This window comes from Coffea arabica, chromosome 11e (genome assembly GCF_036785885.1).
Source record: "Coffea arabica cultivar ET-39 chromosome 11e, Coffea Arabica ET-39 HiFi, whole genome shotgun sequence".
Classification (NCBI taxonomy): Eukaryota; Viridiplantae; Streptophyta; class Magnoliopsida; order Gentianales; family Rubiaceae; genus Coffea; species Coffea arabica.
Genome location: NC_092331.1, coordinates 52,932,457 through 52,992,866, shown reverse-complemented (window position 1 = coordinate 52,992,866; position 60,410 = coordinate 52,932,457). Strand labels below are relative to the sequence as shown.

The window sequence follows — 60,410 nt, the reverse complement described above, 5'->3', positions numbered from 1 at the left end:
TATATAATTGAATATTGGCATAAACCACATGTATCATAAATTTCTTTATCTTAAGAATATATGAAATATCATTATGTAATATCGTTTCTTAGATAACTTACTTAATAGTTGTCCCTTTGGGGACGTCCAATAAATTTGAACTTACTTAATAGCTGCCACGTAATTGCTCAATTAGTTAAAATATAACATTGTGGCTAATTGATTCAACCACTCACCGAGGATTGAACTAATGATCCATTGAGCTCTCTCTTCCAACAAGACAAAACAAAATCATGGTAATTTATGAGAAACCACTTGCTGGCATTGCCTTTCATCTCTTACTTGTGACTACAGATTGTAATTTTCTTTTGTTAAAAAAAGGTTTTGGCTGTTTCAGTTTCAATCACCACCACAGAACAAAACATGTTTTTGAAATTATAAGTCGCTTATAGGATTATTTACAAATTACCTACTAATACAATTTTCATATCAGTAATGGGATTCAAGTACATACTTTTTTTTTTATAAATAAATGATTCATTTTTACCAATGGAGCCAATCCACATTGTATGCGATTGCGCGGGATTTACTAAATGTGATTTTCAAGTTTTTCACAGTCCCACGTACATGGTTTCTTTTGGATTGTTGAATTATTCTAAATACTATTTCGTTTGCATCATAAATATATTTTCTAATCTATTTTTTTATAATTTTAATTACTTTTTTATTTCACGCATATCGCATCACAAAAAGTACTATGGTAATTATTCTAAATGATATTTCAAATAATACCCAATCCAAACACTAATGAAAGTTATGTTAGCTTTCTTGGAATTCTCCAAATTCCAAATCACACGGTTTTGTTGGGAGGATATTTATGTAACTTCATGCAAGTTACACACCTTTTTTTGCGTATTCTCTCTCTCTCTCTCTCTCTCTCATGTCCTCCCAAATCAGCCATTGTTATACTTTACTCCTCTAAATCTTAAGCATAGCCATCCGTATTTACGACACTTAATATACTAACAGGAAATTGAGGGAGCAATTTTACTTTGCAACCCCTAATTCGTATTTGATTTTCTTTCTATAACCTAAATTTCAATTTTGAATATTTTGTAACCTAAACTTTGAAATCCATTTTATTTAAGTCCAACTTTTAGTACCATAAGAAAAACTAACAAAAAAGGAACACGCACATAACGCGTGCGGGTGTAGCAATTTCATATTCGTGCCAGAAATTACTCATTTTGCATCCCTAACTCGTATCCAACTTTCAGTTTGTACCCTAACCTTCATTTTTGGATATATTATGCGCTAATTCTCAAATTGTTTCTATTTGAGCCCAATAGTAAATACCATAAGCAAAATCAACAGAAGTATGGAGCCTACAGGCTATGTGCAAGTGTAGCAACAATTTGGTCTTATGTCATGTGTTTTAGCATTATTAGAAAAAAAAAAAAAAAAAAAAACTCTAGTTACCCAATAAAGAAAAATAGAGCCGACCAAAAAAAAAGGAAAAGCTATGGTTTCAATTGAAATCTTTTGAGCATGAACATATCCAAACTTAACCTTAGAAGAAAATTCTTGAGATATGCCAAACACTAGGTTAGTGAGGTGTCTTAGTCATTTGTATTTGGAAGATAAATGCCACTAATTCCTCTTATACTAATGCTCATCATTGCAACACAATTTTACATATGGTTCCAACATTTGCTGGTGGATTCACCCCGAGCCATGCCCTCAATATATGGAATTTGTGCACAAATTTATGGGTAAGAAGGATGATTAAATAGCTAAAAGACAGTTAAAGAATTACAATATGCTGTTGTTATTTATAATCCACTATGTATTTGTTTTTTATTCGATTTTGTTTGACAAAGACAAGGAACGGCAATACATAGATCTCTAAGAATAGCTTATAGAGATGTCTTTGCTTTTGCTAGTTTTGCAAACGATGTTAGTAATTGGACTCTAGTGAGAATGATTCGAGAGTTTAGCTTACAATATGTCCTAAATTGAAGTTCACAAAGCAAAGGATGAATCATATATAAGTTAGGGGTCCCAAGTGTAATAAGTCATTTTCACAAATGTGCAATTGCTAGACACATGCGTGCTAATTACTTCTATTAGTTTTGTTTACGGTGTTAATATTAGACTTTGAATGGGATTGATTGGAGAATTTAGGAAACAACATGTTAAAAAAAAATTATGGTATAAAGTAAGAATTGGGTATAAGTGAAGGGATGAAAAGTGAAATTAGTCCTAAAATGAGTGTTACAATTAAATTTGTAACTTTAAAATAAAAATTTTCCTATGGTGCTACTACTATTCTTCTTTTGTTAATCATCGAAAAAAACTAACCTTTAATTAACGCGTGATGTAAGCAAAGACTAACCTTTAATTAATTGTTCATTTTTTTTTTCTTTTAAGTAGTATTATTTCACGCGCAATACACGCGAAAACGAGTCTCGAAATGTTAATGCAAGGAAACTACATTTTGGTTCCTAATAGACAAAAAAACCAGTATAGAATAACGACTTTGGCCAGGAACTCTGAGTCAACTCCTGGTGGACTTAGCATCCATCCATTGCCTCCAAGGATTTAAGCCCGACTGGGCTCCTGCTTAACCTCCAGAACAACTTGTAACTTCATCAAATCTTGGTAGATCAGAGAGAAAAAAAAGAAGGCAAAAAGAGAGGACCTATAGGGCCAGCCGGGGAGAAAGACCATGTCAGAAGCAGCTGTGAGTTTTGTCCTAGAAAACCTGAAGCAAATACTGGTTTATAACTCCCATTTAATAGCTGATGTGAGGGAGAATGTTGAGAAATTGTGCGATCAGCTCAAGATTCTGAATGGCTTTGTCAAAGACTACACAGAAATGAACAGCAACACCGAGGCCCTGAAGGCGCTGAGGAGGGAGCTCAAAAGCGTGGTCAGCGAAGCCGAGGATGTCGTCGACAAGTACATCGTTCATGCCTCGATGCAGAAGGCCAGAGGAAAAGTTGAAAAGGTGCTCAAGATTGTTGATTATGGGAGCAAGCTTCGAGACCTGGGGAAGGAAATAGAGCAAGTCAGTGGAAGAGTGAAGGTTATTCTTGAGAGCCAGATAGTGCCTCGTTTGGAGGCTGCGCAAATCCAGGACATAGCCAATGAACGTGCAAAGAAAAAACAGGTAAAAAGAAAAAAAAAACTATGGCCTTTTGATTTTCTCAGTTATTTATTGCTATTTACTGCATTTTTAGATATTTTCTTAGTTAATAAAAAGTTATATATATATTTTAAAAAAGATACTTGTCAGTCGCGGATTTACACTGGGGGCACAGTGTCAGTGGCGGATTTACACTGGGGGCACGGGCCCCCACTGCCCCCTTAAATTTCTGATATCTACAAAAATTTGATGTAATTTTAACTGTGCCTCTGGAGTTTTATGTATCTATTGGTTGGTAGGCCCCTACTGCCCCCTTAAATTTCTATAATACCTATAAAAATTTGATGTAATTTCAAGTGTATCCCCTGGAGTTTTGTGTATATATTGATTTATATGCTTTTAAAGTTGTCTTTGATTTTACCTATTGTTACAGCTACCATAGAAAGGGTTTTTTCAATGATGAATATAGTGAAGAATCGGTTACAAAATAGAATGGAAAAAACTTGGATGAATAATTATTTAGTTACTTATATTGAGAAAAATATACTTCGTGAAGTTCAAAATGAAAAGGTTGTAAACTGTTATCAAAATATGAAAACTCGTCATGAGCAATTGTAAATGGTTTAGTTTGCTTTTGAAATAAAATTATTATTACATTAATAATTTTGAATTTGTTTTTTGATGTTTTTCATGAAATATATGCATCATTTGTACTTGTTAGTGAATATTTTTTTCCTTAAAAAACTAAAAAAAGAGTAGGTAAAAAATTTTAGAGTTGCTTTTGCCCCCACTGAAAATTTTTTCTGGCTCCGCCGGTGATACTTGTATAACTAGGTTATTGATTCTTTATCTATATGGAATTTTGACATGTCACAGCCAATTTTAATTTGTTAACTGCCCTTAAAATGTGAGATTCTAAGGATGTGATCATGTCTAATTAGTTGAAAATAATTGATAGAATCATCACTAGGATCGACCACTTTATAATTTGTTGAATATACTGATTTTTTACAAAAACAATGAAGTACTCTAGTAAAGTTTTGTTACTGTATAAATTTTAAGCCGTATAGAAAAATCATACATTAATATCCCCAGGACTTCATAAGTTGAAAATTTTTTTTTAAAAAAAATACATGAATGTCAAATTTACTATGTTGTCTTTGTGTTTTTCTTTTAAATCCTATATAAAGCTAGATTTATCTATTTAATTTTGATACTTCTTCAGCAAACAACTTGTCAATCTACTTTTTTTTCGTCTTTTTTGTTAATCCGTATTTACTTAGCAACCATTTTTCTAAATATATTCCCAAACATTACAGACTGTAAAGACACTAAGGGCAACATGCTTCCACTTGACATAGGGGAGGCCACTCATTCTGCTAAAATCTGAAGTTAAAATGATAAAAATAACAGTTTTGCTTTAGTAACAATTGACCTAAAATAGGTGATTTCATTTGGACAATCATGATTGCTACAATCAAGAAGTTATAAAGTAATAAGAAACATGTTCAAAGTTATGAAATAACAAGAAGTTTACATACTTCCCCATCATAGAAGCATAATTTTGTTTTTAAAAAACTTTGAACATGCTCCCCAATCATCTTTTTATCTTATACACTCTTTCCAATAAATAGATATAATAAAATTTCTTTTAAAAGTACTCAAAAAATAAAATATTTTCTGGATGGATCGAACTATTGACAGCAAATGAATAAAAGCTGAGAACTTTCACATAATTTGAAGTCTGTTACAGCATCTTGGCAGGAAAAAAAAATGAAACTGTGATATCTTTCCCGTCATTGTTCTGCCAATTGGCTTGATCATTCCTCATCGTGCTATGTAGTTTTGACATGCTTAACATCTAATAGGCCCCAATAGTTGAGGAAGACAATGTGATTGGATTTGATGATGCAACAAAAGCAGTGATGGAACTTCTCAAAGCAGGATCAGAGGACCTCGAGGTAATATCAATAGTGGGTATGCATGGGCTGGGGAAGACGACACTAGCCAAAAAGGTCTTACATGACCCAAAAATTGAGTATGATTTCTTCGCCCGGGCATTTATCTACGTTTCTCAGCAATTTGAGAGAACTGAGGTGTTCCTCAATATTCTGGGGTCTATTGGCCAACTCACTGAGGAAGCGAAAAATATGCCAGAAGAAAAATTAGCAGAACACGTTCGCGAACAATTGAAGACCAGAATGTACTTGATAGTTATGGATGATGTGTGGAAGATAGAGGACTGGGATAAACTCAAAGTAGCTTTTCCGAACAATAAGAAGCGCAGCAGAGTCTTGATTACTACTAGAAACACCTCCGTGGCTATTTATGCAAATCCAGCAGTTGAGCCATATCATTTGGACTTTCTAACTTTTGATGCCAGTCGAGAGTTGCTACGGAGGAAGGTTTTTGGTGAGAACAAGTGCCCCGAAGAAGTGGAACAATATGAACTGCATATAGTAAAGAAATGTGATGGACTGCCCCTGTCAATAGTGGTGATTGCAGGTATTCTCATTAAACACCGGCAGATTGTTCGTTGGTGGAGTCGAGTTGCTGACAGTGTCAATGACTACATTTCCAGGGATGAAAAGCATATTAAGGATGTTATAATACTGAGCTACAACCATTTGCCTTACCATTTGAAACCTTGTTTTCTCTATCTTGGTGTCTTCAGGGAGGATTTTGAGATCCCTGTGTGGAAGTTGTTGCGATTGTGGATCGCTGAAGGGTTTGTGCCTCAGCAAAGAGATTTAAACTTGGAGGATATTGCAGAGGAATACTTGGAGGAACTTGTTGACAGGAATCTAGTTATGGTGGGACAGAGGAGGTCAAATGGCCAAATCAAAACTTGTCATGTCCACGACACTTTGCGTGACTTTTGCAAGGAGGAAGGTAAGGAGGAAAACATTTTCCAAGAAATTAAGCAGGATAACCTGGAAATCTTTTTTTCCAAGAACCCAACCTTGGATGATTATCGTCGTTTGTGCATTAATGCTAATGTCATGGCTTATATTTCTAAAAAACCTTCTGGTGCTCGTGTTCGCTCTTTCTTGACTTCTGCCAAGGAAGAAACTACCTTGGATGCTAAACATGTCCCCCTTATCCCAAGAGCATTCAAATTGCTTAGAGTGTTGGACGCAAAATCACTAAGATTTACTCTGTTTCCCCCTGATCTGTGCCAACTAGTTCTCTTGAAGTACATTTCCATATCTTGCAAACTTGACATCCTTCCTCCTGCAATGTCTACACTGTGGAGCTTGCAAACTCTTATAGTAGACACAACTGCTCGTACCCTTCAAATCAAATCAGACATATGGAAGATGCCACAATTGAGGCATTTGCATACTAATGCATCCACTTCTTTGCCATGTCCCACAACAACTAAAGGTAAGGAAGAAGCCTCGGTAAATGCAAATTTACAAACCTTGTCTTCCATCTCACCAAAAAGTTGTACAAAGGAATTGTTTGAAAGGGCTCCCAAACTCAAGAAATTGGCTATTTGTGGGAGATTGGCCATACTTATTGAGGCCAATGGTCAATCCAGATTATTTGAAAGTCTCTGCACATTGCAGTTCCTTGAAAACTTGAAGTTGTTGAATGAAGATGTATCCTCCCCATTGAATAGACTTCCTCAAGAAAACAATTTTCCCAGGAAGTTGACAAAGTTGACTTTGTCAAAGACTTTCTTGCCTTGGAATCAGATGTCTGTACTAGGAAAGCTTGAGAATCTTGAGGTTCTGAAGTTAAAAGACAATGCATTCAAGGGAAACAGGTGGAGGACAGAAAGCGGGGGATTTCAAAGTCTCCAATTTCTGCACATTGGAAGCACAGATTTGGTGATCTGGGATGCTGCAGCAAATCACTTGCCCAAACTTAAGTGTCTTGTTCTTAAGCACTGCACTGAGCTTCAAGGAGTTCCACATAGCTTTGCAGATATTTCCACCCTCCAGATAATTGACCTTCATTGCACCAATCATTCGGTGGCCTCCTCAGCCATGAAGATCTATGTGTTGAAACTGGAGCAAGCACAACAAAAAGCCACTAAGAGCAACAGGTTTAAGCTCTTTGTATATCCCCCAGTTTAGTTGATGATTACCACATAAACCAAATTTGCCCTTGCTTCTTTGACTGGTTAGTAAAGTTCTTTCCATTCCTTTTCATCACCTTTCTTGTTTGCTTGATCATCTTTAAGTGTTACTACGTTTTCTTATCTTTCAGAAAGTTTATCGTGAAGAGATAAGACAATTCACTTTTTGGCTGAAGGAGGAAAACTGAGGAGCAAGAAGAAGAGGTCTTTTCTCAACGTTTTTCTGCTTTGATAACTTCCAGCTGCAGCTTGAGATTTTTAACTTTGGTTTGTGATTTCCTTGTAATGGGGGGTTAGGCTTTATTAGTCTTCCTCTGAATTTGTACTAGTATGGATCAAGTTTTACTTGCATCTTTCTTCTTCTGCTATCTTTTGTGGTGAATAAACTTTTGTACTTTTATTCTATTCCCACCAAAAGTGTAAAAAATATCTGTTGTGTTTGAATAGCTATCTTGAATAGCTAGGTTGCATGTACTGTGCTAGCTATCTTGCTAGGATTATTAGGCAAAAACAAGGAGAAATGGTAAACGAGCTGTTTGTTGTCATAGGATGAAATTCTAGTTGGCAGCCCTAATTGATGATGTATTTTTCTATGTTCCAACTGCTTGTAGTAGTTTGCAATTTCAAATGATTTCCTTTTTTAAATTAGTTCTGTAAAATATTCATTCCTTAATTTTGTGGTATAGACACAATTAATCTTCCACAGGAATTGTTTGATATAATTCTATAGGCACTTCAAAGTTGGAAACAGTGCCAAACCATGGATTAAAAAAAATAAAGTAAATGTCAACATTGAAATTGTACTCAAGCGACCAAATGAATCCATATAACAAAGCTTAAGTGCTCAAAATGTTTAAGGAGGGCTCACAGAGTCATTTTATATAGAACACATTATGAGAATCAAAAGCAGACTGACTGTTATTTTAGGGACAGTTAACCAGTCATTGACTCCTTAACACATTTAATTACTGCAAAGTCAGGAGAAGACCACATCTCTGATTACTTAAACTTTTATAATCAATTTTTTATTTGTTCAACTACTTGATGCAGTAGGGTTGTGCCGTGTTGTTATCACAAGAAAACTTCAATTATTGGGTCTCCCAAATTAACAAACCTGAATAGCTGAACTTCACCATTGCTTTGCCATTACCTTGAGCTTGCTGTATTAGCTGAACTTTTGCACAGAAATTATTACAACTAATTAGAGTGGCATAGATGTCTATGACTACCAGTTGCTTTGCCATTACCTTGAGCTTTCTGAAGCAGCTTGAAACAGATTGGGATTTGGAAGTTAGACAGAAGGCTCAAATCCAAACTCTCAGACTGAAAGCAGGTTTTCTCAAAGCCCTTTTCAGCTGCACTGGAAAATGGCAGATTGATGATATTAATTTGAAAGTCCTCCTTGCGCATATACAGACTGTTATCCTGAAGGTAGATAAAGATCTTCAGGTTCTTTGGTCAGAATTGAATCAGATACCATCAAAAGAATGTCAGAGAATTCCAGCTGATTTGTATGTTTTGGTCTCAAGCTCACTACTAAAACTTGAGATGATTAATCCGGACATACAAGATGTCTATGGTGCACTTTCCAACTCGACAAGATTGACTTGTTCAACAATGGATGCTGTAATAGAATCTTTTGATGTTCTTCTAGAGTATCTGAAGGATCTAATGAGATGCAAGTCTCATTCTGTTGTTCCAGTGAAGAAGGAAATTGAAGCCCTTGAAGATAAGCTAAGGCATCGGAGAAATTTCCTTGGGATTACGAAGAGGTGGTGCGATGACCATGAGGAATTGAAGGATTTCTTGACTCAGACTGAAGCTGTGGCTGACAACATGGCGTGTCTCTTGTACTTGTGTTCCGAAGATTGCAAGATGGAAGAAAATATTGTGAATGAGATGAATATTGAACTTTCTTATCAACTACAGAAGCTAAATCCTTTTCATCTTGATGTTAGAGAGAAACATATCAAAGCCCTAAAAGCTTTGAAATCAGCAGGACAAAGTGTTTTCTTGGTGGATGAGCATGTTCTTGGATTTCTTGACTCTCTCCTTGCCAACACGGTGGAGCTATCAGACTTTAAGGCAAGTTCCCTACTTGCAATTGATCAATTAGAATATCTGCACGAGGAGCTGAAAATCCTGAGATATTTTCTCATGGATCCATCAGCTGAGAAGTACATTGAGAATCATCCGAAAGTGAGTAGCATATTTTTGCAAATGAAACGTGTTGTGTGTGAGGCAGCATGTGTTATCTACTCCTCTTATGATCATAATATTACTGAAGACATTACCAGGAAACAGAATCTTGCAATTACTGATTTGCTTCAACAGTTCAAGTTAATCAAGCTAGAGGCCAGAGATACCTATGATGAATTAATTCCAAAATCCTTGAGATCCAACTTCCCCAAAACTAATGAGCTGGGCTTCATTGATTTTGTCAGCCAGAAACTGAAGGAGCTTCTAAGTTCTAAGGATGATTCAATTGATCAATTACGGCATCATATAGAGACAGTTTACCAAAACATTTTGTCCTTTAGAGGAGACATCACTGAAGCTAAAGAACAGTTTATAGAACAAGAATTGGAAGATCCTTGGAAACGCTTCAAAGATATTAGTGTACCACACTGATTATGTCATCGACTCATTCATCCTCAGAGATGAGCCTCTATGGTATCACAAGTTGGGGTTATTCGATATCATTGAAGAGATTAGCATTATCAAAGTAGAGGTCAATTGGATCAAAGAAAATACTATGGCTAACCTGGCAGCCCCCAAGTTTTCCCTGAATGTAGGCGGTGCATCATCTTCAGAAGCTAATTCTGAAAATTTTGAGGCACTGACAGCTCGCAACTATGAGGCTGCAGGTGAAGTTATGAACCCCATTGACTATGTGGAGCTGTTTGAGGATGAAGCTAAACAGATAACAGAGGAACTAACAAATGGTTTGACACAGTTGAGCATGCTCTCTATTGTTGGAATGCCAGGAATTGGTAAGACAACATTAGCCAATTCCATATACCAGAGTCCTTTAGTTCCTCTGCACTTCCATGTTCATGCAAGGTGTTGTGTCACTCAGTTGTATCAAAAAAGAAGATTGTTGCTGGAAATTCTGCAACAAGTTAATGCAAGAACCGAGCCAAGACATGGATTGACTGATGATGAATTAGCAGAAGAGTTGTATAGAAGTCTGAAGGGGAAAAAGTATGTCATCTTCTTTGATGATTTGTGGGATACCAGGCTGTGGAATGATATGAGTACCTCTTTCCCAGATGATAATATGGGAAGCAGAATTATGTTCACAAGCCGATTTCATAACATTGTGTCACAAATTGAACGTAAGAGTATTACTTATCCTCTCAATCCCTTATCAGAGGTTACTTCTTGGAAATTGCTGGAAGTGAAGCTTTTTCAAAAAGAATGCTGCCCTCAAGAACTTTTGGGAGTTGGAATGCAAATGGCTATCAATTGCAAAGGCCTACCACTTGCTGTGGATTTGGTAGTTTGTCTGCTCAGAAACAAGGAGAGAAGACAAGATTGTTGGGAACAAATTGCAAATAGTTTAAATACACACCTTCTTGCAGATCAACAGGGTCGATGCTGGGGTATACTAGAACTCAGTTACAACCATTTGCCAAATCATTTGAAGCCATGCTTTCTCTATTTCAGAGCATTTTCTGAGGATGAAGAAGTTCCAGTATCTGAGTTGATGTGGTTATGGATTGCAGAAGGATTTGTTCAACCACAAAATGACGAGAAAGGAAGCTTAGAGGATGTAGCTAAGAAGTATTTGAGCGATCTAATTGCTAGAAGCCTCATAATGAAAACCAAAAGAGGATCTCTTGGTGGAGTCAAAGCAAGCCGCATTCATGATCTACTGCGTGATTTTGTCTTGGCAAAAGCTAAAGAAGAGTGCTTCATGGAGGAAATAAATGGTTATGAGCATTTGATTTCACCTTCTTGTGTCCACACAATGTCCAAGCCATACCGTTTGTTTGTCCATTCCAGGTGGATGGATGGTGCTGCAATAACAAAGCCTTCTGCTGTTCGCGTCCGCTCTCTGGTAGTCTCTCGATTTGCAGCTTCATGTCTAAAATCCAATTCATTTGCTTTGCAAAATTTCAAACTTCTGAGGGTGTTACAACTTTCAGACATCAAAACTGACTGCTGGACTAGCATATTCTGCCTGTTTCATCTGAGGTTCTTATCACTCGAAACTTACTCTTATATGATCCCACCAGAAATAAGCAATCTCCAGAGCCTGGAAACTTTTCTTTTGAGGCTGAAAAGATACGGAGAAATCGAATTACCAGAGACTATTTGGGACTTGGTGAAACTGAGACATTTCAAGATATGGGGGTCATCCACTTTGCCAAAATACAATCTGGAGAAATTCTTCAAGTTTGATAATTTGCAAACACTTGCGACTCCAGCCTTTTGTTGTGGAGAAGATACTGAGAAGATCTTGAGAGGCCTACCCAGTCTTCGAAAGTTAAGTTGCATACTTCTGGATTCATGGGATAATTCTTTGAAATGCAACCGCTTTCCAAATTTGGACTTCCTCACGCGACTTGAATCACTCAAGCTGGAATACAGTGGTGAGGTGCAACAACGTTGTGAGTTCAACTTCCCCTCGAATCTCAAAAAGTTGACTCTGTCAAGGTTCTTCTTACCGTGGAGTGAAATTTCGACCATTGGAAGGCTACCTAATCTTGAGGTTCTCAAATTACTATGCGGTGCATTTGAAGGGAAATTATGGGACATGACAGAAGGTGAGTTTCTTGAACTCAAGTTCTTGATGTTGCAGAATTTGAACATTGCTCAATGGAATGCCTCAGAAGGAGATCACCTTCCTTGCCTTGAAACACTAGTATTGGCTAATTGCAATCAACTTGAGGAGATCCCTTCTTGTTTAGGTGATGTGCTAACGCTAGAGAAGATTGAGTTGCAACATTGCAGACGCTCTGTTGAGATATCCGCCAGGACAATTAAGGAAAAACAAGAGGAAATGGGAAATGAGCAGTTTGTTATCACCCTTAAATGATTTAAGTACTTGTGTATGTTTCATATTGCTTGTGTTGTGAATTCTATCTTCTTTTCCTGTCAACACAGCAACTTGTTTCCATATAAGCTCTCATTCTATAGTTTTGCTTCTTTCCTTCGTGGTTTATTTTCTTCTTCACTCACTCATTATACTAACCAGTATTCACTTGATTAAACTTAATCAAACTGTTCAGGGAGCAATTTGTATGAATATTCATCAACTCAAATAGTAAAACTGGTACGTTTCATCAGCCAGGCTGCTTGATAACATTATTGAAAAATGATCTACCACTGAATGAGTCAAGAAGTACCAAGATTACATTGAAATCTTTCAGAAAAATAAAAACATATCACTCGGCCTTTTGCTTATGCTGAAGCATCATTTGTTGATAAAAGTTCAACGCGAAACGACATTTTCTCTGACAATTCTTCATGGTTAGATGACACTTTTTAGATTTCCCTTTCATACAATCTCTATGTTTTCAACTTGTAAAACTAACATTTACAAGACAAGATTCAGACTCGTATATTGCAACTTCAATCGAACCTAAATTACGTGTAGCCTATAATGATACTACTATATAGTACTTCAGACTCGCATATTGCAACTTCCTAAATTACATGCCACGCTAGAAGGTCTAAATTGTCAGGAGATGAATGTCGAAAGTAGTTATTGATAGATGACCAGCTAACCATTATTCCAAACAATTAAGAGTAATTAGAGGTCAATCTGAATCTCAAAAAATGCTCACCGGCAACTAGAAGGGAACCCTTTACACTAAACAACACAATCACCTAAAGTTCCCTCGTTAACACATGAAACTGAAGCAAGCTCAGAAGAAGACTTTGAAAGCAGTAGTATGAGCCTACAAAATAATGAAGTTGTTCCGCGGCCAACATATTAAAAACTCTTAACAACAGACACAGGCACAATATTTTCGAGATGTGGTAATAAACAAACACATTTATTTCAAAGACAAAAACTGGTGACTACATATAGTAGATCATAAAGAGCATATCTACAATATCAGTTGGCATCAAAACAAATAGGCAATACGAAGAATCACCATTGCATACAATCGGCTCCCTCATCTATCCAGAGAGAGAGAGAGTACCATGACGCTAACAGCCTAGCAGAAAACCAGAAAGAAAACATCTTCTTGAAGTTAAATAGCATGGTTTGTTCCTGAGTTAATGATCAGAGTCCTGTCTGCTGGCTAAGCATAGCTCGTGTAATTCATTAAGAATCCATTCTTCACCAGTGTGCCCGCCAAGGACCAAGACTCTGGTTCCACCAACCACACATGTACTATGGCCCCAAGCAAATTTTGGTGGCTCTCCAGGAACACTGAGAATTCTCCAGGATGGCTTTTCTTCTGCAGGATCTAACAAGAACAGCTGTGAAGGAGAATGCAACCCAGCAATTGAACCACCAAAGATGATAATCCTACCACAAGGCATGCTTACTGCCACATGATCAAGTCTAGGAGGAGGAATTACAGCATTCTGGCTTCCTAGGCCAGTGAATGCACCGCATTCAAGTTGCCTCCACTGTGGCTTCTCATCATCCAAGTCAATAGTATAAGCCTCACCTGACCTTAAGCGCAAGTGCCCACTCTTGGCAAGCCCCCCAAACATAAGAATTTTCGTTTTTCCATATACTGAGAGTGAGTGCCCCAGTCTGGATGGAGGTGCCCATGAAGTTGGGATCTCTCTCCACTTGGGGTTTTCTGTAGTAAGATCCAACAAATATGTGTCACTGAGCAGTACCCCTGCATCAGTGCATCCACCTGAGACGACTAACTTTGACCCTTCTAACGTGCAAGAGCTATGCCAAGATCTAGGAAGTGGAGGAGTTCCACCAAAGACTTCTTTCCACGTGGGGTGTTTGGCATCCAAGTCGAGAACAAACACATCATTCAGCAACCCTTGCCGCCCACAGCCTCCAAATACCACCAACCAGGAACCGTTCAGGCATGAAAGTGTATGGCCCCAACGTCCTGGTGGGGAAGATTTTACACTCACTCGATGCCATTCTGGATTTGCAGCATCAAGATTTAGGACAAAGGTGTCATCCATTGGCTGCATGTTGACTCCTTCTCCACCAAACAGGACTAGACGATTGCCAGCAGCACAAGCACTGAAATTGCAACGTGAAGGCTCAACTGCACCTCCAACTGTCACCTTTCTCCAGCAAACGGCTTCAAGAGTTGTCAATTCCCTAGCAAGACGCCCCCAACCTAATTTTTTTGTCATCAGTTCCAATGCACCAGTGACATCCCTTCCCCAAGCATTTTGACAAACCATTTTTCTTACATGCTCATTTTGTGTTAATAGGCGAATCCTTCTACAAACAGAGCCAATAGATGCTACATCCCTTGGTGTCAACCGTGATAATATGTTCTGAGCCAGTACTTCATCAGTGAGCTGAAGAATCCTACATATTTCCAGATGCTGAGTGTACTGAAACTGCTCACTCATTGGAGCAGTGTCTCCTGACTCATCAAATTCATGCTGGCAAGTTTTCTTGAAAACAGGATATGATACAGTATTTAGATCTATTTTTGCTTCAGAAAACATTTGAATCCCAATTACATGCGTAACTATGCCATCATCGCTGTGTATTGGTGCGAGTCTTAACATATTCACCAGAGGAGTTCCATCCTTCCTGAAGTTGAGAAGCTCACCTTGGAACTCAATGCCTTCCTGGAGACATCTTCTGATCTCAGAAACTACAACAGGATCAACAGAAGGATGCCTTCTTTGAGCACGAGGGTCTCTGAATTGCAAGAACCGACTAAAGCAAAGGATAAAGAGGTACGTGTCAAATGAGCTACATCATAGTCTTAGATATTCTAAGGTAATTGATGAAATAGAGGGACAAAATTGATGACTTCAAAAGTCAATAACCAGAATCAGCTGCAGAGAAGCACTGGTAAGTCAGAGTTTAGTTATTGTCTGTAACTTATTGCTTAGTTGCAATAATGCACTCAAGTTAACCTATGGTATCTACAAAATAGTATGGAAGGAAACAGCACTATTCAGATAAGCCACGAATTTCCATCACAGCACTTTGCATACACAAGTGGAGTTACATGTACAAATAGAAGATTCACTATTAGTGAACAGTATTTGCTTTGGACAAAAATATCACGAAATCTTTGAAACTTGTTTATTTCAAGTTGCATCTCCATCCTCCTCTAGCCATCCAACAAATTCCATTAGACGTCAAAAATGACAAGACAATTGAATAGCATATGGTTTGGGTGGTATAAGAAGAATATTTTATCATCTGGCACAAGAATCCACCATTACAACATTAAGCTTGCTGATTAATTTATATATTACTTTTTACAGCAGTTGAAGTTTTCAGGACTAAAGTTGAAGTTCGTAACAAACCACAAGCCACTATTTATTGAATTTACGAGTTATAATATATAGTCCTAAAAAGCAGCCAAATAAGAATGTCTGAACAGAAAATTTTGTGTGAGTGAGACAAAAATGCCATCACTGCATCTGTTAACAACGTGATAACTTGAAGATTCATCTATATGAATTCATTGCATTTACTGCTCCACATTGTACATGGAAAATGTCAAAAGATGAAAAAAAAAGGGAAAAAAAAAAGGACATCTGAATTTGTTAAGGGAAAAGGGACAAAAGTCGATCTTTTGATTTTTTCAGCACAAGTGAAATGGAAAAATAGAGGAAGACCTTTTTACCAGAAGCTCCTACACCTTTTTCACAAAGGTGAGTGCAGAAGAGGGATAAAAAGAAACAAAAATCTCATTTTTGGGATATTCCAAGACTTTTTCCAGTACAATTCTCACTGCCACAGCACACTGTGTAAAACAAAGGAAGAAGACGAAATTCTTCACTTCAGCCACCTTTTAATTCCTCATTTTCAAATAATGATGAAGTAAATTTTGATTTTTAAATAATCAATCAAGCAAATATTAGCCCGATTCAAGTACAAAGTCTTATAAACAAGTCAAATTCAAGTATAAAGTCTTATAAACAAGTCAAATTTCATATTTCCCAAACTACTAGCTCAGACCGAACGTAAAATCAGAATGAGCACTATCTCAATGATCTTTTGCAAACTTAAACAACTAATCCAAACGACAAAACTTCAAGTTAATACATCTTCATCAACTAAGACTTTAAGAGCCATTCAATCACTAATCACATTGAATGTGCAAGGCAATACCTACTCTGCTCCATTCCTGATTTCTGTGACACACTAACACATTTCTTTCCCAGTATTCTAAAGTTCTTAACAGATTCAACAATACAATTCAGTGCGTAGCCACCTGGATTATGAGATGACAGCAAGCAATCAGTTCCTCCGTGAAGTCGGCTTAGCTCATGATGCTTTCCTATTTCAGTTCAAACTTAAAACACGATATGCAATAATTGCAACTCTGCTAGCATAAAACTACTTTACTTTCAAGCCCCCCCTTCCTTCCCAAAAAAAAAATCTAATTTTGCACTTGCAAATGCAATCTCTTTCATTTTGTCACGTTTGGCAGAAGCAAATTTCTCTCCCAAGAATTTCTCAACTGAACAATTTCCACTTTTTCATACTCACGTATTAGAAAATATAATAAGTACAACATCCCTCCAATTTTTCATTATGTTACCAAACATTTCGATAAAATCCCAAAAAGAAAAGGAAAATATAAGTCCTAAAAATCAATCAAATTTACAACAAGTCCTTCTTCCAACACCCCAAATTCTACTTTTTCTCATACATTTTCCCTTCCACAAAAAACACCAAATCCCCAACTAAATTTTCAAAAAAAAAAAATCCCATTTTACTCATGCACAACCCATTTCCTTCAACCAGAAACACCATAATCTCAACTAAACTTTCCCAAAAAAGGAAAAACATATTCACACATAAAAGCATGCAAAAGAAAACAGAAAGGAAAAACAATCAATTCTTTTTGTCAATCCTTACCAATTGCGACCGAGGACTTCATCAGCACGAAACCCAGTGGAGAGTTCAAAGACTGTATTCACATAAATGATGGGGAAATCGGGTTCCAACGCATCAGAAACAACGATCGCAGACGGCGTCGTAATGGGATAGAAGAACTTTTCACCTGCAGGGACATAAATCTCACCATCTTCACTACCACTTTCCTCTTCTTCCTCTTCCTCTTCATCTTGGAATTCTTCTCGTTGATATCCTCTTGTCTTTGGGTCACCCGCAGTGCATTTCAGCCTTTTCGCACCTCCCCTTCTCCTGAACTCCTCTTCCTCTTCTTCACCTTTCTCCATTCCCATCTCTCTGATTCGATGAATTTCTCTCTCTTTTTTTTTTTTCCCTGACTGAAGATTTTGTATATGGTACTATGTAGTATGTACTCTGTGTGTGTGTGTGTGTGTGTGTGATTTTTTTTTTTTTTTTTCTGAGTGGAGATTTTGTAAGTGGTACCCTGTACTGCATGTCCGGTGTGGAACTTGATATCTTGGAGAGTAGGGAATGAGAATGGACAAATTAGAGCAACGAATTACAATAAAACCTGTGCCACTTGGGCATAGTATTTATCAAATTGAGATTCTTCAAAATTCACTTGATGGAAATAATTGCACTCTTTTGACAAAAAAATAATAATAATTTCACTCAAATTTGATTTATTTCTTAAATTTTTTTAGTGAGTAAAATTGAATTGAGCTCGAGTAAATTTCAAATTTATACCTACAAAGTCAAGTTATCGGGTAAAATTCAATCAAGTTCGAGTAAATTTCAAAAATTATACATATGGAACTGAGTTTAATCTGAGGCTAAAAAGTTAATGAATTTCAAATTTTATTTTGTTTGAATTCATTAATTGGTAAATCAAACTCAAACTAATTCTTATCAAGTTGATTAGGATAACCCTATTTTATTTCCCATTATAAAATCACCTTCTTCCAAGATAAATCTATTTTGTTTCGCATTATAAATAGATCTTCTTCCGTTTGCCTGCTTTCATTTCACAATTCACAACACCTCTATTCTCAATGATGGTCTACGCATTCGTATTGCAAATTTTGATTTTTATTTATTAATTTTGAGGTTAGTAGCTTGACACCATATGGCACGGTAAGTTCAACTAACCTATGGCTGCTTAATATTCAGATAATATAATTTACGATCATCTATGACAAATACAATAAGCTCAATTCACCTATAGTTATTTCGTATTCACACAATAGAGTTTCTGCGATCATCTATACCAATGAGTTTTGAATGGCCTCCTCTCACAGTTGAAAAGTGATTTAATTATCTCGAATAAATTTATACGTCAAGCTGCAAAATGTGTCTCAATTGTAGCCAATTCTTTTGTTTCTTTTCTTATTGAAAACCAATTCTATCAAAATTGTTCAAGAAAAGTTAAGCAAGTGACACATTGAGTCGAGAGAGAGGTGGGTTGAGTGGTTCAGGGGAAAGGAATGTAATTGCAAGGTCCCGAATTCATATCCTCCCACTTATACTAAAAAAAACTTTAAAAAAAAATATGACACATTGGGCTATAGGTCATGACAAAGGTATCCCTTAATGAATTAGTAACAAAAGATCCAACAATTTAGTTTAGCACACACCTTTTTTCTTTTTTGGAGAGATGCCATGTAAAGCTAGTGGATTAAATAGAGCTAAAAAAGAGCTCAAGCAAATTATTGCAAATAGGCAACCAACTCGTTGTAGCTAAGTTGACCATCAGATGAAATATAAGGTGCAAATCTGACTATATGTCAAGAATTCAACCTCTGCACTTGCACTATAATTTAAAGAGTGTACAGTAGTACACCCTTTTAATTTGGAGGTGAGAACTACTCTCTCTAGCTCTCCTTAGTCCGGTTGAATCCTCTCTTAAATAGGTTAGAGCAGGAGTAGGAGCAAAAGTAGAAGTAAGAGTAGTGTAAGAGTTGATGATTGACAGAAAAAAAATTTATTGCAAATACATTTGATTGGTTATAAAACAGATAAAAGTGTAGCATATGAACTCCAAAAGCTATTAGTATAAAAGTTGTGGCCGGTAGGCTCGAATTTTATTTATTTGTCCCATCATTTTATAAATTTATTAAGTAGGGTACTTACTTTGGTTTGGTGGGGGGATTAGAGTGCGTCATCTTCAAAGGTCAGAAGTACAGTAGTAGTATTTATTTAGAAGCATAATGATCATTCGCCGCCCAAGGATAAAAGTATGTTTAGACAAAGCATTGAAGTAATGGTATAATAGCGATTGCTCTGCTTGTCATGCGGGGTTTGTCAACCGTACTATAAACCTTGGAAGTGATTTGTGGGGTTTGTGCATTAGACAATATGAAAATGACTTGGATAAGAAATTTTCTTATGGTCTACAGTAGAGGCGGTTAAGCTGATTATTTATTTGATACTAATATATCAGACTTTCATTCTTGGATTAGTAAAATGGATCCCGTGGCTAATTAGAAAAACTTCACATTCTCAAAATAAATTGAATTTACAAAGACAAACTTTAGGGGCAAAGAAATACTTCACAATCTCTTGGATTAGTACTTTGATAATTTTTTCCCCTAAGATTAGTTAATCATTTCACAAACTTTCATCACGAGATTTCCTTAATTACCTTCTTGTGATTTATGATAATGACCCCAAACAAAGCCAGTGGCACTGTCATGGTTACGGAGAACTTTAGGGGCAAAGAAGAATAGAATATGTCCACATAGGTGGAGTGGGCAACACGCGTTTAAAGGATATTTTCTAGGAAAAAATATCTAGACCTAATCTGCCGGCAGATGTCTTCCACGTCATCAATTGGTTTAGTTAGATATTTTGGCGCCAGAATGGAGCGAGAATCCCCGAGCATTGCGATATCTGTTTCTGCGGACACTTGAGAGGATTGAATTGGCTTTGGATTTGCCTTGGCGCACTTTGAATATGCCAAAATTGGTCCGTCACTTTTAACTACTCATAAAAGATTTTTATTTTTTTTCCAAGAAAGCAAAATTGTAGGATATTTTTATGTTTGGATCAAGACTTTACATGATTTGAGATGGCTCATGAATTGACATGGTCGTTGCACGATTCGCGCTTGATCACTATTGAGTTTTGAGTAGGTTTTGAATTGATTTAGTGAGTAACTTTTGGTTCTTCAAGCTTACTTATTCTTACATTCTTCAAGTAAAATTTCTGATTTATTCATTTTAAAAAATACTTAGAAATATTTTTATTCTTATTTGAGCTTGATTTGGCTCAAACTTGAGCTCAACTTATATTTGAACTTGAGTTCGAGTTTGAACTTGAATTCGAGACTAGTGAAAATTGAGTCAAGTTTGGTTAGTTTAGCACAACACCCAACTCGATTCTGCTCGACTTGTTTGTAGCCTTATTTCGAATTGAAAAATATTTGGGAAAACATTGTAAACACAATGTGGGAATATTTTTTTAATGTGATATATGTGAGATAAAAAGATATATAAAAAACTAAAATGGTGATTCAAAAATATATTTATGATGCAATAAAAAAAATTTCAAAAAATGAGCTCTCCAGAGAAGCCGAAACTTGTTTTATTATTATTTTTTAAAAGAAACTTTGAACTCTGCTAAAACTTTGAAACTAGATTAGAAATAATTGATGTCATTTTATATTTGGTGCATCATTCCAATCTTTGACTTGATATGGAATGCACAGGGTGTATTTATGCAATATAAGATAATTTAATAATCTAAAAAAGAAATTGAAAATCATAAGCATAATAAAAGGAGAAAGCAAAGTTTTTAGTTATTTCATAAGCAAAGTTATAGAAACCCTAATCAGCTCTCATGAAGATAAATGTTAACTTCAAACCCCTTGATCAGGCTTTATATATAGTATAGATTTATTTGTTAATTGGGATATAGGTAATTTGCCTTTATGTTACCATTTTTCTCTTGTAAGCTCCCAATTGGATTGCAATTTTTTTGGAGTTTTTATAATAAAATATACTGTAATGATGTGACATGTGCGAGATAAATAGATGATTAAGAAATGTGTCGGAAAATATTCTAAAATTTTTTCTATGAAAACTTACAATCCAAAATATTAGCAATTTTTAAGGTTTGTAAGCTTTTCTCATCAGGTGTCACTAAAAATTACATAGGTGTATTGAAAAGTAGAAATCTTCTTTTAGATAATAAGTTGTAGGTGGCTCATAAAATGTACCATGATTTGCACATTTTGCACTCCAAACTTAAGAGGGAGGGGGAAAGATGAGGATTTGAGAGTCAAATCATAGACCTAACACACGTGACTTAAGTCTCTAATTGCTGAGTTGGACCTTGCAAAAATTTTTTGGTTAATTAGAAATTGTGTCCGTACTTCCTTGATGTTTTCCCTTTATTCTTCTTTTTCCCTCACATTTTATCATACAGTTCTAAAGCAATGGACGTGGATAGAGCAAGTTGTAATTCAACCAAACAGCACTCTGCATCTTATGCACAAGTCTGATCCTTGGCTTCAAATAAATAAACCATATCCACTGTTTTTTTTTCTATACGATAGCTTTCTACATTCTAGGAAGGGGGAGGGGTTGAAGAGGTTTTGGGGTAACTCGAAGGGGACTGAACCATCACCGAATTAGATGAGTGTACTATGCACTCGCTTGAATTTTTTAAGCAAGATCACATTTAATTATAGCAAATTGATAAAAGATAAGGTTTGAACCCTTACTTTGATTTTTTTAAGCATATTCACTGTCTAGACTCAACACTATTGCACATTTTTCTTGGAGAAGAACCCCAAAAAAAAAAAAAAACACACACACACAGAGTGAATGGAAGAAAAAAATATTGAAGTTGAAATAAATTAACAAGTTGATATATGCTTCCTTGCATTATAATTAATTTGATTGGAGGCGGCTCTTGAAGAATTCCCATGTCAAACCTTTCTCAATGTACTCTATATTGGAGGGTTCAAAAGGCCCTCTAACTCTATCTATGAACTTAATCTGTGCTCTTGCAGGAAGAACACTTCTTGAAGGATCTGGTGAAGTCCCATAGCTCAAACATGATGAGAATCCCTATCAATTATGGAAAATCAGATATCACACTAAGAATGATAAAGACTTCATTACAATGTAACTTTTGCAAAGAACAATAACCTCCTCTTACCAAAACTTTTGAATAAATTTTTTACCTTGAAGATAAGGACTTCAACCTCCTCTTCATCAACCATTGCTTTCACAAGAAGAGCTTCATTTCTTGCAGATTGAGTATATGTCTCCAGCATCGCTATCTCTGCATTATAACCATCATATTCTTCATCCTCTTCTTCATCTTCATATACAACTCTCCTTCTTGCACTACATTTTGAATCCAAATTCCACCTCTTATCTAATTTTGATCCCTTAATGAAGGAAGATATGTTCAAAGTTTTGTTGAAGGTTGACTTCCAATCACTAGAAAAATGAGGTAAGAAGCAAGGGGATGAAGAAAGTGAAGTCCATTTAACAAACTGCTTCAACATAGGAGATAGCCTAACGATACAATAAATGAAAGGATAATGCTCTGTAACGAATTCTTGGCCAAGTTAAAATGACTCTATTCAAAGTTTTATTTATTATAATTTTTTTTTTTTAATAATTCCTCTGTCTTTTTATTTTTAGTCCCTTTCTTTCCTTTTGGATGTGGTCGGGCAAAGATAAGGTTGAAAATTGAAATATCTTTCCATTTCTGTGTAGACGTGTAAAGAGAAATCTAAGTGGGCCGTGACTCATTTAAGTTGTACAGCTCATCCTAGGGCGAACTGGGAAGCAATTTCTCATATCTGTCCTTATCGTGAGTCATCCTCCTTGTCTTTTCTTCGGTACGAACCTCGTTCCCTTTGTACTAGAAAAACAAAATAATAATTGTGTTTGAATTGCTAAATTATCTCAAATAAAATTTCGTTTGAATTATAAATATATTTTTTAATATTTTTAATTATTTTTTATATCACATATATCACATTATAAAAAGTGTTACGATAATTATTTCAAATAATACTTTATACAAACACATTCAAAACCTCATTCCCCTATTTTTTCCTTCTTTTCCAAATCATGTCTTTAAATTAGCCACAAATCCTCACTTTCCTTTCCAAATTACCCCCAAAGCTCACACCTTCTAATGAGGTGACAAATGAACTGAATTGTTTGCGAATAGCTGAATCAAAGTTTGAGTCGCACTCGAATTACTTGAGTCTCAAATATTTAGCCATTCCGCTCAAAAGCTTGTCAAGTTCATATATACATACACACATATATATATATATATATATATATATATATATATATATGTTTTAAATACATAAATTAATTATTAAATTATCTAAAATTTTATATTTTTAAAACAAATTACATATCTTATCAATTGAATTCGAGTAGTTTAAATTCGAACTTGATCTCAATTTGTTTCTTGAACGGGTTTGAAGTTTGAACTTGATTCAATCACCTTTTTTTTTACACTAGCCTAGCTCGAATTTGGATATCAAAAGTTCATCGAGCTCAAGCCCCTCAGATGTTACACTTCAAACTCGGGGTACATTCGGTGTTCGATTTGGTTCCCTCGCATCTCTAATTTCTATTTTCCAAGTCCCCCTTCCCACAGCCCCTCAAGGACAATCGAGTCATTTCACCACCCGAGATCAGCTCCACGCCTTTATTCTGCACTATTTACGCACTCGCATTCTAAATTAATACTCCACTGTCAAAAGCTTCCTTCCAACTTCTGAGACCGATTCCTTTTGGGCGCAAAAGTTTTGGCGCAATAAATTTTCCATTTTGTCACTTCATTCCTCTATGGCGACTGCTTGCAAGGAGGCCTTGCCTGTGCCGCTGCCGTTTCCGGCGGGGTTAAAGGTGTTGGTGGTAGATGATGACTTAACCTGCTTGAAAATTCTTGAACAAATGCTTACCAGGTGCATGTACAGGGGTCGGTATTGATTTTTCAAAATCTCTGTTTTTTCCGTGTATTCTGAGTTCTTTTACGAGTATATTAGTTTTCTCCCAGTCTGGAAAATTGATATAGTAAAAGTGAAAAAAAAATTGAGAATATGTGTTTTAGTCATTTTTCAGTCCTATTTATCATGGAAATTTGTCAAACTATTCACGTTCTTTAATAATTTTCCAATGCATTTGGTAAAAAACAAGAACTTGGGTTCATGAGCCAATCTTTTTACCAAACAAAAATTTTGCGTTTGTTAATTATTCACATGTTCTATGTCACTATATCTAAATAATTGGTTTAAGATTATATTTTTGTGAAAGTTCCTGCATCAATGTCTTTGATCGATGGTGCCAAATTTCTTGCATTTAGCAATGGTTGAATCGCCACTGTTTGTTTTCTGACCCAATGCTTAGTTTAATGCTATGTCTTTTTTTTATTATTATTGATTTGATGATCTGGAGTTGCTTGCAGTTACCACTTGTTCCCAGGCTACTGTTGCCTTGAATCTCTTAAGGGAAAAGAAAGGATTTTTTGATATTGTACTAAGTGATGTCCATGTGCCCGATATGGATGGCTTTAAACTTCTTGAGCTTGTTAGTTTGGAAATGAACCTGCCGGTCATAAGTAAGTGATGTTTGTCTTCTCTGGCTTACATGCTGAAAAAATGCTTTGTTAATAATATGTTCTGGTCTGCAGTGATGTCTGTAGATGACAGAACAAGTATCGTTATGAAGGGAATCACGCACGGGGCTTGTGATTATCTGATTAAACCTATACGCTTTGAAGAGTTAAAGAATATCTGGCAGCATGTAGTTTGGAAGAGATGCAATAAGGGAAAAGAGAATGAGCATTTGGATACCATGGAAGATTATGATCATCGCAAACGGGGAAGTGATGAGGCTAAGTATGCTTATTCTTTTGGTAATAAAGGAGCAGATGGAGAACCAGAAACATCCACAAAAAAGAGAAAAGATGCTAAACAAAAAGATGATACTGAAATAGGAAAAGATGACCTTATTACTTCAAAGAAGACGCCTGTAATCTGGTCGATTGAGCTTCATCAACAATTTGTTAGTGCTGTGAACCACCTGGGAATTGATAGTATGAACTTTTGTTTTTTAGCTTTTGCAACGCATCAGTATGCTTTTGTAATTCTGGTCTAAGTTTTCTTCTTAAACCTGTTTTTAGATTCTAAATAGACAGCTGTCTATTACTTCTATGTTTGCTGCTCTTTTTAAAGTCTCCGTTTCTTGCTTAACTTTAGGTTTCCTTTTACAGAGGCTACACCAAAGAAGATTATGGAATTGATGAATGTGCCAGGTTTAACCAGAGAAAACGTGGCAAACCATTTGCAGGTTAGATTCTGCGATGAAATCTTCATTTACCCCCATTAACTGATTGTAACTGACACATGGCAGGCCCTTGGTCGCTACTTCTTTCCATATAGTTACCTCCCCTATTCCTTTTGCTGTTTTTCTGTGTGCACTTGATTTGAAATGTTTGCTTAAGCTCATAAAAAGTCATATTCTTTCTTTCTACTAAAATGCTGGGATACTAGGCATGCTATTGGTATGTTATTGCTTCTTTCTTTCTTGCTTGTTGTATGTTATTGTCTAATTGCTGGTGGAATGTGTGCGGGCTTGCCATTGCAGTCATCATCTGCAACTTTTCTGTGGGCACTTGGATTGTAAGTCGTATGCTATTAGTAGAGTCTGTCATGTCATCTTCAGTGTCCACAAACGGATAGAATTTTGTTTTCAATTGATGTGTTTCTTTTAATTGCCTTTAGCATTCCAGATACGTATATATTAGTTTTTGGTGATTACTGTTCTGCAGAAATATAGACTATATTTGAGGAGACTAAGTGCAGTAGTCCAAAAGAAGGGCGGCCTTCCCAGTTCTTTTTGTGGTGGGATTGATGAGCCAAATCCAAAAGTAGGTTCAGCAGGAAGGTTTGATGTCCAAGCATTGGCTGCTTGTGGTCATATTCCACAACAAACTTTGGCAGCATTTCATCCTGAGCTTGGTCAGAATGTTGTGTACACCCAACCATCAATACAATTCCCATCCAACATACCCAAGCATATTTCGCAGACTGTTGCTGCTGACAATCCCATTTCTGGACTTGATCCCTGGTCTTCAAAAAACCTTGATAAGATGGTTGCTGGTGATAATGTTACTGGTTTACGTTCTCAAAATGGTACTTCAATGATGAGCACGACGCAACTTCAACAACAGAGACAGCAGCAGGAACCTCAACAGAATTTATCTATTCTTCCAAAGCCTAATTATTCAATCACTGTACAGCCTTCTCATCTTGTTGTTCCAGCTCATTCTTCCCCCAGCTTCCAAGTGGTAAATAGCCTGGTTTCTGCTAATCAAAATTGCAGCCCTGGTAGGAGTTCCATCATAAATTACAACATCGTCTCGCCTCAGTCAAATATTCCTGCTACGGGGATTGGGAGAACAGCAGATGCTCAACTTAAATCCACAACCGTGCTTGGCGGGTCATCAGCTGCAGGTTCTCCAGCTTTGTCTGCCTGTTCAGTAGACGCAAATAATGGTGTTGCCGTGCAAGTTCCCAGCTCAGCTTTAACATTTGGTCCATCCAGAAAGTTGCCAGTCCATGTTCCTTATATTCCCGTGTTGCAGAATTCTCCTGGAATGCCTAAAAACACTGACTTGGGTGGTGGATGGACATCGATTCTTAATCGTTTTACTGTGGATGAAATTGGTTTGCCAGTTAGCAATGTAAATCAAGAAATGATGCATGGAGAGAACAATTGCAACGATTGCTTTCAAAAGAAGAGCTTCCTATCTTGGAGAAAGAGCACATGCCTCCATCATTGCTACATCTGCATATTTTTTGTTGTCCTCTTCTTCATCTTCATTTTTGGCTCTCCTTCTGGCACTACATTTTGAACCCAAAACGCTGTTCTTGTCTACTTTTGACTCCTTTATAAGATAGATATGCTGGCAAGTATTTTTAGACATTTAGTTACTTTCAAACTGCTTTAGTATCAGAATTAAGAAATATCCAATGTAAGGACATTACTATTTTGTGAGTTTTTGGCTTGAGGACAATCGTATAAATTGTGATGTATTATTAACTATTTGTATAAAATCGTATCAGAAACTCAATTATTATGTATAATTTTTATACAAACAGTGACTGAATATAGCATCAACTTAGTTCAAATATTGGTTACACATTTCCAAGTAAGACAGGGTTTTTTTTTTTCTTTTTTTTGGGAACATCAAGTTAGATTGGGTTGACATATATTTCAACCTCCAAAGTCCATGTAGACCACTAAAGTGTGAGTGGGACGTGGGTGCTTTTTGGACTGTTAGACCGACTAGTAAGTACAGCCGACCTCATTGTGGCCGAGTTGACAAAGGGTACAACTATATAATGGCATTGAAAATTTCCAAATTCTCAAGTTTTTCTTGAATAAGTACACATTTACTTTTTGTATTTAAGTGCTTTACACCTTCAAAAAAATAAAGGGTTATCTATTCTTTTAAAATAATTTATCTTTGTCCCAAGAGAATTGGATTATTTTTATCTTGCTAAACATTGAGTACATCAAACATTTTTAACCCTCTCTTTTTGGAGTAGAAATTGCAAAACATAGCTTTTGTTGCTACATTTTCAGCATGAATCAACCACCTGATCTCCATGTAAAAGCTCTTAATTTGATGTTTGAGTTTTCACTAAGATTTGAGAAAAAGAAATTTATGAGAGTCATAAATAACACTAAATTTAATTTGGAGATCATAACATAAGTTCTTCACGGGCTTCTTCCATTATGGTTAATCACATAGAAAGGGTGCAAAAAGTGAACTTCCATAAGTGATGAAAACTTATTCAAACGTTTGAAAAAAAAAAAACGAAAAATGCTAGTATTCTATATTCGATTGATCTTAATTCGATAGGGGTTTTGTTCAAGATTGATTCTTTTTTTTTTTAATGCACAAGATTGATTCTTTAAACTAATCAATCAACCATTAACCATTTTTAGCATTCATTTACCTTTTTATCTTGCAAAGCTTAGAGTGCATTTGATAAAATTGAAATCTAAAATCTAAATCTGTTAAGTATATCACATTAAGTGATGAGTGAATGATTTATGAAGCAAGTTTTGTTTTGAAAATTCAGTACTATGTAATTAATTTAGATGCTTTATTTTTTTGTTATTAAACACATATAAAACTATTAAGATTTGAATCCATTAAATTAAAATGCTAAATTGAATTATTATATAGGGATTTAGTTGGATAAGAGTAGTATATCTGAAAATTACGTGCAAATAATTCAAATTACTTTAGCTTGCTGTCGTAATCTTGACTCGGTAAAAATTCATTCTACTTTGACTCAAAACATGAGCAAACTAATTTTGAACATAATTTCAAATTCGTTAAACTACTCAAATTAGTTTAAAATGTTTATTGATTGTACTCATTTGCATTTGTACCATGTGCTCGACACATTTATCCTAATCATCGACCCAAAACAAAATTCGAAGACTAAAAATTAGAGGATCTCCAAAATACTTGAAAAATAGTCATGATGTAACTCGTAATGATTATCAAAGTTAAAATCAATCAAACTTTTTATTAAAAGAAAAAAATTCAGAAGGGTCGTTTCTGCAATTAACACACACTCACTCTCCACGGAGGCGTCCCCTTACATGTGTATATATAAATATCTCTCTCTCTCTCTCTCTCCCCAGTCTCCCGAGTCCAATCTTCAGTGGTATATATGGCAAATAAGACAATTCAAAACAAATTTCCTTTTGTTTCTCCCATTATCCATTTTTTCTCTTCTTCTTCTCCTAGTTGACTTATTTGTTCCTTCCTTCAATTCAAACCTCTTTTCCCTAATTTTCTCAATCATTCCACTCAAAGAAACCCTAATTTCCCTAAATCCCCCCTTTTTCTCCCCACAAAATTCTTACCCAGAAACCCTTTCTATCGAGGTCAAACTAGTCATTTCACCACCGTTGATCATCATTATGCCTTGTTATCATTTTCCCTATAATAATCCCACTGCCCTTGGGGGTTTCACTTCAATTTTGAGCTCATTTTGTTAATATTCTCGAAAGGGTTTCCAGTAAAGTTTGAGCTTTTGGTTTTTCGTTTTCTTTTTTTTTTAGAATTAATAATTGTTTAATGGCGAGTGCTTGTAATGAGGCGGTACCGGTGCCGGAGCAGTTTCCGGTAGGGTTAAAGGTTCTGGTGGTGGACGATGACATCATTTGTTTGAGAATTCTTGAGCAAATGCTTCGGAAGTGCCTGTATATGGGTCAGAATTAATTTTGCAAAGTTTATTTTATTTCTTCTTTTTTGTTTTCTGTATTTTAAGTTAAGTTTATGTGTTGCCCGAAAAAAAAATGTTAATTTTATGAGTTTATGGTTTGGTCAGTGGTTTATTACTACTTCTGTGTGAAACTTGTATGTATTGCTGATTTTTGGGTATTAGGGCTTGATTTGATTTATGTATTTAGTAAAGAGAAAAGTAATTGAGAAGGAATAATATCATTTCAATTCCTTTTTCGTTTCTTGCTTTTGGTTTTGTTTTACTAAGGTTTGGAGTGAATTTAGATATATATTCCTGAATACGGTTGAAAGGATTAAGAAATGTGAAAAGGTCGAGCTGCAGTGTTGGCTTTCTACTTGTGTCATTTTGTTTGGAATATGATAAGTCCTCCTTTTAATTCAATAGCCCCCCTCCTCTCCCTCCCTCCCTCCCCTCCCCCTCCTTTTTGTTTTCTTCTCAACTGAATGGCGCAATCTGACACTGAGTGATACTAAGTTAACTCCCTTGATCTTGTTTACTATTCCTCTGACATGATTTTGATAGATGATTTTACTTTCCGGTATTCAGACATGATGATGATCATGACTAATGGGTGCTCCTTATTCTAAAACAAGGAGCTTTTTAATGTTTAATGTAGATTCTAGTTACCTTTTGGACATGAATTTCCCATTTCTCATATGTATATGATTTGGGTCTCCGGAATATTGGTTCCAGCGCATAATTGAGTGTTTCTTTTATGTGAAAATTGGAAGCTTCGAACAATTTTTTAAGGCTTTCAAAGTGAAGGGTTACCTTTCTTATATTCTATTATGTATCATACAACATGTAACAGAAGGCCATATTGGTTTTCCTTGTCATATAAAATCTCTTGCTTTTGTTAAGGAAGTTAACATAATGTTTTATTTACTTTATGTCATAGTATTTTGCCTCTTTCAGTTTGTACAATCAATGATGTTTCCTTCTAATACTCAACCTGTAAAGCAAACAAAAATTGCATTAACTTTCCTGAACTATTGTCCTTTTTGATTGGGTGTCGAGATATATTAACTTTGCTTATTCAGAAAGTATTAGTTATGAATATCCTGCTTCTTTTGAAATACTTATAGACTGAGAATGGAAGTGTTACAATTTCTCCAGCATATCTTTGGAATCAAATTAGTTAACCTACTGTGGTCATACTTCATTAAACATTTTGTTTTCCTCTTTTTCAATTGTGTATGGTCAGTAAAGGAGGAAATTCATTTTTTTATTTAAGAAAAAGATTGTATAGATTTTTGACATTCTTCCTTCCATGTGTATTGCAAACTATCAAAAAGATCATTTAGGAGTCCTTTTTTTTGGCATTGAAACTTAAAGAAAATTTTCATTTAAAACGTCCTCAGTGGAACATAGTTCACAGAAAGGAACAAAAAGATGTTATGCCCATCATTACCAAGTTATGCTTCAAAATCACATTCAGAATAAATTCTGGTACTTAATTAAGGATAACCAAAATCTAAATCATTCACTTTTATCCTCCTTTCCCCATTTGTCAAATAAGAATAAAATAAACACAAGTAAAAATTTAAGCTAACTAAAAGTGATTATTCTTTTGTGCTCATGCTTTTGGATCATGATGTTCTTTTGCCAAAAAATTGTGTAAGAATCCTAAATTTATTACCTTGGCATTTTTATTATATGCCAATGAATTTGTGCAAGTTCTCATCAAGATCTTTGATGATTTAGATTTTTTTGCATTTGGTAGTTGTTCTAAACCATCAGTCACTGTTAGGGAGAAATAGTACAGAGTTGTTTTACTTTCTCTTTTCTTGGTTCTCTTTAATGCCTACTCTCATTTATGAACTACTATGTCCTTTGATTTATTTGACAATGTGGAGTTACTTGCAGTTACCACTTGTTCCCAGGCTACTGTTGCTTTGAACCTCTTAAGGGAAAGGAAAGGTTTTTTTGATATTGTGCTGAGTGATGTTCACATGCCCGATATGGATGGCTTTAAACTTCTTGAGCTTGTTGGCTTGGAAATGGACCTTCCTGTCATAAGTAAGTGGAATTTCTTTTTGCTAGCTCAGATAGTCTAAAATTCTTTTTTTACTTAACAACCTATTCTGTTCTGCAGTGATGTCTGGAGATGACAGAACCAGCCTCGTCATGAGGGGAATCAGACATGGAGCTTGCGATTATCTGATTAAGCCTATACGTACAGAAGAGTTGAAGAATATTTGGCAGCATGTAGTTAGAAAAAGATGTAATGTGGGTAAAGAACATGAGCACTCGGGTGGCCCGGAAGATAATGATTGGCCGAAAAATGGAATTGATGATGCTGAATATACTTCTTCTTTTAATGAAGGAGCAGCTGAAAAATCATTGAAGAGAAGGAAAGATACTAAAGAAGAAGATGATACCGAGATAGAAAATGATGACCCTACTACTTCAAAGAAGCCACGTGTAGTCTGGTCGGTTGAGCTTCATCAACAATTTGTTAGTGCCGTCAACCACCTGGGGATTGATAGTATGAACTTTTGCCTTTTTTTTTAAATACATGTCAGTATTGGTTTTGGTAGTTCCGGTCTACCTTTTCCTAAATTATATGTTTTTCTCAAAGTTTAGATAGGTAGCTATGGTATTTATGTTCTTGGTGCTTGTTTTGTTGCTTTCTTGTGTGGGTTTTTTTTTTCCTAACTTTGTGTCTCCTTGTATAGAGGCTGTGCCGAAGAGGATTCTGGAATTGATGAATGTACCAGGATTAACAAGAGAGAACGTGGCAAGCCATTTGCAGGTTGGAATCTATGGCAGATTAGAATTTTTTTTCTTGACATCTGATATTTTCCCTTCCTTGTATTTGACTTTTTGTGTACATAGAACTATCAAAATTGGTGGATGCAAGATTAGAACGGGATATGTATAGCATCCATTGTTTCTGCAGGTGGAATAACATGATTAAGCCCTTCCACCTCTTGGTGAAATGTGGAAGAAAGGAGCATTTTTTGGCTATTGAATAATCAACAAGTAGCTAGGTTCTTGAGTATCACTGAGGACAAAACTGAATAGCATTAGAAGTCCCCCCCCCCCCCACCCCCACAACAAAAACTAAAAAAACCCACCGTTATAGAGCTGGAAAAGTCATATGCAATTTCTGTTTCACATGCACATATTCTTACGAAAAATGAGATATTATGAGAAGTGCCCTCTTGTACAGAGCTTTCTAATTTGGTAGAATTGTGATTTACTTTGACATTATTTTTGAAAAGATAATTTACTCATTCATAAATAAAGAAATAAATAGAATCATGGATTTTTCTGCTCTTTTTGACTGGGAGGTTTCTGCTTGGGTTTAATCATAGCTAGGTAACTGATTCTAAAGTTGAAAGGAGAGCAGCAATATGAGAGTGCGAGACATATTATCTAAAGCTACTTGTGCATATAAGCTTAACTCTTTTTAGTGATAGTAAGAACTTCTGCGTTGCTTAAAATTTTCGTGTATCATATGTTTGAGATAAATATTACCTTTTCTAGGACATGGAGTTAATCTTGTACGCTTGCACATTAGGGTGGTTGTGCTTGTGGTAAAAAGTGTCTAGCATCTACTTTTGCCTTGTTTGCTGTCTTCCTTCTCAAAGGTTTTTCAAATTCCTCAAATACCAAAGGATAGGTTTCAAATAATTGAGAAACAATTTGACACTTAAGTTCCCCCCCACCCCCCCGGCGCGGTTGATAGTGTGTGTCAGCTTATGGGGTGGATCATGACTAATAATGACAAGTATGTCGTGCCTTTCACTGTAAATACATCTTAATGTTGTTTATTTTCTTGGTTTTTGGAGTTTTAACTAAAACAGACGTGGCAGTTGAGATTCTGGTTACTGAAGAACAAATTCACCCAACTAGAGGAGAGAAGAACAGGCTCTCCTCTGCTTGAAGCCTATTGTCCTTTTCATATGCTTCATATCTGTGTAAATGAAAGTGAATATTACAAAGGATGTGAAAAATGTTGAAAGCATGTATTTGCTTTTAAACTCAAATGTCAAAAGGCACTTGCAAAGGTAACTTGGGGTTGCTTCTCGTAATCTACTTCTTTTATCTTAAATTATGCTAAAGGAGGGCCAAAAAGCTAAGGTGATAAGCTAAAAACAGATTCTAGTCTCTATTGTTTATTGATTATAAAACAGATTCTAGTCTTTATTATTTATTGATTATAAACATTTTAAGAATGCGTCATAGTTAGTTCGGTTTCCAATTAGTTGCACACCTTGATTCTGTTTGTTGTTCTCCTTGTGTATGCATGTGATTTGAAATGCATCATTAACACAAGTTAAGTGTCTTAATCAGTTATCCTTTTCACCTTGCACCTTTAGATAAAGAATCGTGCATGCTTATGGTATTTATTGTGTCAAGTTTGAGATGAAAGTCTGCATACGTGCCATGGCATGCATTGTAGTTATCATGTACAACTTGATTGCAAATATCTGGGTTGCATGTCCTAAGCTACTGGTGGTCTATCATGTCATTTTCCATGACCTGATAATACTACCATCGGGTAGAATTCATGATCCGTTGCTTGTCATAACTTTAGCTTTCGATATATGAATCCTTGAAGCGTTTTCATAATCTGTATTGCAGAAATTTAGACTGTATTTAAAAAGGTTAAGTGGAGTAGCCCAACAGCAGGCTGGCCTTCCGAGTTCCTTTTGTGGGGCGCTGGAGCCAAATCCAAAAGTAGGTTCACTGGGAAGGTTTGATATTCAAGCATTGGCTGCCTCTGGTAATATTCCACCACAAACTTTGGCAGCATTGCATGCCGAGTTTTTAAATCGACCAACGGGTAACCTGGTATTGCCTGGAATGGACCAAACAAATTTACTACAAGCATCTCTGCCAGTATCCAAGTGCATAGCTCTTGATCAGAATGTTGCTTACGGCCAGCCATTGATGAAATGCCCATCCAACATGTCCAAGCAATTTTCTCAAACTGTTACTTCTGCTGATAATACTCATTCTGGACCTGGAGCCTGGCCATCAAAAAACCTCGTTAATATGGGTAATTGTGATAGCTTTGCTGGTTTAACCGCTCAGAATGGTAATGTGATGTTGAGCGTAATGCAGCGTCAGCAACAACAGCATAGACAGCAGCAAGAACAACCACAGAAACATTCTACACTTCAAGAGCCTAGTCGTTTGATTAATGTACAGCCTTCTTGTCTTGTGGTTCCCTCCCATTCTTCAGCCAACTTCCACACAGGAAATGGCCTTGCTTCTGTCAATCAAAGCTGCAGCCTTAGTGGAACTTCCATCATAGATTACAGCATTCTGTCGCCTCAATCAAATATTTCTTCATTGAACTCTGGGAGGATGGGAGATGTGGAAATTAAACCTGCAAGCATGCTTGGTGGGCTATCTGGTGCTGGTTCAATCTCTCCAACCTTGTCATCTGGATCTGTCAATGCAGATAATGGTGTTGGCATTCATGTTCAGAATTCAGCCTCAAGATTTGGCCCAGCCAGACAGTTGTCAGCCATTGTTCCTAATATGTCAGCTCTGCAAGACTCTTATGATACTTCTGGGCAAATGTTTGATCATGGAATGCTTAAGAGTACTGCCTTTGTTGGAAGAGGGACATCAATTCCTAGTCGTTTTGCTGTGGATGAAGCTGGTTTGCCAGTTGGTAACCTGAATCAAGAAAAGATGTATGGAGAGAACAATGCAAACAACGTGAAGCAGGAGCCGAGCATGAACCTTGTTGAAAATGCTAAAGTGGGAGCTCCCATGTTACGGCGTCTTTCCCCTGCTGATGTTATGAGTGTCTTCTCAGATTAGGTAAAGTTTTTAGACGTGCGTGCATGAATGTGCTTACATCTGCTACTGGGTTTTGGCAAAGAAATGCTTACAATCTTATATTTTCTGAGGCTTTTGAATTTTTAGTATCTTTTACAGTAATATGTCTTGTATATTTCTGAAGTCTAAGTCGTTTGAGTTACTTTCTCAAAGCAATGAAGTCATTGTTTCTCACTTGGGGTGGATGTCTGATCTAATTTGCAGTTCAGTCAGGATGTAGAAATACAGATGCACCAGTTTTGGCTCTTAAATTGAATAACTATCTTAGATTTTCTGTTGGTGCATCTTTTTAGGCTGGTGGAGTGCGTTGATAAGAAACTGGGCAGCTCTAATTTACCATGATGCAGAGTTGTTCGGTTCCGAACGTGAACATGAGGATCTGTGTTCCTTGAGTGCCTACAACTAGTCATGTCAGCATTTGTCCGGAGAATTCAGTTTCAGGTTCTGAAAATTTAATCCTTGTATAAAATTTGAGTAGAAAGTGGTACATTCATTCAGCTCTTTGTATTTATTCTAGAACTTGTCTTGGTAGTGATGATTAGACAGTATCAACATACAATCTGGCATTGTTACCAGCTTTTTTTTTTTTTTTTTTAGTTTCTAGCAATAAGTTTTTTAAGTCAAAAATTTAAATTATGTATGGAACCATTCATCTTCAAGGCACCTAGCCGACATAATTGTGTAGTTATTGCCTTATTGGTCACATTGGAGATTCAGAATTGTTCACTTATTTTATAGTAGTGTGAGCAAGCTGCATAATGGTCAAAATTTTCTGTTGTTACCTGGCCTAAACGTGATTGTGGTGCCCGTATGTTTATCCTAAAATGGGATGTATATTGTGGAAAGTAACCCTATATAAGGAGTTGAACATCATGTTTTATGGTTCTATCAACATATCTCAGAATGCAAACCATAGCTAGAATAACCAAAGTAATTTGCTACGGTTGCTTGTGGATGGCTGAGCTGGAATGCTGCTAGTCTATTGATTACTTGTTAATAGAGTTAGAAAATTGAGTACAATTGAAACTATGCTTTTCTCATATCTAATTGAGGTAGTTGTGTTATGCTGCAGATATTTAAATAGAAAAGAAAGAAGGTCAATATTGTAGTAGGAAATTGAATGGGAAAATTCAAGAGGGAGTGAAGGGTAAAAGGAAGAAAAAAAATAAAAGACCAAATAACTGCCTAATAAGGAATGGTTGTAAATTTAGTGAAGAATACAAATACTTATTGACAAATGAAGCATGAAATTTGGATCCGTATCCTCTTAGTGTGAGTGTATTCTGTTTGTTTACTTGAAATGAATGAGAGTACTAGTTTGTTTGTTTTGGACAGTGTTGTTAGTTTGGCTTCTGCCAAGTTCTGAACTTCTTATTGTAATCTGTTTTGGGAATAAAATGATACTCCACGTAAAACAAACACCCCCCCCCCCCCCCCACACAAACAACCCCAAAAAAAAAACAAAGAAAAAGGACTATCATTAACATTTTCTGAATGCAAAGACAGTTTTGTCCGAATATATCATTAAGGTGGTTAATTATTTAAAAAAATGTTCAAGAGAGTAAAGCACAAGTCAGTGATAATTAAGAGGAAATTCATACAATTAATTATCCCAGAAAAAAAATAGGGGACCAAAAAAAATGCCCAAGTGCAGTGCCTTTATAGATTTGTAATAGTTATGGATATGTGATGATTGATAAAAAAAAAAAAAAATTCAAATAATCTTAGGATGGGTTTGGTGGCGTTCAGTTCCTTTTGAATTTTTTATGATTCAATTGGATCTGTCCCCTCCATGTAGGTAGGGATGGCAATGGGGCGGGGGATCCCTCTCCCACCCGTCCCCCATCCCCCGCTTGCCCAGCCCCGTCCTGTTTCCTCAGCGGGGGCATCTGTGGGGTTAAAATTTTTTTATTATAATTAAATTTGAGCAAATAATCAAGTACTAAAATATCAATATATCATCAAATTATTATTCAATGCAACTTCACAATTGAAACTCATAAAAATAATTAAACAAAAGTTATTCGAATACAATCTAATATGATAAAACAAATATAACTAAAATAATCAAGTTTTTACTTTTGATACAAATACAATCACTAATTATTATTGTGTTTTTTTAGAAGAAAATGTTATTGTATTAAGTTTAGTTAGGAATTTAATATAAATGTATTAATAAATTTAGTAAAAATAATTAATAATTTTTATTAATAGACATGCATAATTAGTAGTATAATTGATAATATCATTATATATATAATTATGCACATATATATATATATATATATCTTTTTTTTTCTAAACGGGTGGCGGGCTGGGGGTCCCTCGCCTCGTTTCTAAACAGGGGAAAAAATTTCCCCCCGCCCCAATACACCCCCGCGGGGCGGGTATCCGCACCCGTTGCCATCCTTACCTGTAGGTCAGTAGTAGTTGTAGATATGTGATGATTGGTTAAAATAAAAAAAAAAAAAAAACCAAATCATCCCAGAAAGGAGAGTGTGGAATCTGCAAACAATCATACTTAGCTGTGAAAGAAAGAATAATTTGTTAACAGCAACACTTCCGTATTAGTTTGCTAAAATATGGGCCCAGTGTGACTTATTTTGTGGTAAGTTGAAAAAAGACTTGCCAAATAAAAAGTTGAAAAAGGACTTCTAACCTATCTCATGTCTCCGGTCTCAATCGGGAAGAGTTAGATTGGATTATAAGATGAGAAGAATTGTAAATAAGAGATTTTGAATTTAAATTTTCTCACCTACCAAAAGAAGGATAAAAAAAAAAAGCATCCATGACTTTGTTTCATATTTTTTTGCCTTTTCTTTTGATTCCAAAATCTAAATATTTTTTATTAACATGATTCTAGATGGCTAATGTATGAGTTAGAATTAAGTTGTGATTTTACTTGTTAGACAACAATAATATTTTTGAAACTTTCTTAATTTTATCAATTTTTTTATATTTATTAGTAACATATATACACACATATATGTATGAATATTATAATTTTGTAGTATTATTTTACATTTTTTTTTATATATTTATAAAATCAAAATTTGTGAGACTTACATCCCACGTCTCAGGGATTTCGTCCCACTTGGACGGACGTAAAGCGCTCCGCCCAATGCACTCACCTTTTAAAACATTGATAATTTCTGGCGATGCCAAATTAATAAGTGATTTTTAAATGTATCATCAGCTATAAAACCAGTACTTCACCAAGCAAACATCGATCACTCAAATTGCACTTTTGTTGCTTCAATCTTCAATAGCTTTCATTCTCTTCCTCACTTCTTTCCTTGTCTTCTATTTCATGGTAGTCAAAGTCCTCGAAAGACCCTCGGGGAAAAACTCAAGATTGAGGCTTCCCCCGGGGGCCTAAACCACTGCCTATCATAGGAAACATGCAACGACTCTTTGACTCCCCAATCCATCATTTGCTCAGAGACTTAGCAAAGAAATATGGACCAGTGATGCACCTTAAGTTTGGTGAAATTTCAACCATTGTTGTCACTTCACCTGAAATGGCCAAAGAAATTTTTAAAACACATGTGGCATTCAAGATTACTTCTTATAATTTCAGTGGCATTATGTTCTCTCCCTATGGCAAATACTGGGAAGAATTGCGAAAAATCTGCAACATGGAACTTCTCAGTCCACAGCGCGTGCAAACTTTCAAATCGATTAGAGAAGATGAGGTCTTCAATCTCATTAATTTGATTTATTCACAAAAGGGATCGATTTTCAACTTAAGCAGAAGCATTTTCAATCTCACCTATAGCATCAGGAGTCACGCAGCATTTGAAAAAAGAAACAAAGACACAGAAAATTTTATACAGCTTATAGCTGAAACCAGTAGTCTGGCGTCAGGGTTCAGCTTAGCGGATATGTACCCTTCTATTAAGTTGCTTCAAGTGATGAATCCTCTAAGGCTTAAATTGGAGAAAGGACACGAGCAGGCTGATAAAATGCTCGAGACAATATTCTCGATGACCATAAACAGAAAGTGGAAGTAGGAAAACAGGATGGTGGAGGAGGTAGGGAGGCTCTCGTTGATGTTCTTCTCAATATTCAGAAATCTGGTGACTTTGAACGTCAACTAACTGATACAAACATCAAAGCAGTTATCCTAGTAAGTAAAATTCAAACTCAATAGTTTTTTAAGCTTTGCATGCTCGTCCACAAAATTTTTTTTGTTGTTTCTAGGATTAGGGATTTCAGCAACATTACAGACAAATATAAAACTGTTTGAATTTTTATTTATATTTTAGAATTTAAATAATCGTGAAAGTGTCTAAGAGTTCTTTTTTGTTTTGGTGGGGGGGAGGGGGGGTGAAATTAGCCTAAAAGTGTGAATTCCGTCCACTAGTATGACATCTGTTTAGTGATTGGGTTCCCACTATTTTTACATGCTTACTCCTTCCGTCTCATAAAAATAGGCCTATTTCTATTTACAAATAAATTAAGAAATTTAGTTAATGTAATTACAACAATTATTTTTTGTTTCTACTTTCCTCAAATGCCCTTTATTAATATTAGATCATTCTTTCAAAGTAAGTGGCACATGTTACTATTTCCTATAAATGGTAAATCTAGTTATTAGTGTTGTGTTCAATATTCCAAGTAGAATAATTAACTAATGGAGTGGTGCATTTGCTAATAACTATATGTACATTAGATACGGGTATGTTAGTAAAATAATAAACTAACTACTCTTTAGAAAAGGAAATAAGCCTATAATTTGGAAGAGACACGAAAAGAAAGTGAGTGTATTTTTACGAGACGGAGCGAATATCTCAATGATAAATAATTTATAGGAGTATTTTTCGAACGGTTTTGCACAGAATATCTTTGTGTGATGTCAATGCACGGGCCTGGGGCTCCTACAGTCACACTTTTGACTTCTAGGGTGCAGGTAGTGGCGAGAATGAGTTTAATTTGAAATCAGATGGACGGGATTAATCTTGAAATACAATTTTCAAGGAATGAAATTTTTTTTATGTATCTTCGAATCTTGTGGTCTAGTAAAATATGTAATCACTGGTAAAAAAAAAAGATGTTCTGTTTATGTTTCAGGACATTTTTGCTGCTGGTAGTGAGGCATCAGCAACGGCCATGGAGTGGGCAATTTCGCAAACGATCAAAAACCCAAAAATAATGAAAAGGGCACAAGATGAGGTGAGAAGTATCTTCAATGACAAAGGAAATGTTGATGAATCACGCCTTCATGAGCTCAAATACTTGCGTGCAATCATTGAAGAGATCCTGAGGCTACACCCAAGTGTTCCACTCTTATTGCCAAGAGAATGCAAGAATTATCGTTAATGCATGGGGAATTGGCAGAGATCCCCAGTACTGGAGTGAACCTGAGAAATTTAATCCTTCGCGATTTCTTGATGCTAAAATTGATTTCAGAGGAGATGATTTTGAGTACATCCCATTTGGCTGTGGAAGAAGAATTTGTCCAGGCATAGCATTTTGTCAACCAACTGTTGGGCTGGCTCTTGCACAATGGTGATCTGAAACCAGAAGAATTAGACATGACTCTGATCTTTGGAGTGACAACGAGGCCGAAAAATGATCTGCTCTTGATTCAGCTTCCTTGCACTCGTTCCTGCATGAGAATGGATAAATGGCCTCTATAGGGTTGCCCATTTGCGATATACCCTTCCTTTTCATGGTATTAATTTTTCTGTGTCAAACCAATTCAAATTCTTGTAACTTGGTTTTGGTCAGATGGAGTTGTCGTAACTCGTAAAGGGGCAGCTCGTGAGCTTGCTCGGTTGGGTTTGTTTGGATTGGGTATTATTTAAAATATTATTTGAAATAATTACTGCAGTACTTTTTGTGATGTAATGTATGTGAGATAAAAAAGTGGGTTGAAAAATGTATCTATAATGCAAGCGAAATATTATTTGAGATAATTTCACTATCCAAACAAACCAATTTAGCCGATTTCAAGTTAGGTGAAGTCATCCGCCATCTAGTGCATCTTCGGGATTGGGAGCCAATGCGGTTGGGCTTGCTGTCCAAATTACAATACTAGCATGAGCACAGTAGAATTCAATAACAATGGCTACTTTCCATTGAACTGCATAAAATAGCAAAATTGAAGAATTGGAGAGGAAATTTTGTTAATTTGGAATCAAGATTTACATCTTGAATTCTGTACTCTTAGTATTCGAATTTGGAAGATTTTGAACAAGACTTGAACAAGACAAAATATGGCCTCTCTAAGGAAAAAAAATCACAATGGATTAAAAAAAATATAAAATATGCTAAAATATGTTATGTTTTTTGAATTATTTCTTTCACTTATAAGGTCCATCATTTCACGTTATTACTAAGAAATTTCCATCATTTGTAATAAAAAATAACAACTCTCAGGCGATGTTTAGGTTAATAGAAAGGAAATGATTTTAATAGAAAAACACAGAGTAAATTAAAGTAGAGAAAATCGTTTCTAACCATCTTGTTTGGATTACGTATACAAAGAAAAGAAAAAAAAAACTACATACTTTGGAAAAAAAGAAAAAAAAAATTATGTGTAGTCACATTTTACCAATGACTTAATAAAGTTTAATTGTAAACATCCATGGTTGCATGCATAATCATATAATTCAGGTCTAGACCCAAATCTAGACCTTGAAGCAAGTATAACTAATTAGTTAATAATATCTCTTACTTTTAATTCATAATTCTTGGATGCAATATTCTTGAATGCTAACTTTGTCACTTGAAAATGGTAATTGTATAATATTATTATCTCTGCGATTCACATTTATCATTTTTTATTTTTAATTTATTTGCATGTTATAAAAGTACTTTTAAACCCTCACACGTCTAGGTTTAGGTTTTCTCTTTCAAACCCACGAGAATCTGGATTTATGCATGGATAAAATTTATTAAATTTGGGTTTGGACGTGGTAGATTCAACACAAATCTTAACCATTGATATGTCTAACGTTTGATAGTGGAATCTAGTAGATTAGATTCCACTATTCTTGTTTGGTTCCAAAAAAAAAAAATGATTCCAAGAAAATTAAAGTGGCATCTAGGGAACGGATTCTCTCTGTTGACAAAAGATCTGAAACTGGACAAGTATTTCAGGCCAAAAGAAAAAACATGAGCAACATTTGTTGAGAAATTTCAGAGGTAAGAAATCAGCCTCATAACAGGCCCAGAGTCCCACACACGAGATCCATGAAAGCAAGATAAAGATACAGAAAGTGGTTTACCCTACTCTTCTGGGTCATCCTTGTCAGTTGTCACTATTGACCATTTCTGTCCATGAAGGTATAGCACATGCACCAAGTTTAATTTTTTTTTTTTTTTTTTTTTTTTTTTTTGTCGACGGAGTGGGGTGTCCGGGTCAAGTCCGTAAAGGCGGCCCGACTAATCCCCACTCCGGCCTGGTCTAGCGCCCCAACCAGAACATGCACCAAGTTTAATTGAACGCCAAAATTTTGGCCACAAACACCAACATGCCTACTTCCCCACAAGAGAGGATTCTTTAAAAGATTAGCAGGTGAAATAGTAGGTGTAATTGCACTAGACATTTGATTGATAAATGGTAAGATTCTTCTGTTTAGGCATTGAGGAAAACACAAAATTGGAATAACTTTTTGCAAGGAGATTAGCAAAGTTGATAACGTGATTATGGAACTTTTAATCTTTGCCAGCTTTACTATGATTGAACACATCGCTTGACCTCTATCATTATCATAAAAATTTAAGCATATTCAATCCACCTTAAGCAAGCCAAACCTTTATTCTGAGGCAAACTTTGAAGTGTCCAAAACAAGCTTTTTTTAAAAGTAGCGAAAACTAATAAAGTTAAGAAATGAGTGGCTAAAAAGACAGAATCAGCGTTTATTAATGCTAAATTATTTTTTATTTTATATACATTACATTTTTTTTTTTTAACATAGGAGGTATCCCAATTTACGCTGAACTAATCCTCTGTAACTGTGCACCTTGCCCACAAGTATACACAATAGGTAGAAGAGGGTTCGATTATCAATTCGTAACTACCAGCCTACCATCATCTGAACCAACTCTCGGAGCGTACACATTACATCATTACAACACATTTTTTTCTATTTATAAAAACGGTAACAAGTAATAATAAAAAAGTTTCAAATTTCTTTGGTACAGGAATTTTATACGACCATCAAACTTGGCATGCGTGTGTTGCCATCAGAATTGTACACAAAGTCCCGCCATTTGAGTAGCACATCTGTGCACATTTGCTGAGGTAGCCTGTACATTTATTTTTTTGTTCGTCTCTTCCTCTTTGTTCTGTTGCTCAATTGATTCCTCGTCCATTCAACAAACCAGCTAATGTCAACTTCTGCGACTGCCCTCCATTCCCTCTCTCCATTATGTCACATTTTATTTAAGACTTTCATGTAGCCACGTGGCCCTGAAAATAGGCACCTCCCCCCCCCCCCCCCCTCCCAAACCAACTCTCCAACGCTTCTTAAATATACTATATACTAGTAATAGCTAGGTAGTTGAACCGATTTGCGGTTTGCAGAGCAGAGCAAAGGCCAGTTTTCAGTTGACTACCAAAAGCCTGAAAATGGAGAGAAGTCAAGAACTTGCTCTGTCCCAGATGAGGAAATCAATTGAAAAGCTTGGTACTTCCACTGAGGTAATAATTGAATTTTTCTGAGTTTCCCATTTTAGCTTTATCCCTTTTCTGCAAGATCCTGTCTTTTTGGCCTGGGGGGTTAAAGTTTTGATCTTTGCAGAAGTATGGAGACCCCACATTGATGAGGTTCTTGATTGCAAGATCAATGGATGCAGATAAAGCTGCAAAGATGCTTGTGCAGTGGCGGAAATGGAGGACTACATTTGTCCCATTAGGATTTATTCCGGATTCTGAAGTTCAGGATGAACTTGGAGCTGAGAAGCTGTACTTACAGGGCTTGTCCAGAAAAGGGTTCCCAGTGCTGCTTATCAAAGTCAACAAGCATTTTCCAGCCAAGGATCAGCATCAATTCAAGAGTAATTTTCAAGTGTTTTCATCTTGTCTTTAAGATTTCTGTCCTTCGTTTTGTGATTCTTGGTACTAGTTATTTAGTTCATGTGGACTATTTCTTAATGGGATAATTTTGGAAACCACCCCTGAGGTTTCTCATAGCTCCCTGACGATTTTAAAATCTCATTTTTATTTCCACGATCAGCTTGACAAGACTAAATGTCTTGTTAAAGGTCACAAATTAACGACATTACCCTTGTATTCTTAATAACTATTTAGCCAAAAAGTCAAAATAAAAAGTGAATTTTTAAATAAAAAATGTAGATAATAAAACAACCGAATCACTATTCAATATTGGTTCATATTTCTCTTTATCGAGGTGGTGGAACAGTAAATGATGTGGATAAATTAAATTTAGTCAAACTTAACCGCTTAGAATGATTTGATAAGTAATTAATACCTTAAAAAATTTTGTAGCATAGTTATAAGGAAGTCAATAAAATTTTGTAAAAAGTATATTTTAACACATGATAAAATTTAGGTTGTACTGAAAATTAAAATAATTTCTTCATACTTGTGGTTATAATATAAATCCTACTTATACAAAAAAAAATTTATAAATAAGTCAGAATTAATAAAATTATTCAAAAAATTATCTAATGACCAAATATATATCTAGAAATATCCTTTTATTTTTGTTAAAACATCATTTCTTGTACTAGGTAATAATTGATGTATATTTACAAAATTACTCGTTATTGCATTTATAACCGCTCATATTTTCATATTTTCATTGTTGTTGTAAGCTTCAAAAGTAGGATAACATAAGGGTAATACTGGAACAAAAAATTTATCTTTCTTGCATTTATTTCAAAGGGGCTAACATGTTACAAAAAAAAGTCAATCCAATGGAGGTAAGTGAGATTTTGAAAACTTAAGGGGGTACCAAGTGATATTATGAGAAACATCAGGGGAGATTTTTGAAATTTTCCTTTTCTTAATTCTAGTAATATTCTTGTTAGACTGCTGTAGTGATGCTCTTATGCCTCATTTTGTCTTTGTTATTAGGCCATGATGTGACTTGTTATAAATAAATAGTTCAATTATGTTGGTGGTATAAAATAGTCAGCAATATCTTTCCGTATAGTTGACTTCATACTTTTCAAGCAGTAGATGATTCTTCCAAGTTCGTTGGCATTCATTGCTCATTTGTTTGTGCTTCTTTAAATATTCATTGGGGCTTTTAAAAAATTTCTTGGATTATGTGCAAAATCGACATTGAAGATTATGTACTAATAATTTATTGGGAGGGTGTTTTGCGTTTTATACGTTTGATTTTGTTTATTAGGAAAGCTTGCAGGCTTGTATTTAGTAGTTAGACATGATGGTTACCTCAAAAAAGTTCAACGCATAAGGCTTAAGAAGCATACTTTTTTGTGCTGGCACATGTGATCCTTGTCTCCTTTCTACTCTTTCGTGTCGCAAATTTATTTGATGCATTTGTTAATTAGTCTCACAAGTTGAAATTTTTATCAAATGCTGATTCATAATCTTAGATTAGTCGTAGTGTTAATGTTCAACAGTGAATGGTGGTCTTTGATTCATAATCTTGATTATGGTCAACCTGCTGGTTTCATTTTTAGTTCTCCTTGTTTTGAAATATTGGTGGTTTTTTATGTCTGCTGTTGACTAATTATACCTCTTTCTTTCTTTCTTTCTTTTTGATTTAGTCAATCCGTTGATTTTTCTTTGTCTTGTTTCAATAAATATGGTCAAATCTCCTTTTACACCTAAACCCAGTGACAGAAATGGCAGGTACCTTTCAAGTACAAATTACAGGTATGCTACATTAAATATGGTGCATAGGAAGAATACAAACTTACAAAATTTCTCAAAAAGATTATGGGATGGGAGGTCAATGGTTCAAACCTTACCTCCCATCAATGTGTCTCTATTACGAGTGTGTGGTGCACCTGACTGATTTGATGGTGGTTCAATCCTTGTCAGGTTCCTTCGGCTCAGTTGGGCAACCCTATTGAGTAGGCTCCCCCCTCCCCAGGAGTAGGAGTAGGATATGTTAGATTAGATGTGCCGTGTAAGATGATTGTGTAAATCCAAATGAAATGTAGAGTAGATCATTTCCCTTCAACCATTGCAAAATAGAAATGGAAGTAGCCTAATCATGTCTATGTTTTGCATCTTTCTCCCACTCCATTCTCCTTTCTTGTGCAGCAACTATTAGTCTAATGTGAGTTCCTACCTAATTCAAACCTTTCCCCATTCATGCAGAATTTGTGGTTCATCTACTGGACAAGACCATTGCAAGGTACCATTTTTGTTGAGTACAAAAAGATGGATCTTCTATATTTCAAGATTCCAACCTTTTTGTTTGCTGCGACTTATCCTTGATTCCATAACCAGTCTTCAAATAGAAAAACTACAAATGAACTGCTTTACAGCAATGCTGCATACTTCTAGACAAGGTTCTTAAAGAGCCATCCTCTGTTCTAGTGAACTGGCTAGTTTACTAGAAGTCAAAAAACAGAAAATTGGAGCTATATTATCTTTGATACGAAAATTTTGGCCGCATTGTATTGCAGCATCCACCATGAATGGGAAACAAAAACATAAAGACTGGAAATAGTCATCACACAATCCACATTTTGTTCTGTAATGTGAAGTTTATATCACTGTGCAGAGGGCTGGTGAGAGAGTAAGAGAGACTCGAAATCTTGAAAGCTTTGAAATTGAGAATCTTGGAGAGAGGTGGTTTGCTCACAGTTTTAGATCTTTTTGTCAAATAACTTGAGGAGATTAGGTTTCCCTTTTGCAGCAGGATCAGCTAGCATAATAGCTGAAAAATACAAAACAAAGGAAAAAAGAAGGAAAATTTTCCCCGACTACATAATGAAAAACCTAGGATATGATGTGGATTTAAGCACTTGGGATTGAGAATTTCTTTTTCCTGACATGAACATTCAATAACTAGCTTCCTGAAGTTCAATTCCAAGATTGCATGCTGGGACCTAACACCGAAAATTGTTTTTAACTCTAATCATTCTGATACTTTTATCTTTTCAAGGCTTGCCTTCTCTAATGCTGGGAGGTAGACTGAAAGTTTTGCTTTCCTGTGTGTTTTGTGTGTGTGTGTAAACTGTTTTAATGCTTATATCTTTAGTTGTGCATTACCAATTGTTCCATTTTGGGAGACATTAGCATAGTCTCCATCTAGAGCTGTTTTACAACAGTAGTCGAGATGATAATCTTATACGGTGATGTCAATTAGCATTTGCTCCTTTCAGTTCCTTCAGAGACAGAGAAATTGGAAATGAGAAGTTGGCCGTTGTTCTTGATCTAAAGGATATTTCATACAAAAACGTAGATACCCGCGGTCTAATAACCGGTTTCCAATTCCTACAGGTAAGTCTCATTCATGTTCTAATCACGAATACTAACTATTTCATATGTTTCCGGGCAATCTTACAATTATAGATAATTTTTGTGTTAAAGAAAAGATACAACTATAACCATTGTAAAGTTATTAGAGAGAAATGCACACATTTGTTTCCTCAGTCCATACATGTTGGCTTGCAATCACCGTGTGTTAACTAAGCAAGGATCCTGTTGATTCAAATTTGTGCATGATGCATCTAAAGAGGTCATGAGAGGATACTACTAAGATGGCAATATTATACCACAAAAGGTTGTCTATTGGTAGCCCTTTTCTCCCTTAGAGACCATGAGGGGGAAATTATTCGCAGGGCAAATTTGTTCTCCCTTAGGCTCATACATTTCCATCTTGATTGCCAAATAACTTCTGCTAGCAGCTGCCAACGAATTACTTTTATCGAATTCTTTACTTCCTTCCAACTTCTTGATTTTTGTTTGTGGCTTAATTCCATCTAACACTCTTTGCTTGTATAGGCTTACTACCCTGAACGCTTAGCCAAGCTTTACATTTTAAATATGCCCCGGTTCTTTGTGAGTGTCTGGAAGATGGTTTCTTACTTCCTTGAGAAGGCTACTCTTCAAAAGGTACGTCTAAGTTTTTAACATGTTCGATAGAAGACGCTACTTTTTCCGGATCGAGGAGGTCTTAGTTTAGTGACTAAGGTTGAGGTCTGAGGAATTAAAAATCCTCGATTCACATATTTGCTATCTAAAATTGATTTTCTTTTTTCAATTTGATCTTTAGCTGATTTGAGAGCGTTTGCAGATAACAATTGTAACCAATGAAGAGGAAAGGAGGGAGGTCATCAGGGACATCGGGGAAGAAGCCTTGCCAGAAGAGTATGGTGGACGAGCAAAGCCTGTTCTCATGCAAGATGTTGTATTGACTCCATTGAACCATTAGATAGTCGAGCATAGTGAAACTGATTGTGGAAATGAGGCACATTATTGAAATATTAACAAACAAATTAATTAATAATTTCTACCTTATTTGAATCTCTTTCTGGACTCAAAATAACGAGCCCTATGACTCAAAAGACATCCAATCCTGTGGTTATTATTAATTCTTTAGTGGTATACAATTACCGGACTTCGCCTTTAAAATTATTTGGGACAAGAACGATTATCAGTTACAATTGTCTTATTTCACGTTAATCATATTTATACAAAGTATTTGTAAATATGTTTCACATAAATGTAAAAATTGTGTTGATTGAGATGAATAATAGAATGGAAGCCGTTCATCTTGAACCTTTGAAAAGCTTGGTTACAAATACAAACACCATGAGAACCACAACTTCCGTTATACTTGTACCTCTTCTCCCTTGCCTGCGGGGAACTTGATGGTGAAGTCTTGCCATTGGAATTTAGTACCTTTTGCAACTTCATTGGGCCTACTTTTTGAGTTTGGAGGTGACCTTTTGACAAACATAATAGTTGCTTCTATAGCAAATATTTTATTTTAAAAAAAAAGAATAATTGTTTATTATCCTTTCTTTTGCTAGTTTTTGAGTCGTGACCAATTGAAGTTTACACCAAAAAAAAAAAAAGAAGAAGAAAGAATGCAAATAATTTTTAAGAGACAAATTTCGGTTTCGATATTCTTTTTTAACCAAGCAAACAGATTGCAATAATGGGCGTAGAGGATTGTGATTAGCAGGAGTTTTTGAACATTACGAGGATTGACTTAAATCTTGTTTTTTTTTTTAAAATATGAATAATGATTTACTCAAGGTATGTAATTTTACAGAGGGCATCCTGTCATTAATTTACCTCATGTTCAGTAACTTGTGAACCTTCTCAGTGAGTATTATAACGTGGATAACAATTTGTACATAAATGTACCTACAAAAAGCGATTTAAGATTACAATATGATTGAATAATAGATATAAGAACGAGAACTCCTAAATATCACGAGATAGGTCATTTTTAAATTGTGTTGTCATATAAGCCGTAGAGTGCTACAAACTTTTGTCCTCTCAATAGATTGGACAAGAAATAAAATAGCGAAAGGGGTTTTTAAAAAAAAAGAGTAAATCTTTTCTAAACTGACAGTGTATATACTATTATCGTTGGATTCATGGCATGTGTGCAAAAATTGAATTTCAAATATAAATTTTGCATAATTGTCATTCATCCAATGGTGATAGTGTATATACTGTCAGTGTAAAAAAGATTAATCCTTACAAAAATGGTTAAGCCTCAGTAATTTGATTGCTCCAGAATCACAAATATAGCGAACTAGCTACCATAGTGTTGCAGTGCTCGGAATCGGACAGACCACATAGGGTAAAGTTGAAAACATGAGGGTCAAGTGTTGATTCTTTCAAAAGTAAGGAGAGTCAAATTGATCCACTCAAATATTAGAGGACTAATATGGTAATTATATATTTCAATTATATAATAGTTTACTCCTTCGACAAAAGAAAGAATTCCTACACGTTACGACATGATGTCATCTGATTGGCTAATAATTAGCCATCGCTTCTTCCCACTTCTTATTTGTCCATTTCCCTCCCATGAAGACACATGCCATCAGAAGAATATATGATGTAACACAAAATTTCCTTCCTCCACACACCTGAACATGTTAATATCCCTGTCCCCATCAGGGTATAGATACCCAAGAATTGTGTATAAATATATCATGCAAATCAAATTGAGGATCTCTCATCAATTGTAAAATTGTATCAAAAGTAGGTTGAATATCACTTGAAAGTAAAGGAATAATTGAGTGATATCTGTCGATGATTATGCCTGTTAGTGTACACGTTATTAATGCATATAAGATTAATTCGTAAACAAAAAATAATTAGCGGATGAACTGTGAGCATTGCTAGTGCATGAACTCTTTAACACTCTTGAGAGCTGATATTCTAAAATATATATATATATATATATATATATATATATATATATATTTATATATACATTGAGAGAGAGAGAGAGAATAAAGTGTTTTTAGTAAAATCATTTTGATACTCAAATAAAGAAGCATTTGTAGATGTGAGAGGGGCACACACCCTTTGACAGTGTGACGTAATTTGGCTTGGATGGTTGGCCTCATGCCATTTGGCAAGATATTATTGACAGTAATATTTATGTATCCTTGCTTGGGAAGCCATTTATTTTCAAAAAAATTTCGAAAAATTTTTATATGCATATTTTTTACTCATCTTTTTATTTCATATATATCAAATCAATACATTTTGCTACAAAAACTTTAACAAATAGCAATCCAAATGAATTTGTGCAATTGACATTGCTCTAGATTTGTCATCCCTCGTGCAATTGAGAATAGTCAGCACATTGAATCGCTACGCTACATTTTATCTCGCCTACTTTCCGGTCGCCTTGTGCAATTGACACTGCTCAAGACTTGTCGTCCCTCACTTCCTTGTTCTTTTGGATGACTTATTCAGTTAACAGCAAATATCAAGCCAGACTTGTCATCCCTCATCTGTTCTGTTGGATACTTATTCAGTTAACGGCAAATATCAAGCCTTGAGATCCCTCAGTCCCTTGTTCTGTAGGAAAAGGAATTATTCAGTTACCAGCAATTAATGCCCTTAAGGTCAACTTCCCAATTCACATTCTATCTCTCTTAATGAACTCTGCCTTTATTTAGGTAGGCTTTGAAAATCAGAGCTACACTCTTTTCAATTCATTCACCACTTGTGGGACACAAAAAGCCAGAAAAAAAGCAGAGCAAGAGCACCACTTGCTGGACACAAAAAGCCAGAAAATGGAGAAAAGTCAGGAGCTGGCACTATCCCAGATGAGGAAATCTGTTGAAAAGCTTGGTGGTTTTGCTGAGGTAATAAATTTTCTCAGTTGCCCTTTTTAGCTCTATCCCTTTTGTGCAAGATTTCTGCTTTTGGAATTCATGGTGAAGTTCAGGTGTTTGATTTTATGCATCTTTATTGGCTCCAGAATTATGGGGACCCCACACTGATGAGGTTCTTGATTGCAAGATCAATGGATACAGATAAAGCTGCAAAAATGTTTGTGCAGTGGCAGAAATGGAGGGATGCACTGGTCCCGTCAGGATTTATACCTGATTCTGAAATTCAAGATGAACTTGGAGCTAAGAAAATTTACTTACAGGGCTTGTCTAAAAAGGGGTTCCCAATTATGGTTGTAAAAGGCAGCAAGCATTTTCCATCCAAGGATCAGCCTCAATTCAAGAGTAATTATCCATTTCTTGTTTTAACTTTCGTTCTTCGTGTATGACTTTCTATCATCCTGCTATTTATGTGGATTATTTCCAACTAGGATCGTACTTGAATGCTATAAACATGCCTTCATACCTTGTTTTAGTCCTGTTCATGGTGCATTCCATGAAATTTTGACAATTAACTATTTTAACGAGCTTAAAATTGTGTTTTGAGTTTTTCAAATTAACCCCTTGGTCAATATTCCAGCCGAACTCCCAATGAACTTTCATGGAGTTGAGCAGGACGATCTATTGAATATGCTTTAAATTTCAAGTTTAATACTTGTCAATTAGGGCCCAAGTCGATATTAAAACTTGACCATACTAATTTAAAAGTTAGTTGGCAATCCTAATTTAAAAGTTTCTGCCTGTTTTAATTATATCCTTGAGTCTTTTGGAATATCTTGTAATGGTCGCAATCAAATTTCTTATGATACTGAAGATCAAGCTTTGATTATGTATTATTATTTTATTAGGAAGGTATTCTGTGCCAGAAGGAACTTGAATAAGATATTTCTTTAAAGGTCAATGATCTTACTATTGAGAGGAAGAAATGACCTACTAATCTGTGGTTGATTCTGTTGGGAGCTTAGTTGAGGGACAGATCATAAATGGACAGCGTTGGGGGGGCTTGTGGGCTGCTACTTGCTAGTCAACTTTTGGACAATATATAAACTTAAAAAATGAAAAAAAAAAGAAGAAGATTGAAGGAAGCTTCTGAAATTTAATTAATAATTCTAGGAATTAATTGATTGGTACAACCAATTGGTTTGATTTTTCATCAGGTGTTGATTGAAAAATTATAATTCCTCTGATATTAGTGGTCCATCATGAGTGCTTTGATTGCGTTTCAGAGGATCAATCTGCTAATTTCTTCATTTGATATACTGGGAATCTTTGGTTGAATTTTCTTGATCGTCATTTCTTACTTTTGATTTGGTCAATCTCCTTTTACGTGTAACTTCAGTTATCCAAAGTTGAAGTGTGCTTGCAAATACAGTCTTCTAATTGAAGAAAGTGCAGAAAGGGACCATGGACTAACAAGATTGGTCAAATTCATTAAGCATGAAGATAACTTGCCAGGGCTATTTGAGTGACTTGTTTGTGAAACCATGACTAGAAGGGACACTAGATAATTGTCCTTTTATTTTTTTCGTATATGAAAATGAAAAGGCTTTATATTTGGAAAGCAAGTAGTGCTATCTTTTTTTGTGGATTTTTAACATGGTTCTCTTTCTATCAAGATCTCCTTTCAAGTTGTTTCGCATAAGTTGCTATGTTAAGTCTGTAACTAATTCAAACTTCTGCCTGTTGCTGCAGAATTCATTGTTCATATACTTGACAAAACCATTGCAAGGTATAACTTAGATTAGTTCATTATTAGCCTTAAATTATTAATGGTATCGGTAGGACTCTTTCACATTAGCGTTATTAGTGATCAGGTATTGTCATCAACAGAGACAGGTCTGCTGTGAAATAGGCCATTACCCATTTATTGGGGGAGTTTGGGTACAGTAGTGGGTAATGATGATCCTTTTTATCCCCACTGTCCCTCCCCTCCCCTCCCCTTGGAAACAAAAGACTAACAATGAAAGCAATCTGTTATTTTATTTTATCTTTAATATAAAGTCTTGTAGGAATAATGGATTGTGGTATTCTGATTTGAATTCATAATTTTCATTTCAGTTCCTTCAAAGGAAGAGAGATCGGTGATGAAAAGCTAGTAGGTATTCTTGACTTAAAGGATATCTCATACAAGAATGTAGATGCTCGTGCTTTAATCACTGGTTTCCAATTCCTACAGGTAAACCACTTTGATTGTCTTATATTAGAAAACCATTTAGATTATTTATGGAGGGGCATCATATAAATATGGTGACTGGTCTGTAGCTAAAGAGAATGTATGCATCTGTTCTGTTTTGCGGACATGGGTAATGGATCCCATCAATATGTGTATGTAAATAATATGTGCCCTCAAATGAAACAGGTATCAAGAAGTTGATATGCATTTACAGTTCATAAGAGGATGCAATTGGTATGGCACCCAGAGTGATCATGATGGCATAAAGGAAGACATTCATTAACGCCTAGTATAAGATAATAAACGTTCTTCTTGCTGCTCCAGCGGCTTTTGCCATTTAGCTTTCTAACAATTTTTAGCAATAATTAACCTTATTTAAGATTCAGATGAAGGGATTTTTCATTTTCCTTATTTATGTGTATTTCAAGGACCTCATTATTGGCAGATGGTTTTAAGGCTACTCCTTCCCCTTATTCTCAACTCAGTTACAAACTAATGATTGATCTCTGCGTGAGTCTTATCATCATGAATAGAACATGTTAAAGCCTGGTTCCAAATGATCATCTACCATGAATAGGTCATGGGCTAAGATCTACAAACCTAATGTCAAATAGAATTTGATATTCAAGGAGAAGGACAATCATCAGATCTGTCTACACTCAAGCTTGTTAAGACAGATTATTGTTCTGCTTCACTGTAATAGCATCATGTCAGTCCATGGATCGTTTAGGTTATTGGCTAAGATCTTTAAACCTAAGGTCAGATGTAATTTGAATCCCTGGAAAAGGACAATCCTCAGATCTGTCTACATTCAATTTCCTCAAGAAAGATTCTTGTTCTGATTTACTGTAACATATTTGCTTCTCCAACTCATTCACTTTGGCATTGTGCAATTCTTTCTTGTTATGAAATTACATTGAAATCTCTTATATGTGTAGGCTTACTACCCTGAGCGCTTAGCCAGATGTTACATTGTACATATGCCCCGGTTCTTCGTGAGTGTATGGAAGATGGTTTCATACTTCCTTGAGAAAGCAACTCTTGAGAAGGTATGTTTGATGTGCAAACATTCCTGTATATTTATCTTAAAATTAGCAGGCAGATAATAACTAAAGTCCTGCCAGCATCCATACATAGGATGAAGCCACCAAACCTAGTAAAAATAAACAAATGCAATTTAAGTTCTCTGTTTGAGCATATGTACTTTCTTGAATCTTGCTTTAAAAATCTTGCTAGAGATTACCCTCATGTGCGCAACTATCAATCGTCAAAACAAGACAATAATGCGCAGAAATACTAATACAAGATCCATCTTTTTAGTGATGATTCAGTTTTGAAGTCCACAGATAATATTTTCTCTTCTTTTTTCCCCCTCCTTTTTCTTGTTTTCGGACTGGTTGATTATTGTTCTGCAGGAGTATAAAGCTAATTAATTCAATCTTCAACATAAATAAAAGTTTTCCAGTCACATCATGCGCCACTAAGTTGTCAAACTACCATTCTTATTATTTCTTAATCTATTACAGACAGTTTGCCTCTTTATGTGATCAACTGCAAGAGCAGTTTATGAAATTTCCACGTTCGTTTCTCTGAATTCAAATAGTATCAGCATTGCCATTGTTAACAGATTCTAGGATCTCTCTTAATCTCAGCTGTTTGAGGCTTATTTTTCTCTCTTTTGTCTGATTGCAGAAACATATGACATCTTTTAATAGCTATCTCTTATATTGAAACTTGTTATCAGGAGAATTCACCGATGATGGTTACAAAAAGTAGCATATAAGTGTGTTTAGCTACATTTGTTTTCTAAAATCGAACTTTACTAGCTGATTTTAAATGATGAACACAGATTAGGATCGTGACTAACGAAGCGCAAAGGAGGGAGTTTATCCAGGACATAGGCGAAGAAACTTTGCCAGAAGTGTATGGAGGGCGGGCAAAGCTTGTACCCATCCAAGATGTGGTGTTAGCTCCATTGAACCATTAGACCAAACAGTCTAGATTTTGGTGTTACATCAAATTACTGCAACTGATTCATGGATGATACTTGAAGGAAAGAGAAAGGAAAAGGAAAGCAGTAGGAAAGGAATAAATTGTTTTCAAAGTGGATGTATTCTGACTGCTCCTGGACTTAATTTGTAGTATCTTTTATTACGAATAGTACTAATCATGAAACCACTCCTATGGTCTTTTATTGTGTTCCCAAATTTGGTAACTTAATTCGAGATGCAACTAGAGATTAATTAATGACTAAATAAGTTATTTAAATCCTGTATTTGCTTAGTTCCAGGTTGAGTGATTACGGAACAGAGTTGTGCATCAATACAATCATCTATATTTTCCCTTCCCCAAAAAGGCAAAGCGTAAATTACATATGATCCTCTGCAGTTCTTCATATCACCATATGACTCTGCTAAGATTTCAAAATAGCCACATTTGTGGTTTTATATGAGGTGGAAAATGGATGGAAAGTACCAACGACCAGGGAAAGACCAGGGAAATTAACGAGACGCGCTCTAAAAATGTGTGTGATGGGATCATAATATTCACTTAATTCCCTTATGATTTGCATGAAAATTTACCTTATTCTTCTGTAATTTTTGCGTTTATCCACATATTTCCCTTATACTTTCACGCAAGATGGTCATGATTTAGTACATTAATAAGGGCAATACTAGCATTTTAATTAACGATGTTATGGAGGCTATTTTTCGTCAAATTTTCACTTTATATGAAACCACATGGAGATTATGTGGATATTTGGAAATGTTTCCACACGATGTTATGCGTAATTTACCCAAAGAAAAATCATATCACCATCTTTTGTTGTTTCATGAGATGACCATTTTCAATTGTTTTATGGTTTACCATAATATAGAAATCCCCATCTTTGTTTAGAATGTACACCAACCTCCCATTTCTTCAATGTTTGTAAGACAAACTTCTCTTACTCTTGATTTAGTGGTAATATTTATTTATATAAAGTATGATTCTTTAACAAACATTAAAAAAATTATCTGATTTATGTAACATCTTAGCATTTCATTGGAGAGATCTATGTAAATTCAAAAATAAAAATAAAGGAATTTCCCTATTTAAGATAAACCTAAGCATGACTCAATCTTTTGAAGTGCGAGGGACAAAATATTTTGACAATCTAACCTCCAACTAGAGAATTAAGGGTTCAGATCAAGCATTATGTAAATCCTTTTTACAGAATAATTTAGTAAAACTTCATTGGTTTTGCAATGGTGATCTAGTTCATAAGTAGTTTAAAAAGCCAAAAAGCTGATGAAGAAGACAAATCGCACCATGCTATATGTGCTCGAATTTATTCCAAATCCACCGAACCATCACAAGAAGGGTCACATGTGCACTTATTTCTTCATAATCTAAGGTTGTGTTTGGATTGCATTTTCCGTGATTTTTCATGGAAAAATTACTGTAGCGATTTGATGTATGTGAGGAAAAAAGGTAATAGGGAAATGTGATCACGAAAAACAACGTAATTTTCCGATGAAAAGCCGCGATACAAACAAGGCCTAAGATTTCTAGTGAAGTTCTTGGGGCATAGAAGCAGTCACAAGAACCTTGGATTTATTTAAGGGCAGAAAACAACCCTATAATTTGTACCACTTGGGCAAGTAACAAAACTTGCAGCATCTCCAGGATAGCTGGAAGCATCAGGGCACTTGTCCTTAAAGAACTTGGAGAAGTTTGTCGGGCCACAGTTTTGAGGGCCGTTGGCTCAACAGTACTTATTTGTTTTAAAAACAGTGCAGGGATTGTTGCATCCACCTCGAGTTCTTACTTCTTAGCTGAGTTGGGCATTGATCAACAATAGGTGCTGAACATCTGATATCACGGCAAGAAGAAGTAGCGGAGCTGATCGCCAACGGGATGTTGAATCCTTCAACGAGTTTAATGTCGATGACGTCCTGGTTATTAAGTTGGTTTAGGGCGAATTCAGCTACTGTATTCGGAGGCTTTCCATAGCCTTGGCATTCAAGGCGCCCACTGCAATCACCTGTTTGACATTGGCCTTGGCCATTGGCATCAAATTTGCAACTGGTTCGGCCCCAAATGCGAGCGTTAGCGGTGCCAGGAGCCACATCTAGGGGCCATGATTGGCCTTTGTCGAGTCGCCTGCCACCACCTGCGGAGGCAGCTGCCCAGACTGGGTAGCTACATTGGTTTATAATGTTGACATTTGCAGCATGGGTTAAGGTTAAGCATGAAGTTAGGCACAAAACCAAAAGGGACAAAGTGTAGGTGAACTTCATGGTGTTTCTAACTTTCCAATTGAACTAGTAGCTGCTGCGGTTTCAAGATGCCACAGCTAGGGGTTTATATAGGGTGATTGGCTGCTACGATTTTGCGTGTACAAGTTGATCTCCGAACAAATTTTTGCATCAGAAATTTCCGAGATGTTGATGGTCTTGTCTTTGTATCCTAGGAATGATTGAAGAAGATGCGGATGTGTCCATAGTCCTTCCACATAATTTCAGTCAAGTGTCATCCCTCATTGTTCTATTTATCTAGTCATTTGAACTTGACTCTTCTTTCAATCAACGTTCCAATGCTTTTCCTCAAGTGTTCAATTCGTGGATTACCTCTACCGAAGACATAAAAAATAAAAGGGTAAATTATATATAACTCCCCTTAGTTTCATCTATTGTCACATGATCCCCCTAACGTTTCAAAATGTCCACTTCACTCTCTTATGGTTTTATGTAAAGTGAAAATTTGACGAAAAATAGTCTATGTAACATCGTTAGTTGACATATCAATAGTGCCCTTACTTAAATGTTAAATCAATCGACGGTTTAACCACCTCATATAAAAGTATAGAGAGATTGCACGGATAAATGCAAAAATTATAGGGATAAAGTGGATATTTATACAAATCATAAGGGGATTACAAGGATGTTAAAATTTTATCACACACATTTTTAAAGTGCATTTGGTATAAGCTCCATAACTTGTTATACATTATGTCCGTTTTCCACTTTACATAAAATTATAGGGGTTATGTGATTATTTTAAAATCTTAGGGGGCTCATTTGATATTATGCAAAACTACAAGGGGGTAATAAGTAATTTATCGAAAATAAAATGACTTGAATTTTCTGTTTGGATGAAGTGTTTGTTAACCACATTATTCCTACTTTCTAAATATCACAAAAAGTGGTTATTAATAAAATGTTATATTGCAATTTTCCTACAAACATCATTCAAAACAATTATCTTATCACCTAATTAGTGGAAAGAATTAGCAATATATGGATATTTATTAGCCACACCGAAATGTATGTTCAAAATAAAAAAAAATGATGATCGGAATTAAAACAGTTGGCTGTAGTTGAGATTATGGCAGCTAAGGAATCGATGGAACCATGTGGAAGGAAGGATGGAGAAGATCCATTTTTGAAAGTGGCTCTTCGAATACGATCAGGCTTCTAAATGAGGAGAATGAAGATCTTTCTAAACGGGGTCCTTGGCAAATGATATCCAGTTTGCAAAGCATCAGTAGTGCCTTTCTTTGCACTTTGGGTAGTTCCAGGATCTTGTAATAGCGTGGCACATAAGTTGGCTAGACATGCTAAATTTTGTTGATGATTCAGAGAATTGGCGGAAATATCCACCTCCTATCGTTTCCTCAGCTGTACTTTCTCTCTGATTGTTTGGTTGAATGACATACTTCATAACGTTTTTATGAAAAAAAAATATTAGCTTATATTTACCGATATCTGTTATGAGGCCGTCGTTGTCAACATTTGAGTATTACAGATCATTTCAAATTTTTCTCGGGAGAGGAGATGGGTGGCTCGGAGGAAGAGAGGATAAGTGAGAGATCTCGATAAAATTAAAAAAAAAAAAAGATCATTTCAAATTTCACATTTAGGCAGAATAATGATAAGGTGTAAATGAACTAAAACTCGGTAAACTTTGTATACGCTTAAACTCAATATATAGATATTTTGTCCCTAGTTACGCTTTACCCTTGAACTCAATATGTAGATATTTTGCCACCGCTTTATATTTTAGAACAAAAGTGCCTCTTCAATGTTAACTTTTATTTCTTTTTCTCCTTTTTTTCGTGTTTTTCCTAATTTTCTCCCATTTTCATGTGACCAACTATTTTCTTCTCTTTGTTATTATTATCTATATATTATTTTTATTTTTTTGAACTTATTCTTTAACTGCTTCCTTTTTTTATTTTTTGTTATTATAAGTAATAATGATCAGAAAGTCTACATTATAACAATGTTTCATATAGTGTTTCAGTATTTCATAACAAGTAAGTGGATTGTGCCCCAAACTTTGACCCTAATTGCACTTTATCCCCTAAAATTTTTTTAATAGGCACTTATCCTTCCCCCTACTCATTCTCTTTCTTTCTTTTCTTTTCTTTTTTTATGTTTTTTCGTTCTCTCGTATCACTATTTCCTTCCCATTCTTATTAGTATTACGAATTGTATGCTTATATTAATATTTTTAGTATTCTTCTGCTTATAATTTTATTCTTGTTGTAATTTATTTGCTTGTGGATTTTTACTACTAGTAATTCATGACAAACTAGATGCCATAAAAAAAAGTTGCTGTATCCTTATCATT

General features: G+C 35.5%; 9 protein-coding genes and 1 pseudogene across 10 annotated transcripts; 7 read left to right on the top strand and 3 right to left on the bottom strand.

Moving 5' to 3' along the window:
* Positions 1 to 2,515: 2,515 nt before the first annotated feature.
* LOC113718714 (putative late blight resistance protein homolog R1B-14) lies at positions 2,516 to 7,815 on the top strand. The gene is made up of 3 exons (XM_027243613.2): positions 2,516 to 3,151; positions 4,996 to 7,258; positions 7,346 to 7,815. Exons 1-2 carry the CDS (start codon positions 2,708 to 2,710, stop codon positions 7,210 to 7,212), a joined length of 2,661 nt encoding a protein of 886 aa, XP_027099414.1. The 5' UTR covers positions 2,516 to 2,707; the 3' UTR covers positions 7,213 to 7,258; positions 7,346 to 7,815.
* A 2,154-nt stretch (positions 7,816 to 9,969) lies between these two features.
* On the top strand, positions 9,970 to 12,258 carry LOC113718489 (putative late blight resistance protein homolog R1B-16). The gene has a single exon (XM_027243391.1). The coding sequence runs from the start codon at positions 9,970 to 9,972 to the stop codon at positions 12,256 to 12,258; it is 2,289 nt and encodes a 762-aa protein (XP_027099192.1).
* A 943-nt stretch (positions 12,259 to 13,201) lies between these two features.
* On the bottom strand, positions 13,202 to 17,694 carry LOC113717569 (adagio protein 3-like). Its single transcript, XM_027242315.2, has 2 exons — positions 17,221 to 17,694; positions 13,202 to 15,054 (listed from the first exon to the last, which is right to left on the bottom strand). Exons 1-2 carry the CDS (start codon positions 17,547 to 17,549, stop codon positions 13,449 to 13,451), a joined length of 1,935 nt encoding a protein of 644 aa, XP_027098116.1. The 5' UTR covers positions 17,550 to 17,694; the 3' UTR covers positions 13,202 to 13,448.
* A 4,365-nt stretch (positions 17,695 to 22,059) lies between these two features.
* On the bottom strand, positions 22,060 to 22,828 carry LOC113717997 (uncharacterized). Its single transcript, XM_027242882.2, has 2 exons — positions 22,406 to 22,828; positions 22,060 to 22,289 (listed from the first exon to the last, which is right to left on the bottom strand). Exons 1-2 carry the CDS (start codon positions 22,733 to 22,735, stop codon positions 22,110 to 22,112), a joined length of 510 nt encoding a protein of 169 aa, XP_027098683.1. The 5' UTR covers positions 22,736 to 22,828; the 3' UTR covers positions 22,060 to 22,109.
* A 1,020-nt stretch (positions 22,829 to 23,848) lies between these two features.
* LOC113719124 (two-component response regulator ORR21-like) lies at positions 23,849 to 27,336 on the top strand. 2 transcript variants are annotated; one of them, XM_027244193.2, is made up of 5 exons: positions 23,849 to 24,180; positions 24,667 to 24,819; positions 24,892 to 25,296; positions 25,474 to 25,550; positions 26,032 to 27,336. In XM_027244193.2, exons 1-5 carry the CDS (start codon positions 24,048 to 24,050, stop codon positions 27,115 to 27,117), a joined length of 1,854 nt encoding a protein of 617 aa, XP_027099994.1. In that variant the 5' UTR covers positions 23,849 to 24,047; the 3' UTR covers positions 27,118 to 27,336. The 2 variants fall into 2 exon arrangements, with proteins under 2 accessions (XP_027099994.1, XP_027099995.1); XM_027244194.2 differs by having other exon boundaries at positions 24,018 to 24,166.
* Positions 27,337 to 29,225: 1,889 nt separating this feature from the next.
* On the top strand, positions 29,226 to 36,044 carry LOC113719123 (two-component response regulator ORR21). Its single transcript, XM_027244192.2, has 6 exons — positions 29,226 to 29,500; positions 31,403 to 31,555; positions 31,632 to 32,024; positions 32,215 to 32,291; positions 34,130 to 35,323; positions 35,635 to 36,044. The coding sequence occupies exons 1-5, from the start codon at positions 29,368 to 29,370 to the stop codon at positions 35,321 to 35,323; spliced, it is 1,950 nt and encodes a 649-aa protein (XP_027099993.1). The 5' UTR covers positions 29,226 to 29,367; the 3' UTR covers positions 35,635 to 36,044.
* Positions 36,045 to 38,742: 2,698 nt separating this feature from the next.
* LOC113718488 (tabersonine 16-hydroxylase 1-like) lies at positions 38,743 to 40,856 on the top strand. Its single transcript, XM_027243390.1, has 4 exons — positions 38,743 to 39,252; positions 39,342 to 39,470; positions 40,415 to 40,608; positions 40,682 to 40,856. The coding sequence occupies exons 1-4, from the start codon at positions 38,743 to 38,745 to the stop codon at positions 40,854 to 40,856; spliced, it is 1,008 nt and encodes a 335-aa protein (XP_027099191.1).
* Positions 40,857 to 43,834: 2,978 nt separating this feature from the next.
* On the top strand, positions 43,835 to 48,770 carry LOC113718012 (SEC14 cytosolic factor). The gene is made up of 6 exons (XM_027242902.2): positions 43,835 to 43,994; positions 44,095 to 44,350; positions 46,614 to 46,650; positions 47,627 to 47,744; positions 48,249 to 48,359; positions 48,541 to 48,770. Exons 1-6 carry the CDS (start codon positions 43,923 to 43,925, stop codon positions 48,676 to 48,678), a joined length of 732 nt encoding a protein of 243 aa, XP_027098703.1. The 5' UTR covers positions 43,835 to 43,922; the 3' UTR covers positions 48,679 to 48,770.
* A 2,313-nt stretch (positions 48,771 to 51,083) lies between these two features.
* On the top strand, positions 51,084 to 55,999 carry LOC113719347 (CRAL-TRIO domain-containing protein YKL091C). The gene is made up of 6 exons (XM_027244556.2): positions 51,084 to 51,592; positions 51,709 to 51,964; positions 53,312 to 53,348; positions 53,678 to 53,795; positions 54,731 to 54,841; positions 55,642 to 55,999. The coding sequence occupies exons 1-6, from the start codon at positions 51,521 to 51,523 to the stop codon at positions 55,777 to 55,779; spliced, it is 732 nt and encodes a 243-aa protein (XP_027100357.1). The 5' UTR covers positions 51,084 to 51,520; the 3' UTR covers positions 55,780 to 55,999.
* A 1,082-nt stretch (positions 56,000 to 57,081) lies between these two features.
* Positions 57,082 to 58,095, bottom strand: LOC113719349 (thaumatin-like protein; annotated as a pseudogene).
* Between the last annotated feature and the right edge of the window lie 2,315 nt (positions 58,096 to 60,410).

Coding starts and splice junctions, on each gene's coding strand:
- LOC113719124 (XM_027244193.2), top strand. CDS start 24,048: ATGGCGACTGCTTGCAAGGAGGCCTTGCCTGTGCCGCTGCCGTTTCCG. Junction 24,181..24,666: donor TACCAGGTGCATGTACAGGG/GTCGGTATTGAT, acceptor AGTTGCTTGCAG/TTACCACTTGTTCCCAGGCT. Junction 25,551..26,031: donor ACGTGGCAAACCATTTGCAG/GTTAGATTCTGC, acceptor ACTGTTCTGCAG/AAATATAGACTATATTTGAG.
- LOC113717997 (XM_027242882.2), bottom strand. CDS start 22,735: ATGTTGAAGCAGTTTGTTAAATGGACTTCACTTTCTTCATCCCCTTGC. Junction 22,290..22,405: donor TTGAAGTCCTTATCTTCAAG/GTAAAAAATTTA, acceptor CATAATTGATAG/GGATTCTCATCATGTTTGAG.
- LOC113719347 (XM_027244556.2), top strand. CDS start 51,521: ATGGAGAAAAGTCAGGAGCTGGCACTATCCCAGATGAGGAAATCTGTT. Junction 51,593..51,708: donor AGCTTGGTGGTTTTGCTGAG/GTAATAAATTTT, acceptor TATTGGCTCCAG/AATTATGGGGACCCCACACT. Junction 51,965..53,311: donor GGATCAGCCTCAATTCAAGA/GTAATTATCCAT, acceptor CTGTTGCTGCAG/AATTCATTGTTCATATACTT.
- LOC113718489 (XM_027243391.1), top strand. CDS start 9,970: ATGGCTAACCTGGCAGCCCCCAAGTTTTCCCTGAATGTAGGCGGTGCA.
- LOC113718488 (XM_027243390.1), top strand. CDS start 38,743: ATGCAACGACTCTTTGACTCCCCAATCCATCATTTGCTCAGAGACTTA. Junction 39,471..40,414: donor ACATCAAAGCAGTTATCCTA/GTAAGTAAAATT, acceptor TTTATGTTTCAG/GACATTTTTGCTGCTGGTAG. Junction 40,609..40,681: donor ATCATTGAAGAGATCCTGAG/GCTACACCCAAG, acceptor GGGAATTGGCAG/AGATCCCCAGTACTGGAGTG.
- LOC113717569 (XM_027242315.2), bottom strand. CDS start 17,549: ATGGGAATGGAGAAAGGTGAAGAAGAGGAAGAGGAGTTCAGGAGAAGG. Junction 15,055..17,220: donor GAAGTCCTCGGTCGCAATTG/GTAAGGATTGAC, acceptor CCTTTGCTTTAG/TCGGTTCTTGCAATTCAGAG.
- LOC113719123 (XM_027244192.2), top strand. CDS start 29,368: ATGGCGAGTGCTTGTAATGAGGCGGTACCGGTGCCGGAGCAGTTTCCG. Junction 29,501..31,402: donor TCGGAAGTGCCTGTATATGG/GTCAGAATTAAT, acceptor AGTTACTTGCAG/TTACCACTTGTTCCCAGGCT. Junction 31,556..31,631: donor AATGGACCTTCCTGTCATAA/GTAAGTGGAATT, acceptor TCTGTTCTGCAG/TGATGTCTGGAGATGACAGA.
- LOC113718714 (XM_027243613.2), top strand. CDS start 2,708: ATGTCAGAAGCAGCTGTGAGTTTTGTCCTAGAAAACCTGAAGCAAATA. Junction 3,152..4,995: donor AACGTGCAAAGAAAAAACAG/GTAAAAAGAAAA, acceptor AACATCTAATAG/GCCCCAATAGTTGAGGAAGA.
- LOC113718012 (XM_027242902.2), top strand. CDS start 43,923: ATGGAGAGAAGTCAAGAACTTGCTCTGTCCCAGATGAGGAAATCAATT. Junction 44,351..46,613: donor GGATCAGCATCAATTCAAGA/GTAATTTTCAAG, acceptor CCATTCATGCAG/AATTTGTGGTTCATCTACTG. Junction 48,360..48,540: donor AGAAGGCTACTCTTCAAAAG/GTACGTCTAAGT, acceptor GAGCGTTTGCAG/ATAACAATTGTAACCAATGA.